Source organism: Gracilinanus agilis, chromosome 6 (genome assembly GCF_016433145.1).
Source record: "Gracilinanus agilis isolate LMUSP501 chromosome 6, AgileGrace, whole genome shotgun sequence".
Lineage (NCBI taxonomy): Eukaryota > Metazoa > Chordata > Mammalia > Didelphimorphia > Didelphidae > Gracilinanus > Gracilinanus agilis.
The window spans coordinates 211,497,141-211,569,229 of NC_058135.1; the positions used below are offsets into that span (position 1 = coordinate 211,497,141).

Here is a 72,089-nt window from a genome sequence, read left to right on the forward strand (position 1 = left end):
GATATGCTTCAACTTACCATCTTCTATGACTTCTACCAAAACACCTCTTCCTAGACTCCACTTCCCTCTATGTATTATCTCCCCTTTTAGAACTTAAGGTCAGTGAGGATAGAGATTATCTTAATTTTTTATCTATGATCTCCATGTTTAATACAGTACTTAGAACATAGCAAGCACACTCAATGGTTCTAAATTAATGCATTCATATCTTATTTTGTTCTAAATAGTTTGGAGATAAATTTAGAAAGTGAAAAGGGAGGTAGATGCTAGGAACAGGTATTCAGATATGGTGGCCATGGCATAATTTGTTGGAGGAAGAGAAGGTAAAATTCAGACACAGAAGAGGTTTGAAGTCAGGGAATTTAGCTAGCTCAGGGGGCAGATAGGTTCAAGAAACTTTGGTTCTGAAGGTGAGGGTAAGAGATCAGGGATGTTTAGTAGGGAGTGCAAAGTGGGAGAGCACATAAGTCAAAGGCAAGTTGGGCCCCTGTTCTGAGAGGAAGAGCTGGTGTCCTGGAAGCTCATTATGGCCAAGGATACTTAAAGCCCACGTCCAAATTATGGGCATTCACTTTTTGACTCTTTCTTGTACTTTCCTTTAACTTTTACAAAATGGATTTATATTGGACCATCTTCCTCTATCTGTTGAGAAGACCCTGGAATTTTGTCTCCTGAAGCTTCTGTAGAACTAAATATTCACTGCATCAGACTTGGCTCAGAGATGCTCTCCAGTGGCTCCTTAGACTATTGGCCTCCCTGGATCATTGAGACTGATGCTTTTTTGAGGGATGGGGAATGGGAAGGGGAGAGTAATAGATCAGGACTGAAATGGATTAAGTGTGAGATCATGATTCCAAAATTTCCTTCTATTCTTTCTTCCTCTTCAACCAAATCTTGTTTCAGAGATAGTTTTGGTTTTGCTTAAGAAGCTAAATCAGTTCGTCTTTTATAGAATTTTGTTTGTCTAGTTGAGAATAATAAAAATATATCACTTTAACTCATTTGAACTCATAACAACCATGTGATAGAAGCATTATCACTCCCATTGTACAGACAAAGAAACTGAGGCTTAGAGACCATAAATTAGCTAAATACCCAAAGTTCCTGGTTGTCTACTATAGTGTCCCACTGGAATAATCAGAAAACCCTGGATTATTATCTCCTCCTTGTCTCTCATTTACTTAGAGACATCTAGGTGGCACAGTGGTTAGAATGTCTTGGAGTCAGGAAGATCTAAGTTGGTATCCTGACTTAGATAATTACTTGTTGTATGACTCATAACAAGTCACTTAACGGCTTCATGACTCAGTTTCCTTATCTGTAAAACAGGAATGATAATAGCATCTATGCTGGGTGTTCAAATAAAGTCACATATGTAAAGCATTTTTCAAATGTTAATTTATTTCATAAATGTGAGGTGTTACTACTATTGGTTATTGTCTTTAGTACTTAAAGAGGACCAAAATGACATTATTATGTCAGAGTCAATGTACAGACTGGCTAATTAGACCAATATGAGCCCAGAAGATTCTACCACAGGTCAGGCACAAATAGAATGAACATCACCATTATATACCACAATTTGTTCAGCCATTCCCCAATGGACAGACATCCCTTTGGTTTCCAATTCTTTGCCACCACAAACCCAATGTTGATTTTTAAAAACCTTGTGGTATATATGTTATATCTTCATTCCTAAACTCCAAGTAAGCTCTCTTAGGATAAAGGATTCTAATATTTTTAGCTTTGCATCTCTGTGATTTATCAAAGGGACCTGAACAAAGCAGGTATTTAATAAATCATTTGAATAAATTGAAGTGAATAAATGTTGGACATATTCTTTTCTTGGGAACTTGTCTGTTTCCTGAAATAATCTTTTACCCAGACAATAAGATCAAGGCACATTCTCTTTGTATTTTATACTTGGCAGTCAAAGTTTCTACCTGAAAAAGCCTGGCTCACATTAAAACTAGAATTCTTCTGAAATACTTTATTTGAGGTCACTGTGTAATTACTCAGAGAATCGTTTGAAAGTAGGAAGCAGCACAGAATTGCTGGGCTACTGACTTCCAAACTATGAAAATGCCTTCAGGGAAGCCTTAAGATGCCAAGAAATGCAATCACACCACATTAGTAGTGATTTATAGACCACTGTACTGAGTGAACAAAAAAGAAAATCAAAGGCTTTTAACAATGAAAATGTAAACTATACTCTTAAAATGACTTTTAAAAGCATTAAGATGAAGTTGCTGCCTCTGTCAAATTATTTCCAGCAACATCCTCAACCCTGCATCCCATTCCTTATCTGAGTATATCACAAAGATCTCTTATCATCTCTTTATGAGATGAAAAAACATGAACTAGGAAGATTGCAATCAGCTTGGATGCAAATAGAATAAATTTTTTTCCAAATGGATCGGACCAAAGTTGAAGAAAACAGATTTAAGACATAATGAAAACAATATTGGATCTAGCAGACCCTGAAATTGCATTGGCTTGGAAGAGACCACACTTTGGAGAGCCATGTTAACTTCCCAGCATGTTTTTTGGTTAAACATAATTCCACATTATATTGATTTGCAACGATAGTTTATACAACTTGGTAGGATGAGAGAAGAAATTTTTAGTATTGCATACACCTGGTCTTATTTTTGGCAAGAGGAATTCCAAATGGTTAGTCATGCAAATATAAGTCAAAAGTGAAAAGAACATGACTTTGTGTTTATGTAACCACATTTTGGATTTTGGGGGAGAGATAATGTAATGAAATGTTTTTGCCTAGAACATATACCATGTGAAGAGAGCCCAGATTTCAATTCTCCCACAGCCAACTTTCAGCAAGCCAAACAGCCCCAGAGCAATGGTTAATTTATGTTCTAAGTGTGGAGAGGCAAAGCCATGAGTACAACCACAGAAAGATGTTATTGAGGAAAGGGGCCAGGATGTGAATTTGGCTCTGTCTCATAATCTGCAGTGTTCGAAAGATCACAGATGCCGAGAGCTACAAGGAACTTTAGAAATCAACTAGCCTAACTCTGAGTGATTTCCCTTGGCAATATTCTGACTACGTGAAGACCTAACCTCTGCCTTATATCAGTACTAATAAAATCATAAAAATAGACCAAAAGAAGTTCCAAATTTCAGAAAAATTTTCCTTAAATAATGAGCTAAAAGCTGTCACTTCATAGCTTTCAATCTTAATTCCTAGTTCTTTCCTTTAGGCTCAGGGATAGTTAATGTTGTTGTTCAGTCGTTTCAGTCATGTATGACTCTCCATTTGGGGATTTCTTGGCAAAGATGTTAGAGGGTTTTGTCATTTCCTTCTCTAGTTCATTTTAATTAAATATTTTTAATTTAAAAATTTTAGGTTTTCTATTTTTCTGGACTACATGTTGATACAATTTGAATAATCTTTTTCTGATATGTTGTAATCCATGTTCTTTCTCTCCCTCTCACCCAATCACTGCCCTGAGACAGCATGTAATTGTAATGTTCTATCATGCAATACATATTTCTATGTTCATCATGTTGTGAAAGAAGACACGTATCACTTATAGTAGAGAAAAATTGGTGAATGAAATAAAGTGAAGAATGGTATACTTCAATCTGCATTCAGACTCCATCAAAGACACTTGCTATACAGTTTTTTCCAGTTCGTTGTTTGCCTTCTACTCATGGTTGAATTGGTTTTGTTTGTGTGCAAACCCTTTTTAATTAAATGTAGTCAAAGTTACAAAAAATTTTACATCTTGCATATATCTCTATGTCTTGTTTGTTCATAAATTCTTTCCTTATCCATAGTCTGGCAGATAAAACTATTTTGTGCTCCCTAATTTGATTATATCACCTGTTATTGCTAAATCTTGACATTATCTTGATATATGGCAAGAGGTGTTTGTCTATGGGTAGTTTCTGTCATACTGTTTTCCAGTTTTCCCAATAGTTTTTGTTGAATAATGAGTTCTTATTTCTTAGATCTTTCCTAATTCTTCTTCTACCTTTCTTTTTATTTGTTTTATGATCTTCTTTTGAAGCCTTTCTAGGATTTCATTTACTTTACCCTGCATTAGTTTATATGAATCTTCTAAGTCTTTTCTGACTCTATCATATTTCTATTACTTATGGAACAATAATATTCCATTATATCCATATGCCATAATTTGCTTAGCCACTCCTCAAATAATGGTTACTCAATTTGCTTCCAGTTCTTTTCCACAACAAAAAGTGCTACTATTTTGTACATATGGATTTTTGCCTTTTTAGGGGGTATAGGCCTGGTAGAGGCATAACTGGACCAAAGAATATACACAATTCAGTGACTTTGGAGTATAGAACCACATTACTTTCCAGAATGTTAGACTACTTCTGCAATAGTGCTCCTGACTTCCAAAGGCCCTTCCAACAAATGCCATTTTTTGGTCATCTTTTCCAATCGGATAGATGATAGAACTTTAGAAGTGCTTTCATTTCCATTTCTTATATTGATGGCAACTAGAAACATTTTAGATTTTCTTCATAACTTAAGTTTTATTCTTTGAAAAATTGCTTATTCATATTCTTTGACTATCTTTTGGGGAAATGGCTTTTATTCAGATATATTTGTGTTGACTCCTTATATACTATGCAATTAGATCTTCATCAGAGATTTATTACAAAGCTTTTTTTTTTGTCTTTGACATCAACATATTTATGGTTTTATTTGTCATGCATGATTGTACTCTTACAACAATTTTTTTATTAGACATTTATTAATATTCGTTTTTAACCTGTTTACATACTTTATGCCCCTACTTTCCCCTTCACCCCCCGCTCTCCCCCCACCCATGGCCAACGCACATTTCCACTGGTTGTAACATGTGTCCTTGTTCAGGGTCTATTTCCCATTCATGTCCGCCTCAGCCCATGCATTCAAGCAATTGTTTATCTTATATGTTTCCTCTCCTGCAGTCCTTCCTCTGAATGTGGGTAGCATCTTTACCATAAATCCCTCAGAGCTGTCCTGTGTCATTGCAGTGCTGCTGGTACAGGAGCCCATTACATTCGATTTTACCATAGTATATCAGTCTCTGTGTACAATGTTCTTCTGGCTCTGCTCCTTTCGCTCTGCATCACTTCCTGGAGGTCTCTCCAATTTGCATGGAATTCCTCCAGTTTATTATTCCTTTTAGCACAATAGTATTCCATCACCAGCATATATCACAATTTGTTCAGCCATTCCCCAATTGAAGGACATCCCCTCATTTTCCAGTTTTTTGCCACCACAAAAAGCGCAGCTATGAATATTTTCGTACAAGTCTGTTTGTCTATGATCTCTTTGGGGTACAAACCCAGCAATGGTATGGCTGGATCAAAGGGCAGTCATTCTTTTATAGCCCTTTGGGCGTAGTTCCAAATTGCCAGCCAGAATGGTTGGATCATTTCACAACTCCACCAGCAATGCATTAATGTCCCAATTTTGCCACACCTCCTCCAGCATTCATTACTCTCCCCTTCTTTCATTTTAGCCAATCTGCTAGGTGTGAGGTGATACCTCAGAGTTGTTTTGATTTGCATTTCTCTAATTATTAGAGATTTGGAACACTTTCTCATGTGCTTATTGATACTTTTGATTTCTTTACCTGAAAATTGCCTATTCATGTCTCTTGCCCATTTATCAATTGGGGAATGGCTTGATTTTTTATACAATTGATTTAACTCCTTGTATATTTGAGTGATTAGACCCCTGTCAGAGTTTTTTGTTATAAAGGTTTTTTTCCCAATTTGTTGTTTCCCTTCTGATTTTGACTACATTGTTTTTGTTTGTACAAAAGCTTTTTAGCTTAATATAATCAAAACCATTAAATTTACATTTTGCTTGGTTTTAAAATCTTTCCTTTCCCAGAGATCTGACAAGTATACTATTCTGTGTTCACTTAACTTATTTATAGTTTCCCTCTTTATATTCAAGTCATTCACCCATTCTGAATTTATCTTGGTGTAGGGTGTGAGATGTTGATCTAAACCTAATCTCTCTCATATTGTTTTCCAAATTTCCCAGCAGTTTTTGTCAAATAGTGGATTCATGTCCCAAAAGTTGGGCTCTTTGGGTTTATCATACTCTGTCTTGCTGACATCATTAACCCCGAGTCTATTCCACTGATCCTCCCTTCTATCTCTTAGCCAGTACCATATTGATTTAATGACTGCTGCTTTATAGTATAGTTTGATATCTGGTACTTCTAGGCCCCCTTCCTTCACATTTTTTTCATTATTTCCTTTGATATTCTTGATCTTTTGTTATTCCAGATGAAATTTGTTATAGTTTTTCCTAATTCAGTAAAGAAGTTTTTTGGTAATTTGATAGGTATGGCGCTAAATAGGTAAATTAATTTGGGTAGGATGTTCATTTTTATTATGTTAGCTCGTCCTACCCATGAACAGTTAATGGCTTTCCAATTGTTGAGGTCCAGTTTTATTTGTTTGGAAAGTGTTTTGTAGTTGTTTTTGTATAATAGCTGTGTTTGTTTTGTTAGATTGATTCCCAAGTATTTTATATTGTCTAGGGTGATTTTAAATGGTGTTTCTCTTTCTACCTCTTGCTGCTCTAATGTGTTGGAAATGTATAGAAATGCTGATGATTTATGTGCATTTATTTTGTATCCTGCCACTTTGCTAAAGTTGTTGATTATTTCTACCAGCCTCTTAGTTGATTCTCTAGGATTTTTTAAGTATACCATTATATCATCTGCAAAGAGTGATAGCTTAGTCTCCTCCTTGCCTATTTTGATACCTTCAAGTTCTTTTTCTTCTCTAATTGCTATTGCTAGTGTTTCTAGTACTATGTTGAATAATAGAGGTGATAGTGGGCATCCTTGTTTTACTCCTGATCTTTTTGGGAAGGCTTCTAATTTATCCCCATTGCATATAATGCTTGTTGATGGTTTTAGGTATATATTGTTTATTATTTTTAGGAAGGGTCTTTCTATTCCTATACTTTTCAATGTTTTCAATAGGAATGGATGCTGTATTTTGTCAAAGGCTTTTTCAGCATCTATTGAGATAATCATGTGATTTTTGTTTGTTAGACTGTTGATATGGTCAATTATGTGGATGGTTTTCCTAATGTTGAACCATCCTTGCATTCCTGGTATAAATCCCACCTGATCATGGTGGATGACCTTCTTAATTACTTGCTGGAGTCTCTTTGCTAATATTCTATTTAAGATTTTTGCATCTATGTTCATTAGGGAGATTGGTCTATAGTTTTCTTTCTCTGTTTTTGATCTCCCTGGCTTTGGAATCAGTACCATATTTGTGTCATAAAAGGAATTTGGTAGGACTCCTTCTTTGCTTATCATATCAAATAATTTGTATAGTATTGGGATTAGTTGCTCTTTGAATGTCTGATAGAATTCACTTGTGAATCCATCAGGTCCTGGTGATTTTTTCTTAGGGAGTTCTTAATGGCTTGTTCAATTTCTATTTCTGATATGGGATTATTTAGGTATTCTATTTCTTCTGCTGTTAATCTAGGCAATTTATATTGTTGTAAATATTCATCCATATCTCCTAAATTGTTATATTTGTTGCCATATAATTGGGCGAAATAGTTCTTAATGATTGCTTTAATTTCCCTTTCATTATAGGTGAGGTCTCCCTTTTTATCTCTAATACTGTCAATTTGGTTTTCTTCTTTCCTTTTTCTTATTAGATTGACTAGTACTTTGTCTATTTTATCTGTTTTTTTCAAAATACCAGCTTCTAGTCTTATTTATTAATTCAATAGTTCTTTTACTTTCAATTTTATTAATTTCTCCCTTAATTTTTAGTATTTCTAATTTAGTTTTCATCTGGGGGTTTTTTATTTGCTTGCTTTCTAATTTTTTGAGTTGCATGCCCAATTCATTAATCTCTGCCCTCCTTAATTTGTTAATATACTCAAGGATATAAATTTCCCCCTGAGTACTGCCTTGGCTGCATCCCACATAGTTTGGTAGGATGTCTCATCATTGTCATTCTCTTCAGTGAAATTGTTGATTGTTTCTATGATTTCTTCTTTGACAATTTGGTTTTGGAGAATCATATTGTTTAATTTCCAATTGTTTTTTGATTTGCCTGTCCAGGTGCCCTTACTGATTATTATTTTTATCGCATTATGATCTGAGGTTACATTTATTATATCTGCTCTTTTGCATTTGTATTACAAAGCTTTTTAAAACCAGTTACCTGCTTCTCTTCTAATCTAATTATATTAATTTTGTTTATGCAAAACTTTTTCAATTTTATATAATAAGTTCCATTTTATCTTCCATGATCATCTTAATCCTTTGTAAACAAGAACTAAGAACTCTGCCTCTCTCTATAGTTGTGAGAGGTAACATTTTCTCTTTAATTTTAAAAAATGAAATGATATTTCATATTTAAAACATATGACAACAGGTATTTTCTACCCATATAATTTTTTGTATGTATATTTTTAACCAATATATTTTGAACCAAATTATTTTTAGGTAATCATAGATATCAGTTAGGAGGCTTAGCTATATTCTGGGGCTTGAAGACATCTTCACGATATCATTCACAAATAGTAGCATCTATAGTGCCTCAGTGTCTTTTGGGTATCTATATTCTATTTGGATTCTGCATTGGAAGTCCTTTAGGACAATGGAAAACCCCTTCAGTAACTACCCATTTTCCTATTTCATACCTTGCTTTATGTTGATAATTTAGATACTTGAAAATTGGAGAAATATTGAACAAATTAATCTCTATGGTTGTATCCATCAAATAACTTTGAATAATTTATATATGCCCAAGTGAGATACTTGGTTATCTTTAAGGTGATCATTTGCTGTAATGAGTCGAATGAGTTCCATGAACCTTTCTAAAGATGTCAGGGTTCTGAAGACAAAAATGAAAGCATTTATAAAGGAGCTTACATTATATAGAGGACAACATGAACTAATGAAGTTAAGGACAAAATACATGTTTACAAAATTAATTAGGTATTTTAATGTACCAACAAACAAATTTAAATAAAAATATTAATACAGATACTTTTAGAGGGGAAGCACTAGCACTAGAAGAGATCTCAGATAGGAGTTGGTGTTTGAGGTGTTTTAAAGAAAACCAAGGATTCCACAAGGCAGAGGAGAAGTAGTAATGATTTGCTAGAAATTGGGGCAGCCCAAGCAAAGACTAAGAGACAGAAGATGGGTTGTAATGTGTGAAAACAGCAAGAAGATTACTTTAGTAGTACCAGAAGGTGAAAGGAGACAGTGTCAGGAGAGAAATAATGTTTAGTAACTAAGGAATATTGTATAGTGATATTGCCAATTTCATTTTTTGGTGATATTGTTTAGTATTCACCATATCCAGTGAATTCTATCTTTGTGTAAAGAAAATAAGGCTTCTCTGTAGTTTACAAGCCTTTACCTTCTTTTATTTCTTAATATCGAACTATGTCTTCTACTATTGTTTTTTGATCTCTTCTATTATGCCTAATGTTGATTTGAAGTCATTAGATATTAATATATATGATGACTTAGGTTCATTGATTTTATGGAGTAATTCATGGAAATCACCTACCTCTTCATCATCTACAACAGATGTTGGAACATAAGCTGCAATTATCTTTTTGGCAGTCTTTTTGCTAAAGTTCAGTGTGATCATTGCAAGTCAAGGTGACCGAATATTCAATGAAATCATGTTTCTTCTTGTCCTTTTGGCACCTCTTAAAATGATTTGTTAATTCCCTTTGCAAGCAAGGACTTAGAATCTCTTTGCACAAGTCTCTCCTCATTGGTGGAGATTGACTTCTCAATGCTCCATGCCTACATAAAGGAAGACATTGGCAAGAGCTTATTTCAGCTCAAGAGAACTTATATCTCACAGAAGGGGAACTCCTCTGAATTTTATGAGTCTTTATGTGACAATTTGAGGATAGAATCATAATCAAGATAACAGTTTCCATACTTCTTCCCAGAGTGTTTTTTATCTCTGTAGTGACTGCTTTCTGAATCTGCAACCATGTGCTTCTTTCTCAAGCCTGGATGCCAAATCTCTTCTCCCAAGCTCTCTCATCTCCATCTTCGTGGAGAATCTTATGCAAATAGGCTTTGAGCCTCTGGTTACTTTCAATTTGACTCTCTAAAAAAACCCTTCTTCCATGCCAAGTGACATTAAAAAAAACACCAGGTTTTATTTATATGAAGAATATCAATATTAATATAATTGAATTCTTCCAGTAGTGTTTACTCATTGGCCATGAGATAAATATTTAATATTTAGAGTAAAAACTGATAAACGATTTTTAGGCAGTCAAAATTTTTGTGGGTATTATCAGTATCAATACTGAAGTGGAACAGAGTCACTTTCTATTTTCTTTGTTTTGTGGACTGCAAATAATCTATTATTGACACCATGATAATCTTTTTTAGCTTCTGAAGATTGTATATCCCTTTACAATTGCTTCTGAAGAAAAAAAATTTAAAAAAAGAGAAAAAGGAATTGCTTCTGAGGTTCTAAGATTACCTTTATACCATGATGAGTTATCAATGTGATATTTATGGATCACATATTTAAGTAATACAGTAGTGAAATTGAAAGGAAGTCTGGCATAGGTCATAGAGAGCTGGCTTCAGAGATAGAAGACTTGAGCTCAATTCCTACATTTTTCATATACTAGCTAAGTGACCTTAGGCAAGTTCTTTAACTGCTTCATGTTTCAAGATAACTCTTTAAAGTATCAGTTGGATAACAGCTGTCAAACTGAATTGGCAGAGGAAATCTCCACATAGGGAGCTCATAAATTGATGAAATCTGATCCAGAACAAATGTATGTGGCTAAAACATCCCACAACTAAGCATACTATAATGGAAAGAGTGCTGGTAAGACTGCAAAGGGAAATTAGGAAGCCTTGGTTCAAATCTTAGTTCTGTCATTAAAAAGATAGAGTTAGCTTTTCTAGATCTCAGTTCCAAGTTCTTCCTTTGTAAAAATGGGTCAAAGGGCCAGAGTAGAAGAATCTCTATGTTATCTTATAGCTCTAAATCAAAGAATTCTAAGAACCTATGAATCACCTTAGTTCCCTCATCTGGAAAATGAAAATTATAATTCTTGCCAAGCCCATCTCACATGGTAGTTGTACAGCTGGAATGAGAAGTAATTGATCTGAAAAAGGTTTTGAAATAAGCATTTAAAATGTAAATTGTATTTGAATTATAGAAGCTTCTGCTTGTGAATATGAAGGATACATAATTAATCTTCTCTGTGGAGCTTAAATGGAGGTGACTTATGCCTGTGTTGATTTTTTAGAGTATTCACCATTCTTTTCATCCTTTAGGGACTAAATAGTAAAGTGAAACCCAAGGGCACAGAGCTATTTAGCAGGGAACATATGGAAGAACACCTGTACAACTGAACTATTAGCAAGGTGGTTAATTACATGTTGAGGACTCAACTTATCATTAAAAAAAATAATGATTTCTAAACCATGAAATGTTGGGCAGTATCTAGACACAGGGTTAACCAATCCCCATAAATGGAGTCTTATTCAATACATTTAATTCATTTAAATTCACCAAACATGTATTTAATTAATTGATTGTAAAAAACTCTGCTAGTTCTGGGGGACATAAAGATGTGATAAGTCAGAGAGACCTAGTCATATACACAAATAATTAAGGTACCGGGGTGGAATGAGATAACTATAAGCAGGTACCCAGACTACCTGCTATGGGAGAAATGTGTGATTCCCTGAAATGGAGGCATAACATGTGCCCATGATGAGGGCAATCAGTGGTCTTAAAGGAAAGCCCTTTCCTGAGGAAAGAAGGGAGGAGTTCTAAACACAGGTGTAAAATATAGCCTGGCCCAGGGCTGGAAGTAGATTAGAAGAGGGACACTATGAGGAGTATTGATGAAAGGAATATTTACCTGCATCCTATAATTTCTACCTTTGAATCATAGCAATGAGTCTTCTCATTCCATTTTGTTTTGAAGTGTAGGTCTAGCAATATAGTAGTTATTGTTTTGGATCACCCATTTGTAACATCCAAATGATAAAGTTGTAAGTCTATAAAGTTTTCAGCTAGGGAAAGGATATCTAGAAGAGGAGGCACCTGTGTTGGATTGCAAAAGAAGTGGGGGATTTAAAATAAGGGAAATTAGAGGTGGAGATTTAATAAACCAAGATATGGAGAATTCTAGATCATAGATGGAAGTGTCTAGAAAGCTACTTTTAAAAAACCCTTAACTTCTGTGTATTGGCTCCTAGGCAGAAGAGTGGTAAGGGTAGGCAATGGGGGTCAAGAGATTTGCCCAGGGTCACACAACTGGGAAGTGTCTGAGGTCGGATTTAACCTAGAACCTCCCATCTCTAGGCCTGACTCTCAATCCACTGAGCTACCCAGCTGCCCCTAGAAAGCTAATTTAATGGTTATGAAAAGAGCAAATAAAGGATTAAGCTAGGGTGGTTTTAGATGAAGTGGAAAGGCAATGTGTGATATGAGAGCTATAGGGTGGATAGAATCAATAGAACTTGGGAGGATTGTATTAAAGGTATTGAGGGAGAGAGAATAATGTCAAAGATAACATCAAGATTATGAATCCAGATGATAGTATAGATGGTGATATTGCTCACAATAAAACAAAAAAATTATGGCTGAGAAAATGGATTCAGTTTTAGACCTACTGAATATGAAGTTCAAGCAGGGTGTAGAGTAGGAAATATCCAAGAGGTGGTTAAATAGCTGGCTAGGGAGGTTCTGAGAATACATTTAGATATCAGGACCATGGTTTAGATAAAGAAATGAGACATTCTTGACCAGAAGTGGAGTATTTGATAAAGGCTGGTAAGACATATTTGCCTGGTGTCTTCAAAACCTAATCGAAAAGACTTTAAAATAAAATAAATGAAAAATGGGGAAAAACCTGTTTATGTATATTTACCAAGAAAATAGTTACTATTTAGTTGAAGGGAAGACTAGTTGAAAAATCACAGAAATTCATAGGACACAAAATTCTGAGAGTGAGAGAGATAGACAGAGACACAGACAGAAAGAGACAGACAGATGACAGAGAGGAAAAGATCTTCCAGTAAGAAAAAAAAAGAGAAAGAGAGAAAGAAAAGAAAATTATCTACAAATGACCAATTTTTAGGTAATAAGCAAGATAAAGTTGAGATAGTAATCCTAAGATGCAAATTCGACTTCATAGTTTTCATTAGGATTCAGTGAAATGGGGGAAGCTGGGTGGCCCAGTGGATTGAGAGCCAGGTCCAGAGCCAGGAGGTCCTGGTTTCAAATTTGACCTTAGATACTTCCTAGCTGTGTGACCCTGGGCAAGTCACTTGACCCCCATTGCCTAGCCCTTACTACTCTTCTGCCTTAAAACCAATACACAGTATTGATTCTAAGATGGAAGGAAAGGGTTTTAATAATAAAAAAAAAGATTTAGTGGGATGAGATCCCTGATTAGACTATGTTTTTGGTTATGTATGCTTTATTCAAAAGAAAGAAGATAAATAAAAGAAGATGAGAATAGGTAGCATTGAATCTATCTATCTATCTATCTATCTATCTATCTATCTATCTATCTATCNCTCTCTCTCTATCTATCTATCTATCTATCTATCTATCTATCTATCTATCTATCTATCTATCTCTATCTCTTTGCCTCCTAAGGCAGAAGAGCAGCAAGGAGTAGGCAATGAGAGTTAAGTGACTTGCCCAGGGTCTCAGAGCTAGGAAGTTTCTGAGGCCAGATTTGAACCTAGGACCTCCCACCTCTAGGCCTGGATCTCAATTCTATGAGCCACCTATTTGTGGCCAGGGGTAAAGGTGAATACAATAATTTTATGAAATTTGTGGTTGCCAATATTTATTACATCTTGAGTCAGAAATTTATTTACAAAATAGAGAGTAAGCAATAAAGTAGAGAAATGTGAAGGGGATAGAAAAGTTATCTATCCTATCTTAATCCAAGCAGAGATTAATTAGCTCTCAACCAGGAAGGCTGGTAGTGAGTAATCACGCAGCTCCTCCAAGAGGAAAGCTAGTCTCTCCAGAAATTAGGAAGAGAATCAGCCCTTTTCACTCACACAGCGAAGTAGTACAGGAATCAGAGTCTAAGTTGAAGCTGAGCTCCAAGCCCACAATCCAAGCTGCAGTCTCCAGCGAGGGTCCTTTGAAGACAATCTCCAGAAGACACTCTCTTCAGACTATCTTCTCAAAGACCATCTGCCTCAAGCCAAAGGATTTTGTGGCTCTTGTGATGTTTCCTTGTCTCTTCCTCTCTTCATAGGGGCCAATCACAGATTCCAAATTATCAGCACAGCCCAGGGGCCAGTGTTTATGGGAACCAGTTCTCACCTTCTGGAGGGGTGAATACTTATCAAAACAGTTCACAGATTTCTTACTTATTGAGTTTCTGAGGGTATAAACTCTGATCATAGGATTTATAAGTTTGGGATTGAGTTAAAAGGGTGGAGCTCTCTAAGTAAGTGACTTGTGAGTTCTCTAAGTAATAAGGATTCCCTTTCACAAATGTAAACTCAGAGAAAACAAAGAATTCCCTTTTACACAGATAACATTTAATATTATGAATATATACTAGTGAGAAAATCAAGGAAGCAGAAAAAGGGAAGCATATGTGAATAGCATTTGGTGAAGATCAATAGAGGGAAAATAGAAATTGTTTTGTCATGGGGGTATATTACAGACTACCTAGCAGAAAAAGAAAAATATATGAAATTGGGAAGCATCTAGAACCTGGCACAGAGCTTTGATAGAATAATGATGGGAGAATTTCAATTATCAGATATTTGTTGGAATAATTTCTGCCAAAAGGAGAACAACTAAGGTTTTTTTTTCCTTTTATTTTCCCCAGGGATAATTTTATCCTTCAAAAATGGCAGGAATCAGTCAGAGTACATTTTTTGATATAATTTGAACAGAGAGGAATTGTTTCTAGAATAGAGATGATAGGAACCTGTTGGGGAAGTGAGCATTTCCTCCTAGAGTTTCTGATAGAGAAGGTTATAGCCAGGAATCATCTTATATGTATCCTAGATTTTAGGAAAGAGGATTTCAAAAGATTTACATAAAGGATCCAAGGAATTAAAATTCTACCATCAGTCCAAGAGGGATAGGATACTCTGAAATAAGCAATTCTGATTATTTTAGAAACAATGGAACAAAAGTGCTTAATAGGAGTAGGTTCCTAAGGTACATAAGGAGATAGCAAGAAAGGAGCTAGTACTTCTTTGATGAATCCCAATCTCCTAGCTGAGTTGGATTACTTGTTTAGGTCCTGAAAGAACTGGTAAACATGATTGATAAGGCAGTGTCAGTGATATCTGACTAATCGTAAGGAATGAAAGAGGCAGAGCAAGGTTGAAAAAGGCAAATGTTATCTTTGTTTCCAAAAAAAGGGGAGGAGAATAGGGTCTGTAAACCATAAATTTAGGAGTTTGTTTTGATACTTGGGGAGATTCTAGAGCAGATTGTGAAAGACATAGTTAGGCAACATCTAAAAAGGGAAGAATAGGAATATGTCATGCCAGACTAAACTGATTTCACCTTTTTGCAGATAATGTTTCTAAACCAGTAGATCAGGAGAGTTCTATAAATACAGTTTGTCTAGGTTTTAGAAAACGTTTGATAAAATATTTTATATTATTCATATGGAAAATATGAACTAGATGATAATACAGTTAGACCAATTTAGAACTGGTTGAATAACTGGTCAGAGAAGTGTTACTAATGGATCAATGTCAGCTTGGCAAGAAGTCTCTAGTGGAGTCTTCCAGGATCTATGTTTAGTTTTATGATTATATAATATGTATTATATAATACATTTCTTATGTATTATATAATACATATATTAACATGATTATATAATACATATGTTAACAAACATGTGAAGACTTCATCTGGCAGAATGAGTGGAGAATGGTTTGTTTCAATGGATATGAAGGCTGCTCAAGCAGATGCTATGGTGTGCTTAGAGCTTGGTTAGACACTGAAGAGGCCAAAGTTATCCGCTGTATCCTGGGTCATCACCAGCTCTCCTGATTTTTGTTTTGCCCCTGGACTTTGATAACCCTGGAAGGAGGGAGTGAGGCTGACTTTGTGTAATTCTGCCTCACATAAGTCCAATTCATGCACAAATCAAGACATCACCCTGTGGTGTCATTGGCTAATTTTAACAAACACAACTATGTATATATCTGGGTAATAATTAACTTGCATAAAGGCACAAATAGTATTGTTATCAAATTTGTAGATTACACAAAACTGGGAGGGAATAAATAAAACACTGAAGGATAAAGCATTAGGCAACATCTAATAAGGTTGAATTTATGGCAGCAAGGGATTCAGTGGATGGCATGGATGGACATGGAGTCAGTAAGACATGAGTTCAAATCCAGATATAGATACTTACCAACTGTGTGATCCTAGACAAGTTACTTAACCTTCGTTAGCCTCATTTTCTTCATCTTTAAGATGCATATAATAATACATACATACCTGCTAGAGTTTTGTGAGAATGAGATCAGAATGGTAAAGTACTTTCCAAACCTTAAAGAACTATATGTTAGTGATAATGATGATGAATATGGATAAATGTAAAGTCTTATATTTGTGTTTAAAAAATAAACAAAAATAAATTTGAAAAAGGGAAAGGCATGGTTATTTAGCAACTTGGAAAAATGTGTTTTATTGAATGAAAGTAAATGAGTGAAGAGAAAACATTTGTTAAGCAGTTACTATGTTCAAAGAATGATGCCAAGTTCTGGGGATACAAATAGACAAGCATGACAGTCTCTTCTCTCAAGGAATTGGCATTCTAATAAGAGAAGACAACACATTTAGAAAGTTTCAGCAGCAAGTCACTTGGAAAGGTAATACATCTTTTTTAGTGTTTATTGATATAAATATGTTAATATTTTAATGTTGAACCAGTTGATAGGGTTATGGCCTTTTTTGGAGTGAGCCTTTTTTTGGGGGGGGTCTTTATTAGCTACTGAGAAGGCAGAAACCTCAGTTCTTGCAGAAGCAGTGGCCAGGGCACACGATCCCATGATTCCATGACAGCCTCTAAGGTTAGTATGGAAACAGGGCTAAAAGTGCAGCATGGCTATCTTCATGGATTCTGGGCTCAGGGTGTTGAACTGTCTCTTTTGGAGTCTTAAGGGAGTGGTGGTTGAGATGTTCATAATATTTCACCCATCTAGCATTCTACTTCTTGTCTCTCTCAGGTTTTCTTGCTATTTCAGCTAGGCTGGCTTGTTCGTCCTGGTGGTAAGAGTCGGCTGGAAATTGGTGGGGATGACGCCCCTTCTCCACAATGTTTAATCCCTAGAATTATGGCTCCAGGAGCTGGTCAGGCAGGAGAGCTGGTATTCTGGAGGACAATTATTTCCTGGAGCTCCTGGAAATGTGAATCAAAAGAGGATCATCAGGCTGATAAAAGGGCCTTCAGTCCATGTCATATGAGGATCAGTGGAAATAAGTATGTTTTGCTTGGAGAAGAGAAGGCTGAGGAAGGAGGATATGAGAGCTGTATTGAAAAATTTGAAGGCCTGTCACTGAGAAGAGGAATCAGGTCTGTTAGGTCTGGTTCAATAGGATTGGGATAGGAACAAAAGATGGAAGTTACAAGGAAGTAAATTTAGATTTGATATTAAAAAAAAAAAACAAGAAAGCAGGGATTCAAGTGTTCATGAGTCATGATAGAAATGTCTGACCATTAGGCCAAAATTGAGTGGAAACAGTAGTGAGGTCAGAAAAGGGGTTGTGGTTTGAAAGAAAGTAGGGAACAAAAATCACAGTGAGGATAAAAAGTTAATTTTGGGAGGAAGGCTGGAATTATGGTATTGGGAAGTCTGAAAGGACTTTATTTAGAGAGGAACATTTCCTAATTGAAGATATTGGAAGAGAAAGTTAGAGTGAAAGTGATTACCTGGAAGGTAGTTAAAATACAGTAGAGACGGGATTCATGGAAGTAAAAATAATTCTGGGAATTGAGATGTTTTTTAATGGGTTATTATTTTGGATATCATCAATGCCTCTGAGAATTATGCAGAAACCCAGTACTGACATCACTGAGTAAGGTCGAGATTCACTTGGAGCTCAGTAGGTGATAAAGCAAGGATGGTGTTAACTTTAAAGGATTCTTTAAGTGATGGAGACAATATAAAGTTCTGGAAGAATCAGAGGGAATAAAGGTCCAGACCCTGTGAGCTGGAGCACTCAGGAAAAAGAGAGATTGAATGTTGCTGGGAATTTGGCATTCTGGTAGAAAGCCAAGTTTCAATTAATGTGAGGAGGTAGAATGAGTGTAAGAGGAGAATGATGGGCAATTTGCTAGTAAAGAGATGGGGTTTCCAAAGGGCACAGTGAAATGAGAAGGCAAAAGAGAATAGAAACTTGTGGGCAGGGTATAGATTTGAGGTGTATAGAGTTGGAAAGAAGACAGAAAATGCTCTGGGTTAAGATTATAGGAATTAAAATACCAGGAAGTAAGTTGGGAGAGTCTCCCATATGAAGAGGGGATCATGGAGTCAGCAGAATGGGGCAAACCTAGACCCAATGTATATTTAGAATCTTAATTTAACTGGGGAAGCAGTATATTTCCTCCACAGGTGAAGGCCTCCTCCTTCCTAAAAGGGACCAGAAGATAGAGAAAGGAGTCCATGTCTTGGAGTCCAAAAACCTGAGTGTGAATCCTGGTTTCTCTTCTTATTAGCCAATATGACCCTGGCATGTCACTTAACTGTACTATACATCAGTTTCTTCATATGGTAATACAGTTAAATTCATCAGTAACTATTGACCTACTATAAGGAACAGAGTTAGGAGCAGGCTTAATGGATCAGTTGACAAGTTTTAATATACCATATGCTCAGTTCTATGTTGAACTGCTGTGGAGTGGGAATGGCAAGTAGAAAAAAGATGCATGACATAGGATTTTTAGAGCCAAAAGTGCAATGAGGCCAAAAACTTCATATCACTACTTCAAAATTCTGTGGATCAGACTCTAAATGCATTTGAACTAAAGAGATGGGGAAACTCATTGGGGGCTGGAGTATTTGGAGAAGACTTCAAGGAGATCCTGGGCTTTGAAGAATATTAGGGAACTATTTTTTTTAATTGAACCACCTTTAGGGGGCAGCTGGGTAGCTCAGTGGATTGAGGGCCAGGCCTAGAGACAGGAGGTCCTAGGTTCAAATCTGGTCGACACTTCCTAGCTGTGTGACCCTGGGCAAGTCCCTTGACCCCCATTGCCTACCCTTACCACTCTTCTGCCTTAGAGCCAATATACAGTATTGACTCCAAGACGGAAAGTAAGGGTTAAAAATGTGAACCAGCTTTGATGACTTCTATGGGTTCATAACAAAACAAAACAAAACACACAGTAACTACATAGAAAGTTAAGCTGAGAATGAACATCGAAATTGTGCAGAACAGCCAGTGGACTACAGTTACCAGTAGATGGCAGAATGACCTTAACTATTCCTTCCTCTGTGTCGTGGGCCCCAGCAGGTATAGATGCACCTAGGTGCTCCCATTAGTCCTGAAGTCTTCCTTGGTGGCAGATAGATATTTACTTCTGGCCTGAACATCCTGGTATTACCTCCATACTCTTTGTCTCCTTAGCTTTCTCTGCCCTCCTCCCCACACTTAGTTCTTTTGCCCACTTATCACAAAGTATTGTCCCCCTGCCCAGCCTCCGGATAAAAGGCTTTAAGAGTTGTAGAGTTTAGAAATGATCTTAATGGTCATCTAGTCCAACCCCTTAGTTGACAGATATGGGAGTTGACAGGAGAAATGATACTCTCGGGGTCAAAAAGATGAATAGTAAAGGTGTATTTGAACCTAGAGCTTCTGATTCTAGAACCTGTCCTCTTTTCATCAGACTGCCCTCCAGCTGGGTTAGCCTCTTCCCTGGGATCAATTGATCTCCCCTTATCCTTTCTCAGGCAAATCCCGAATACAAAATCGCCTGCTTTCCCCATTTCCTAGCTGTCAAGAGGAACGTGGCAAATGTGGGGATGCCAGAGGGTCTGGAGGAGAGGGGCTCTCTTCCACCTCTTTCGCGCCTCTGCTTCACCAGGGAGTGGCAGAGGTGGGAGATTGAGCAGGTGAGGAGATCAGATGAGTATCTCCCAGTGAGGAGTCCATTCCCTGCTCCTTCCTCTGTGAGCTTTTAACTGAGGCGGGACAAAGATTCTCTCTGGAGACAGGGCAGAAATATCCTCTTCGCCTAAAATGCCCTGAGGGAGGAATGGTTCAGTTCCCTGCGGAGCAAAGAAAGGCATCTTCGCACCTCTGGATCCTGACCACCAATCCTTCCTCTTCTTCCTGCCCCCGCCTGGGAGTACTTTGGGGGCTTCGGCCCTGGGTGGAGAGAAGGGAACGCCTTCTTTGCCCCCCTCTCCAACCTGGGCATCTCTCTCCTTCTCCCTCGTCCCCCCATTTCCTCTTCCTCTCCCTCCTAACCTCCGCCTTCCATCCTTGTTCTCTCTCCTTCCCTCTCCCCCGCCCCCCCCCGTCTTCCCCCCGCCTCTTTCCAGCCAACAGTCAGCTATGAAATATGTATCAAGTTAGTAAGTAGCAGCAGCAATTCCTGCCAGCGGCAGATGGATCGCTTTCATTTTGCGGAATGATTGCTGACACCCGGCAGGATTTCCCTGGTTGCAGGAGCAGCAGCGGAGAGCCGAACTCTACCTCCTCTTTCTTGGGCGTGGAGGAGAGGCTGGAGGCTGCGGGAATGGATAGCAGCTGGGCGGGATCTCCCGACTCCTTCTAAGCGTCCCCCTCCACTCCTCCCGTTCCCCCACCCCCCACGCGGCTTCCAGGCACCCAGTCTCAAATCAACAAGGGCAGGTGGCCGGAGAGACCTGGACTCCAGCGCCCCGCCTCTGACCTCCCCACCCCCACTTCTCTTTCTTGTTCCTGCCTCCCGCCCCTCTCTCCTTTTCCTTTTTATCATTTATTTATTTATTAATTTATTTTTGTTGTGCGTGAATTCTCTCCCAGTGAGATGCTAGTGGCTCCCCGAACGAAGATTTTGGCTGGGGATGTAGAAACAACAGTGGCATAATATGGGTGGGAATCACTCCCACAAAACTCCTGTGTTTGATGAAAATGAGGATGGTAAGTGAGGAACTGTCCGTGGTTCCATTGTTTCGCCGCTTTCTTTGCCTCTTGTCCCTCTCTGAGGCGCTCTCTGCTCGGTTCGTTACCAGGTGGGCTCTGATTGAGTATTTAGAGGTTCACTTTCTACTAGATCAGGATTTTGAGGTTGAAAAGGCCACAGTAGACTTTAAGCAGGGAAGAACGGAGTGTGGGACTCCCGGTAGGCTCAGGGTCTAGTGAGTGTTTCTGTGCTGGGTGTGTGTCTTGTGGTCGCAGGTATGCTTTAAGCCTTCATTTGACAACATAGATAGGAGTAGCTCAAAGAGAAAAGAAATGCGACTAATCTGCTATGTTTCTTGAGAAGTGGATTTGCTTAGAAGTTGAAGTCAAAACAAAACTCAATCAGCTGGACCAGTATTTGGGCTAGAAGCCAAATATTCTGCAGCAGGGGCAGGTGCACTAAACTGGGGAGTGGATTCTTGTCCTGGCTCTATTGCCTACTAGCAGGGGTCTTTGGGCTGAGCCACTTCCTCTCTCAGGACTTCAATTTCCTTAAATGAGAGTCTTTGCTTTGAATCTTGAAAGCAATTAGAATGATCAAACAGTCAGATTAATACGACTAGGATGTATGTGTGTGTGTGTGTGTGTGTGTGTGTGTGTGTGTGTGTGTGTGTGTGTTTAATGCAAGGATACTATTTTCCAAATGTCAAAGATGGGGTTCGAACTAGATGGAGCACTTTTTAAACTAACGGGATTCTAACCACTTTCTAGAAAGAACGGATATTTTATTTCAGCAACTTTGAATTTGTATTCCTATTTGTCTGTAAAGTAGCCTTTCCATGGATTGATGGGATTCTTCAAGTTCCTTTCATTTTCCTAAAGCAAACTTTCCTTGCTTGAATATACTATTTTGAATAGGAGAGGACTTGCTGCCTAGAAACAGGACACCTTGTATGCTGGTAAATCACGGGTGTGATAAGAGAGTAATGGAGCATAAAGAAGGGATGGTTCCCTGTTAAGAACTGTTGTTTGCTTTTAAGTCTTACACTTGCACATGCACGTGGGGGTAAAGCATATGGCTCAAGACAGCACATTTTAAAGGCAGGTCCTATTCTACCACAGTTTGTATCATCTGCATATAATATTTTTATTCTTGTTCTGTACACAGTTCCAGATCGAAAGTCAGTATTTTTTATAACTGAGGAAACTGTATTTGGCTAAAAAGCCTTAGTGATTTTTTTTTCTCCTTGGGGTTGGGGTAGAATAATTGGAAATCATTTAATGAAAACCACATTTGCAATTAAGAATTTTTACCAACTGAATTGAAGCAGACTATGATGATGCCATTTCATGGAGGTGGGAGGGGGAGGAGAAGAGACCCCTGTCTTTCAGTCTTTGTGTTTTTTGCATCTATAATAAGGATTCTTAAACTTTTTTGTGTGTGTAATGGACTCCTATGACAGTCTGGTGAATCCTATGGTTCTCTTTTCAGAATGTTTTTAAATGCATAAACCAAGATGCATAGGATTATAAAGGAAACTCAGTTATATTGAATTATAATTACATAAAAATGTTCACAGATACTAGGTTAAGAACCCCTAATCCTTATTTTACCAAGGCTCTTGTCCTTAAATTTTTTGGTATGACCCAAATCTGTGATTCAATTAAAATTAATTTAACCAGTTTTTTAAAAGTATCTGCTTCAAGCAAAACATTGTGCTAAGGGCTGGGATAGAAAGACAAAAACTGAATAGTAGGAATTGCCTCTTTCGTAGAATAGCTGTCATTTCTACTATGATTTTCATCCTCCAAATAGTGTTAATTAGCAACTACTCAGTACTTTATAGCTTTAGGGCATTTCCTAATGACAATGAGAATTTCATTGACTTTTCCTTGGTCACCTGGTTATTTTGTATCAAAAAAAGCCTTGAACCCAAGTCTCTTTGTCTCCAAATCCAGCCCTCAACTCACTTTTCCAGGCTGCACTTTGCGTCATACAAGTTAAATCAGAAGATGCTTAGCTTGGGCTAGGTAGCACAAATGATTGTATCTCTTGGTCTTTCAAAGAAGGCTGGGTAGGATTTAAAACTAGTAAATTTCCTTATAGAAAAAAAAAAAGAGAAAAAGTTCCTCTGTAATGGAACTGTTATCCTTTAGATATAGGCATAGGGATTGTTCCTGTGATTTCATGACTCCATGAGAAACCCCTTTTACCACAACAGATCTACAGTTTAGAATCTTAGAGAATTGCCTAGATTCCAGGCCATTGAGACTGTGAATGATTTGCTCATGGTCACACATAGGCAGAAGTAGGACTTGAACTCAGATCTTCCTGGCTTTAAAACCAGCATTTTATCCATTGCATTATGTCATCTCTAATACTTCAGGAACTCTGTGATGAGTATACAATAGCTATGTTAACAAACTTTCTTTGTCAAATTGTCCTTTAAATTTCTTCTTCTTTTTTGCAACTTACCTGTGGTATTGAGGTTGACTACCTACTTAGTGGCTTATAAAATAGAAAGCTAGAGTATGCTTTCTTCAGAAAGCTCCATGTAATTCCTCACTGCTCCAATATTAGTTTTTACCCATTTCTACCAGAAATGTCAGGTTTCTCATTTTCTTCTCTGCCATGAGGTAAGCACACAGGACACTATAGTCTATCACTGTCTCTTCCCTCATGTGTTGTCACTATAAGTAGTATGAAATGCAATGAAAAAGGAGTAAGGAGAATTGTATAGGGGCCTGGGGATGGCTTCATTTATTTGTTAGGGGAGGGAAAGTAAAATGAGCTTGTCAAGTTGGTTTTTTGCCTTTCTGACCCACCATTCTCTAATAGGTCAGAAATAGGACAAAAGCTGTTCATCATAGTAGAGTGGGCAGTAATTGATCTGTCAAAATCTTGTGTTAGTTTAAAACCTAATATTTAGGGTTATATGACTATTATTTTGGGTCTGATTTCCTGTAAGAAAATATCAAGACTTCTTAGTCATGGATTGCTCTTTGCTTTAAGTCTTGAAGGCTTCAAGAATAAATGAGTTTACTTATTAAAGAGATCATCATTGTGCATGAATATTCAAATGCCAGGATGATTTTCACTCCTGGAGGTATTTTGATATTTGAAAAAGGCTATGATTTACATTAATGTGGGCACTCTCATTATCGACAATGGTTATAACTCTTCACAGCCTTAGAAGACAGTTTTATAAGTTGCTAGGGACAAAAGCATCTATCAGCTAACTAGTGACTCTCCTGGTGATAAACCTCTCTGTGGTGAGTTAGGCTGTTCCTCAGATGGCAGTCTTATTGTCAATCACCAGGACCTTTCTAAAAATCTCTATAGCTATGGAGAGTCTGCCAGAGTTCATGTTTCATTGGCATAGCCCTCAAGACCAGAGAATGATGAGGTATAGGAATAGGATGGTGTTGGACATCTGTGGATATAGACTGTTAATTATCTGATGACATCAAATCAATCAACAATCATTTCTTGATTGCCTATTGTTTTCTAAACTTTGGGAATAGAAAGAGTGAAATGAACCAAGACCTTATTACTTCTATTAAACAATGAACTGTAGATGGATGAATTCTTCATGACATAACTTCAAAATGCCATCATAATAGTATAAAGAAGTATATCTTTCTCCTTAACATATGTACAACAATTTGCTGCATAGGAAGTAGATCAATTCTCCAAGCTACCCATGGAAACAAGTCTCATGATTTCTTTTTTTTTTTTTTAATAAAAACCCTTACCTTCTGTCTTAGAACCATATTGGTTCTAAGGCAGAAGAGTGGTAAGGGCTAGGCGATGGGGGTCAAGTGACTTGCCCAGAGTCACACAGCTGGGAAGTGTCTGAGGCCAGATTTGAATCCAGGACCTCCTGTCTCTGGGTCTGATTCTCAATCCACTGAGCCACCCAACTGCCCCCAAGTCTCATGATTTCTTAAAAATACTTTCTGTCTTAATAAGAACTCTAAGACAGAAGGCTAAGGGATAGGCAAACAGAGTTAAGTGACTTACCAAGAATTATACAGCTAGGAAAGTGTCTGAGGCTGGATTTGAACCCAGATCCTCCTGACCCGATGCCTAGCACTCTACCCACTGTACTTCCTAGCTATTCCAGTGTCATCACTTTCTAGCCACACTTCTTCCATGAATCAGTTTTTAACTGGGGGATTGAATAAGAGAAGTGACATTGATGCACTATCATGGGAACATGGAGACTTGTTTCACATGCCAAGTGGAAAATTGAAATTTTCTCAAATATTCTCATTAATAAATGAACAACATAATTTACCTAAAATATCCAAATACCTGTCACAAATACTTGTATATAGCTGTTGTTATTGCTCAAACTGTGTATTTAAGTGATCAATTCTCTCCATTGCCACTTGATTATTTTTTAAATAAAAATTTCTCCTGGTCATTAAATGTTAAAGACAACGAGAATCTTGGTAGGAAAAGGGTTAAGAGTTTTTAACCTGAGGGATGTGAGCTTTTTTACATAATTGTATTTCTTTTTTTTAAACCCTTAACTTCTGTGTATTGGCTCCTTGGTAGAAGAGTGGTAAGGGTGGGCAATGGGGGTCAAGTGACTTGCCCAGGGTCACACAGCTGGGAAGTGTCTGAGGCCGGATTTGAACCTAGGACCTCCCATCTCTAGGCCTGGCTCTCAATTTACTGAGCTACCCAGCTGCCCCCACATAATTGCATTTCAATATAATTGTTTTTTTCTTTAAAATTCTGTGGATTTTGATTTATTCATTAGATTTAGAAACTCAGAGAAATGGTCTCATTTGTGACAACTGGAAAGGTTAATATCTTCCAGGATTAAGAGAGACTCTTCCTGTTAGATCTTGAATTTACTATAGGACTTTAGGCAAGCCTTTTACCATCTCCATGCCTCAGTTTCAAAACCTATGGGAAAAGGATGACTATTCTGACTTGCTTTTAGAGATTAGAAATCTGAAAAGTTGAAAATTTTACTAAATTGGCCCAAAATAATTTCAATTGGGGCTGATTAAAATATTTGTATAGATAAGTCACTGTAGTAGTGAATTTCTAAAATAGATTTTTAGTTAATAGCATAGACTTAGGTTTGTATATTTGATTATTCATTTTTTAACTTCCAAAATCGTAGATATTTCTGATTGTACCTTCTTTGTCCAGGGAATTAGGCTAGATGCTTGAGAAGATTAAAAGACAGGAAAACATAGTTGCCCTCTTGTAGATTTTTATTATTATTAGTTATCCTAATTACAGCTAGCATTCATTTTGCATTTCTGATTAAGGAAGTATTTGATATATGTTGTCTTTTTTTAATCCTCAAAATAACCCTGTAATAAAAGTAATACAGTCGAGAAAACAGAGACATAGAGAGGATAAGTAACTTGCCAATTGTAACACAGCTGTTCATTGTCAGAGTCAAGATCTGAAACTAAGTCTTATAAATTCAAATGGAATCCATTTTCCACTTTAATACTCTCCCTAATTCTAGCAGGAGTATATGATATACAGACAAATAACGACAATAAAAATAAAATACAAGTATCTGAGAAGTGTGAAATAAGTGCTTTTTTTGATGTCCAGGGATGATTGCCTATTGAAAGGATTATGGAAAACTCAGTGGAGGAGATTGCATACACCTTAATGGGTATATGCAACTTTGACAAGAAGAGGGAGGTAGAAAGATATTGTAGAAAAGAAAACAGCATTCATGAATGCAGAAGTAGGAGATCATAGGACCTCTAGAGGGTCTAAGTCTAAGTCTAAGTCATGAAGATTGCCTGGAGCCCAATGTATGAGTATCAGACTAAACTTTCTCACAAAATCTCATGATAAGAGATAGGGAAGACATGGTAGTAACTTGATGGGGGGTAAATTGAGGCAACAGGTTTTTGGGATTGAGAAGACCTTAGCTTGTCTGCAGAAAGATGGAAAGTTGTTAGTGTAGAGGTAGAAACAGAAGATGCAACACACACACACACACACACACACACACACACACACACACATATATATATATATATACATATATTTAAATTTATACATGCCAAAGGTCATATATGGTGCTGTGTGGACTTGGTCTTATTGGATGCCTGTTGTGTTTTTTTTCATTTTTAAATCTTCAAAGAAGTTATTTATTTGGCAGACACATAATAATAACATTCTTAGAAATGTATCCTGTGACCTGAACTCAAGCTTCCCTCCCCTTGTGTATGGTAGAATTAACGGAGTCATAACTCAATCAGATTTATTGCAAAGACATTCATTATGGGTTAATTGCCAACTTCGAGTTGATCTCCAGCTATACTCTGCCCCCCCCCCCCCCCCCCCCCCAAACAGTGAAGATAAGGATGTGTCTGGAGTCTGTATATTTTTAGCATTGATGGTTTTAGTTTCTTTCCCTTACTAATAAGATGGAAATTTCTGTGATAAGTCAAATGAAATGCCCATGGTTATTTGTTTTTTAAACTCTTACCTTACTCTCTTAGAATTGATGTAAGTCAAAGTCAGGATCTGAATCCAGGTTTTCTAAATTCAAATGAAGTCCCTTTTTTACTTTAATAGACCTAAAACTCAACAACTGATACTAGGTATTGATTCTAAGATAGAAGAGGGGTAAAGGCTAGGCAAGTAGGGTTAAATGACTTGTCCAGGATCATACAATTAGGAAATATCTGAGGCCACATCTGAACCAGATGTTCCCTTCTCCAGGCTTGATGTTCTATCCATTGTGCCACCTCACTACCTCTCCTATGGAAATTTATTAAGGAGAAGGAGTGGACCTATGATTTCATGATTATAGAGAATGTGTAGGGGAGGAAACTCCTTTTATTATGCAGGTCATTATGTTCCCTGAAACTAAAAGCTTTCGAGAGTGGTTAGAGAAACTAAAAGCTTAAGTGGTTTGTTTGTCCAGGGTCACCCATCCAGGTTGTGATGGAGACAGAATTTGATCCCAATATTCTTGGCTTCAAGGTCAGCTCTCTATTCACTATGCTTTATGCTACCCTTTTAATTTATTAAATAAACATGTACCTTCTCTGTGTACTGCATTGTGGGGTCCCTGAGGGAGAGGGGAGTCAAAGATCCTGCCCTTAAAGAGCTTACATAGTCTAGTAGGGGGAAGAGAAGATGTTGTTGTTTAGTCATTTCAGTCTTGTCCAACTCTGTGAATCCATTTGAGATTTTCTTGGAAAAGATAATAGAGGGGTGTGTTATTTATAAGCTCATTTTATAGATGAGGAAACAGAAGCAAACAGGGCTAAATGGCAAGTCCAAGGAGGGCTTGTCAGTTAAACACTTGCCCAGGGTTCTATAACTCAGAAGTATTGAGGCCAAATTTGAACCCAGATCTTCCTGACTCCAGATCTTGTTCTCTATCCACAAAGCCATCTAGTTGCCTGTAGGTTTATCACTGAATGGCAAGTAATCCATGCTTGCAGTAATGGCACTGACCCTGCCCACACTTACAATAATAGGCTTTCAAATGACAAGACAGTGAGTTGGAAAGAGGAAGGGGTTTGGAGCAGGAGGACCATACTGAAGAAACATCATTGCCTCTGGCATCTAAACTATTTTTTATTTTTAAAGCCTAGACCAGGACTAATCACAATTTTGAAATTTGCATCTACAATGATCTTACACTGGAAGTCTTCAGGAGATCAGCAGATGTGTAAAATCTGGTAAGGCACTGGCACGATACCTGTGGAGGATACCTGGACTCATTAGAGAAACCTCCACAACTCATTACAGAGAATGGGAAGAGAGAGCTCACAATGGGCTGTTGGCCCTACACTTGACATTTGAGGGTTTGCTGTCAAACACTGGTTTTACTGCTTATTAGCTGAATGACTTTGGGCAAATTACTTCCCACCTTTTCCCCCAAGCCTTTATTTCCCCCTCTCTAAGATGGGGATAATAATACTAAACACTTGTTACTTCACTAGGTTGTTGTGATGAATGAGCTTAATAAATTGAAAAGCATTATATATAAATGTTAGATTCACAAGCACATTGTCATCATTAGGTCATGGAAGGAAATTTGGTGGTAGGTGATCATTTAATTTTATTAAGCAGATTACATATCAATCAAATAAATATGTATTGAATATTTACTCTTTTCTTCTGTATTGGATCCAGAAATGTACACTATTGTCTTCAAATTGTTCAGTCAAGTTCTCATTGTATCAAGTTCTCATTGATAAGACAGAAGGGCTAATTATAAGTCACATTTATATATTGGTTTATACTTAGAAAAATACTTCACGTGTTGTGTCTCATTTAATCTTCTCACTAGCCTTGTGCCATAGGGGCTTTTTATCATCCCCGTTTTATAGATGAGCAAACTAAGACCGAGAGAAGTTAAATGACTTGCCCAAGGATATGCAGCTGGGAAATGTCTGAAGCAGGATTCAAATTGAGGTCTTTCTAATTCATTTTCTTGACACAACCTAGATGACCAGGCTAACTATCTGAGGCAAGAAAAAAAAACAATCTAATAATTTTTGTTTTGTGCTGATCTGTGATTTCATCAGTGTAAGAAATTCTCAGTAGTAAGCCTATAAACTAGGCTTATAATTTGAGAGAATTCCCAAGGAGAGGTTAAGTAATTTGTCCAAGGTGATTTAGAAAGTTGTTCCTGTCTATAGGACTTGAATGTAGTTCTTTTTGATTACAAGTCCCTTCATCCACTAGGCTGAATAGGTGCTAAATTGTATGTTAGTAACTATGGGCTTAGAGAAAGAAGAAATCATTGGGGACTAGAATAATTGGGGAAGATGAATTAGGACAGATGGGAATTGATCTTTGTCTTTTTCTCCCCTAAACCCTTTCTTTCTGTCTTAGTATCAATTCTAGGACAGAAGAGTGGCAAGGGCTAAGCACTTGGAGTTAAGTGACTTGGTCAGGTTCACATAGCCAGGAGACCAGATTTGAATCCAGATCCTCTTGACTCTATCCACTGTGCTACCTAGCTGCTCCTTTCTTGGCAAAAATACCAGAGTGGTTTGTTATTTCCTTCTCCAGATTATTTTATAGTCGAGGGACTGGGACAAACAGGATTAAGTGGCTTGTGTGGGGTCACTCAGCTAAGAAGTATCTGAGGCCAGATTCCCAGGCCCAACACTCTATCCTCTGCCACCTAACTGCCCCTTGAGCTTTGTCTTAAAGGATGGGCAGAATTTTAATAGGTGGAGTAAGCAGAGAAGTCAATATCAAATAGAGATCCAGTAGGCTAGAGTAACAGGAGCCACCATTAAGAATTTCTTCTGGGGGCGGGGTGAAGTTATAGAATTAGAGAATTAAAAAGCAAAATTTAAGGTCTGTAAATACCCTCAAGTTCATTGCTTTAAAGATGATGAGTTATGAAAGTTGACTGCTTCTCATAATTTGTTAGTAAATTATACCAGCCATTTCTCCATTGAGGGCTTAGAGAACAGCTAGCCCCAGAAGTTGGATTTGAGTTCACGCTGAGCTTCCTGTTCTCATCTGCCAAAATTATCAGAAGCTGGGACTTCCTGCTGTGCCCTTGATCAGGTAGCTGTCTTCAGTCACACATTGGGCTTCCCTTTACTCTATTGTAATTCAGGTTAAAATCCTACCTAGAATTAGAAGCAGTTACGGACTTAGAGAACAGACCACTGAATGACATCAGGGTCACAAGAGGTGGTGCCCCTATTTTGCACATGAGAGAACTTAGGCTCTTAGTGGTTTAAAGCTACACAGTTACCATTTGCTAAATGCCAAAAGCCAAATTTAAACCCAGTTCTCTGGATTCCAAACCAGGGATTGAAGAAGCCACTTGGAACCAATTCAAGAAAGCCAGTTGTTGAATTTTCAGAGTGAGCATTTATACCTTGGAAATGTGGCAAATACTACAAACAGAGACTTGACTATTTTGTTGATTCTTTTAGACTTTAGGGATGGAGAAAATGTAAGCAGATTAAACTTAAAAATGTTCCTTTTTACATTTTTAATTTTTTTTTACAGATTAAATGTTGGCATAATTTTCAGTAATCATTTTCTGACATTTTGTGATCCATGTTCTCTCCCTCCCACTTTCTTCCTTTGCTAACAAGGCAAGTCATACAGCAAAGGTTGTATTTGTGTTATTATATGATACACATATTCATGTTCATCCTGTTGTGAAAGAAGACAGAGGCAATAAAGTGAAGAATGGCATGCTTCAATCTATATTCGGACACCATCAGTTCCTTCTACAGCAGCGATGAGTCCTTTGGAGTTGTTCTGGATCCTTGCATGGCTGCTAATAGTTAAGTCATTCACAGTTGATCATCATACTTTATTGCTGCAATTATGTAATTAAAAGTGTTTTATAAATACATCCTCCCACTTCTTACAGAGCTGGTTGTTAAACATTTACCAGAATATTCTCTTCCTTGAAACTCTCTTCTCTCTAGGTTTTCAGGATTCCATTCTCTCCTGATTCTCCTCCTTTACTAGATGAGCACTCCTCAGTGTCCTTTGCCTGCAGATCACACCCTCTAACCAGAACTTCCCCACAGGGTTCTGCCCTGGATCCTCTTCTCTTCTCCTCTACACTATTTCACTTAGTGACCTCATTAGCTCCCATGACTCCATCTCTCAGCTCGAGGCATTTTCTTTGGCTGTCCACCATTCCTCAAATGCTCCTCCAGTTGTTGTTATGAGATTTAAATGAGATAATCTTTGTAATGCTTTGCAAACATTAAAACACTATGCAAATACTAGCATATTATCATGATTAATTAACCAGTTTGTGGGTTTGCTCTTCACTTACCCAGAGAGGCTTGCTTAGATTTAATTAGGAATGGGGCAGCTGGGTAGCTCAGTGGATTGAGAGCCAAGCCTGGAGACAGGAGGTCCTGGTTTAACTCTGGCCTCAGACACTTTCCAGCTGTGTGACCCTGGGCTAGTCGCTTAACCTCCATTCCCTAGCCCTTCCCACTCTTCTGCCCTGGAAGAAATGCACAGTATTGATTCTAAGCGGGAAGGTAAGGGTTAAAAACAAACAAACAAAAAGATTTAGTCAGGAGTTTAGCAAGATCAAAAGAATGATGAACATTTTCTTATAAATGCTGTCTGCATTAGTCTTTTCTTCCCATTTTACCTGGGAACTCATTATTCATTTGAATCCTCAAAAGAATAATTTTGGTTTTTAATCTCTAGACATTTCTTTTGCAAATACTATTTTGATGTAATAATGCCTCTTAATGAGAACTGAGAGTCCCTAATCTTTGTTAAATAAAGAAACCATTAGTTTGGGTCCACATCATCTGAGTCTATTAATTTAAGGAGGAAATGCTAGAACAAAAAGAATATAGATTTAAATTATTTTTTAGCCTTTACTTTCTGTCTTCAAATCAATACAAGGTATTGGTAAAGTAAGATAGGTAACTGGGGTTGTGACTTGCCCAGGGACACAGCTAGTTAATAGCTGAGGCCAGATTTGAACCCCAGACCTCCCAATTCTAGGCCTGACTCTCTAGCCACTGAGCTATCCAGCTGCTCCAGGAATATAGATTTTTAGACCATTAGTGACTGAGAATCAGAAGAGGTTAGAACCAATGGAGATATTGGAGGTCAAATGATTCTGTCGCCTTCTTTAAAGATGAGGAATCTGAAAACCAGAGGAGGGACATGACGTGTCCCGAATTGTATTTATCATCTGTCATTCATTTATCTATTTGTTCAGCAAGTACTAAAGTGCCTACAGCATGGAGAACACTGTAATAAGCAAGGGAAAGAGATCTAAAATGTAGATATGACTTAGTAGTGCCTGTCCTTGTGGAGTTTATATTATTGGGCAAAAAGATAAAAACAATGTCAAATAATGTGCTCTGTGAGGCCTGAGGGAGATGGTAATTATTGACCAGGAAGATTCAAAACATTCATTCAACACATATTTATTAAACATCTAAATGCAAGGCACTAGTTTGAAGTAACTGGAGATACAAAGACATAAAGGAGAAATAATCTTTCTCCTTAAGTAGCTTATAAACTCAATTGGAGATGTGAAGGGAAGAAAGAGAAAGACAAAGAATTTTCAGGAGGGAGAGCACACTATTGACTAAGAGATTAGAAGAGACTTCAGTAGAAGGTGGTAGCTGAGCTGAACCTTAAAGGAAGCTAAGGATTCTATGAGGCAGGAGGGAGGAGGGACAACCCGTGCTAAGAATATTGAGTTCAGAAAAAGAAAACAGGGCATTTTAGCTGGAACTTCTTTTTATAAAATTTTAATTTAATTAGAAATGTAAAAATATCTCATTTCCCCAATAACACGTAATAACAATTTTCAGCATACGTTATCTAAAATGACAAGATCTTAGTTAGAACTTATAGGAGTCTTGAGGGGGAGTAATGTTAAATAAATATGGATATAGAGAATGGATCCAGATTGTAAAGTCTTTAAGTGCCAAAGTGAGAGCTTTAAATTTTATCCTGGAGGCACTTGGGAGCCATTACCTATTTGAGCAGGGGAGAGAAATAGTCAGAATACCCAGCTTTAGGACCATTTATTTTGCCAGCTTTGTGTAGGGTGGATTGGTGAGGAGAGATTGATAACTGGGACTTTGGAGTTCCATTAGTAAGGTGCTTCTAAAATAACCAAACATCTGATCATGAGTTTCCTTGCACTTAGGCTGGTTGTTGGATGAAAGATATATTGGCTACCATTGGTCATTTGTTCCAAGCTTTCCTAGTTTATTAGGGACTTGCAGGTCTAGGATGTCCACTGTAATAGTCATATTCTTATGGATGAAGAAAAGAGAGATAGATGTAGCTCAGGGAGGGCCTTACAGCATGAGCAATATTCCCAAGAGTCAGGAAGGCATCTCAGACATTTTGGAATGGAGACAGAAAAATTCAGAGCAGGTCAACATCATCAAGAAATATACAATCTAATTTTATAGATGAGGATAATTAAAAAAAACCAGTGAAAGACTAATCACTTACTGACAAAAATGCTGTTAAATTTGTACAGAAAACTAGGAAAGAAAATTACTATAGGCTGAAGCAGGTGAAGGTATTGTAGAAGAAGACTATTAATAAGAGTGCAGCTAGGAGAGGGGATAGCATTCACTGTATGCCTCAGGCCATTCTACCCTGAAGTTTTCTTTATTCTCTAAAAGATTCTATTGATCTACTCTGGTGGTAGACTCTGTTTTTGTTGCAACTGTTCCTTCTTGCCTCTGGGGTACCTGTTATAGCCCAAATTTTCTGGGCTAAGCAATGATAAAAACCTTTCCTTTGTCAATCCAATCTAGAGGGGAAAAGGATTAAAACCAAATCTCTACTAGGTAATTAAAGGGAATCATAAGCACCTAGCGCAATAAGGCGGAAAGCCTATGGCGAACACATTTAACCAAAGTCTCCCCACATCATTCCAGTGAGCTCTTTCTGATTCAGTCTTCCCAGGTTAACTTCTCCTAAGGGAGCATGGATAAAATATTTGTTTGTATATCCTCTGTTGTTCAGTCATGTCTGACAATTCACGATCTCATTTGGGGTTTTCTCAGCAGAAAATACTGGAGTGATTTGCCATTTCCTTCTCCATCTCATTTTACACATGAGGAAATGGAGGCAAACAGCATCAAGTGACTTGCCTAGAGTCACAGAGCCATTATCTGGCTGAGGCTAGGTTTGAACTCAGGAAGATGAGTCTTCCTTATTCCAAGCCCAGTGCTCTATCCATTCTGCCACCTAGCTGCCCTAGTTAGGGTAATGATGGGACATTAAGTCACCTTCTGTGTTCTGAAGTGTGCAAAATCTCTTTTTCTCCATTTTCTTCTCCTTTCTCCATTTTCTTCTCTTCCTAAAGTGATGTTATACATAAAACAGGCTAGCAAAGGCTTTACTATTGACCTTCAGGGGTAAGAGGGAAGGAGAAAAAAACAAAACAACTAAAAAAAGACTTTTTCTGTCCAAGTCAGTAAGAGCTGGGTCTTGAAAGACCAGCACTTACAGACACATCTTATCTCTACCACCAGATGGAGACACATCCAGGATTTAGAGACACATAAACGATCCCCATTTAGGGCTTTTATATCAAAGATCATAGATCCAGAGAAGGACATGACCTCAGAGGTCATGTGGATCAACCCCCTTATTCTAAAGATGAGGAAACTGAGGACTAAAAGGGTTCAGTGACTTGCCCAACATCATACATAGTAAGTCTAAAATTACAGATTTCAATCTGTGTTCATCTGATATTCTCTACCAACTAGGGCAGTGATGGGCAAACATTTTAAAGAGGGGACCAAAGGAAAGGAAATGCTCATGTCAGTCTGGTTCTAAGGCAACTCTTTCCAAATTCCATTGTATCTATCCTACTCATTGTATTCGTCAGATTAGTAATAATGTCACGTGGCTGGATATAATATTTCAGGGGGCTGCATCTGGCCGTAGTTTGCCCATCACTGGGTTAGACTATTGGATTGGGTGTCAGTAAAGTGGGCTTCTGGTCCTGGCTATGATTTTAAGATCCCAGAGGCTTCTACAGTCAAATGAATGTTAACTCCTTTAAAATCTTTTGCCTGGAAAGGCTGTATATCTTTTGTAAGGATACTGACATTGCTCAGAAAGTCTCAGGAGCTTTTCTAAAGATTCTTCTTTATAGACAACATGGCAGCTAGGTGCACAGTGGGTAGAGTGCCTGGCCTGGAGTCAGGAACTTACCTTCCTGAATTCAAATCTGACCTCAGACACTTAGTAGCTGTGCGTTCCTGGGCAAGTCACTTAACCCTGTTTGCCCCAGTTTCCTCATCTGTAAAATGTACTAGAGAAGGGAAGGGCAAACCACTCTAGTATCTTTGCCAGGAAAACCCCAAATGGGTCAAGAAGAGTTGGACACAACTGAAAAATATCTGAATAGCAACTGAACAGTAAAGAAAGCTTCCAATCAGATCTTATTTGAAAAGATCTATAATTTCACTAGTGTGTGTGCTCTCTACACCAATACAGCTATCAAACCCTCTAAGCCTTAGTACGTAGTCTCTACGTATTTCAGTTATTCCTATACCCACTCATGGGCAGCCTTTGGTGATGAACTCCTCGGCATTTACCTAGCCTGGACCTTGGATGACAAACATAATCCATCACTGATCTTGTGCTATAAGATCTTCCATTTTGGTAGGAACTACCAGAGCAGATGCTTAGCCTTTAGGAAGTCCTACCACCTCCAAGATAAAAGAAGATATCAAAGGTAGACTTCAGTGGAGGAAGAATACCCATCTCATTAATTTATGACCTCTTCTTGGTTTTGACCCCAATTTGTACCAGGTTGAACCTTTCTAACCAAAACAAAAACCACTTTCAAAGGCAGAAGTTTCAGCCTTTGATGAATGAAATGAAATTCATTTATTTATCTAGTATTTTTCTAGTATTTCCTAGTAGAGAAATCAATATTTATTTGCTTTCTCTACTAGTACTAGAGATCATTGGGTGGAGAAGGGGGAATGGAAGGGGAAGGTAGACTCTCTGGGTCAGTCACTACGTGGTACTCTAACCTCGAGGTACACCAGCTAATTTAACTAGGCATGTTCCAATGCCTAGACATTTTATCTCCATCTTCTCACTACCATCTTCTGTTTTAAGTCTAGGAAAATAGCTAGAAGTAGAGCAGCCACTCATGGACCAGCACCCAGTCTCATTTTTGGTCATATAGAAGGTCTGATCTTGACTTGTCTTGGGTGCTCACCACCTTAGTACTAGACTTAATATGGACACTAGATCAGCTTTAGTCCTGCTATAGCTCAGAATTCTTGAGTTCAAATGATCCACCAGCTTCAGCCTCCCTGGTAGCAGGGCTTTTAGGCATGTACCACTATGCCTGGTTTCCTGAAACAATTTCAAATCTATGTTTCAGTAAAATGGGAAGCCTGGGATCAGAGATTTAAAGCTGGAAGTGACTTTCATAGTCATCTAACCCATTCCTCCATTCTGGATATGGTGTTAGAGGGCTTGATTTGAATGCCAGGTCTGCTCCTTACTATCAATGTTCCTTTAGTGAGAACATGATTATGTTTATGGCTTTTTTAAGAAGCCATTTTTGGGAAAGAGAGATGGCGATATGCTTCTTGTTTTATTTACCTGTGAAATGGCTCCATTGGCTGCTGAGGGCTTAGAATTATGTTAGCACCTTTGTACGTGGTGTTAGCAGAAATATAGTTAGAGGAGGGAGCATATTGGTGACTTCTTAATAAGTTTCTTCTCCAATGGAGGCAGCCAGTCTGGCCTCAAAAACTCCTTACACTACAAAAACACTGAATCTTTCTGGGAATGCCTGGCAATTTCCTTTCACAAAGCTGTCTTCCATATGAAAGTTTGACTGAGGTAATAGCAGAAGTGGAGAGTGCCTTCATCCATCATAATCAGGGTGCGTCATCTCCAACATGCTCTTGGAAATGCCTGGCACCTGGGCTCCATTTCCCCCAAATCACCCTTCATCTTTCTCACAGTGACCTGTAAATACCCCTGACTTTGATTGCTGTCAATAGGGACTTTGCTTAGCGATTATCTCATTCTCTTTCTGGGGTGATTTTAAAGTGATGTGTATATAGAGCTTAGACTACAGCATTCTACATTGGGGAAGATCTAGTTCTTCCCAAACAGATTAAACATGAAGATGCATGCAAATAAATTTTCCCCTTCCTTCTCACTCAGCCCCTAACCAAAGGCAAAGAATGCCTTTAATTGAGATTTCCTACTAGGACTGCCTCGTTACCCCAGTTACTCCAGCTTACCCAGTGCAGTTCAGTTCAACAAACTTTTTATTGAATACTTATTTTAAGAGAAGTACTATGCTAACCCCTGGGGATAGACACAATTCTTGTTCTTAACTAATTTAAATTCCACCTCAAAGGTCATTATTGTAATTGTTCGGTCATTTTAGTCATGTTTGACTCTTTGTGACCCTGTTTGGGGTTTTCTTGGCAAAGATACTGGTTTGCTATTTCTTTCTCTAGTTCACTTTACAGATGAGGAAACTGAGGCACTTAAGGTTAAATGACTTGCCCAGGGTCATATAGCTTGCCTGAAATTGGACTTGAACTCAAGTCTTTCTGATTACAGCCCTGGAACTTTATCTACAGCGTCATTTAGTTGCCAACTTGGGGGGTGGGAGTAGGGCATGCAACCCATACACAGATAAGTGAAAATCCAATATGTCAAAAGTAATTTCAAGAGGGATATAGAAAAGACTGCTGGTAGGTGATGGAATTTGAGCCATCTTTTGAAGAAACTGGGACTTCTTTCAGGGAAGGGTAGGAGTATCTCAAACATGAGAAAAGCCTGCAAAGAGGCCTGGATATAGAAGCTGAGATGTTCTGTACCTCTCTATCTCCCTTTCTTTCCTCTTCCATGTTTTCACTTCTTTGTCTTCTTCCTTATCTAGCTATGTGACCTTGGGCAAGTCATTTAACTTCTGTTTGCCTCATTTCCTTAATTGTATTGTATTTTAATTTTTAAATCCTTACTTTCCATCTTGGAGTCAATACTGTATATTGGTTCCAAGGCAGAAGAGTGGTAAGGGCTAGGCCAGTGGTTCCCAAACGTTTTTAGCCTACCGCCCCCTTTCCAGAAAAAATATTACTTAGCGCTTCTTGGAAATTAATTTTTAAAAAAATTTTATAGCAATTAATAGGAAAGATATGTGTATTAATGTTTCTACCTTTTTGGTAAAATATAGTAAAGAAAGGTGTAAATTAGAAACATTGAACTTTGAAATTATGAAACTATTTATCGAACTCAGAATAGAATGTAATACAAAAAAGTTAAAACATTCGAAATCATCTTAATGAGAAGGATGAAGCTGGTGTGCTCCTACCAATTTAGTAATCCTTGGCTCTATTTTTGTCAGCAGTAATCTTAAATCACTGCGATTGACTATTTGCAATTAGTTTCTTTTTTTCCTTAATAAATTGGTTACTGCACCTAATCCATGTTCCACTAAATATGATGAAGGAAATGCAATTAAGAACTTTTGAATTACAGTCCATATTTCAGGATAAGCTGTAGGGATCTCCTTTTGCAAATGCACCTGTGGCCATCACCACCTCCCTGGATCACTGCAGCACCCACCAGGGGGCGGTGGAGCCCACTTTGGGAATCACTGGGCTAGACAATGAGGGTTAAGTGACTTGCCCAGGGTCATACAGCTAGGAAGTGTCTGAGACCAGATTTGAACCTAGAACCTTCCATTTCTAAGCTTGGCTCTCAATCCACTGAGCCACACAGCTGTCCTCATCCTTATTTGTAAAATGGAACTAACAGCCTTTACCATGTAGAGTTGTTGTGAGGATCAAATGTGATATTTTTAGTTTAGCATAATGCTTGACACATAGTAGGCACTATCTAAATGAATATAACTATATTATAAATATAACTAGATAAGTATATATACAGTTATATACACTTAGTTACATATATACATATTTATATATAAATATATGAATACATATAGTCACTATATAAATAAATGTCTTTTTCCTTTTCCCCTTCTCATCTCCTTCTCCTTTTCCCTTTTCATATTCCCTCTTTTTCCTCCTCTCCCTTCCTCTTCCTTCTAAATTTGTAAAGAACCTTGCATTTTTCATATTTCTCAATGAGCATGAATATCACTGATATACATTATTCTGGATTAGAGTATTGTATGTTTTTGTTTTGCCTCTAAAACTAGATATGGTCCTGTTAGGGTAGGAACCCTTTAATTAACTTTTATGTAACTCACAGAATCCTGGTCCAGTGTTGGGTACTATTAACTAAATGTGAAACACTTATTGCTTGGTTAGGTTCTAATCCCTTTACAAATATATTCATAGTATATTAGATTTTTTTTAATCTCATTTGTATGGATTCTCCTTTTAGAAATCAGCTTTAATGGGAGAGGGGTTGTGATTTATTAGTGTGAGCATCTCTTGGAGTAGATTTGCCCTAAAACCATTCAGAGTGGCAACTCATCTGTAATTCACAATTTTAGGGAATCATCAATAACACAAAGGAAGGTTAAGTGTCTTGCTAAGATACTAAGGTGTGAGTACACTTCAGAGACAAACTTCTTGACTCTAAGGCTGGTCTTCTCTCTCCTCTGTGATGTTGCCAGTTAGCAGTAAATGTAATGAAAACATAAATGTGTATCTCAGAAGCAGAGAACTTGAGAGCTGAGTGGGATTTCAGCACTCCTTTGGTCCAACCTTTACAAGAAAGAATCCCTACTATAATATACCCAAGAAGTGATTGTTTAGCCTCAGATTAAACACTTTCAGGGAACGAGAACCTACTACCCTTGAAGGATCTCATTGCATTTTTGGACAATTCCAGTTGTTGGGTAGCTTTGCCTGACAGTAAACTGAAATTGAACTCTTTGCAATTTCTAGCTCATTGTTCTCTTGTTGTTACTGCTGTTCTGTCATGTCTGATTTTCTGGTTCCTTTTGGAGTTTTTCCTGGCATAGAGATACAGGTTTGCCATTTCCTTCTTCAACACATTTTCTAGGAGAGAAAATTGAGGCAAATAGGTTAAGTGACTTGCCTAGGGTCACACAGTAAGTGTCTGAAGCCAGATTTGAGCTCATAAAGATAAGTGTTTCTAACTTCAGGCAAGATGGCAGTTCCTGACTTCACTGCACCAGCTATCTTCCCTGAGGGTTGTTATTCAGATGCCATCCTTTTTTCTCCCAACTGAAATCAGATCCTGATCCTGATATCCTGCAGTACATTTCGCTCTGTACTTTCTCTCCTCAGTCACAGACTGCTTATTTGCAACTCATCTGTGTGAGAAGCTAGCTAAGCAGATACCAATGTTGAAGAGTTTAAAGAAAAACACCTTCATTTCTTCTGCCAATTATGTTAGTTCACTTAATTGTTAATGACCTTTTTATGCTCTCATAGTTGTGACACTTTAAAAAATTAGCTATTAATTTTTTTACATGTCAGTAGAATTTTAAATAATTGTTTTCTGACATTTTGCAATCCATGATCTTTCCCTCCCTCCTCCCCAAGGCAGCACAAATATGATATAGGTTGTCATATGATACATATTTCTAAGTTATTCATGATGTGAAAGAAGACACATATCACTTACATGAGAGAAAAATTCATGGAGGAAACAGAGTGGAGAATGTTACTATTTAATCTACATTCAGATTTCATCAGTTCCTTTTATGGTGGTGTACAGCCTTTTTTGTGATGAGTCCATTGGAATTCATTCTTATTGTTAATATTACTAATAATATTAATGAGAACATTGATGTGGCACCTTATTCAGGGTCCTTGTAATAAAGTAGAGTCCAGTGTTAATAGCTCCTATATCAGATCTGATGCCATACATAGCTCTAGTTCATTACCACTTCTTTTTGTGATTTTTCAGAGATTTCTCTAGAAATATTTCCTGTGATGCCAAACACAGTAGGTTTTTTTGGTCCTTTTAAAAACTCACTCAAGGGGAAACTTGTGGCTTAATTTGAGATAGATGGCATATGAGTAGAGGCAAGGGCAAGGATACATGTAGGTCAGTGATGGCGAACCTATGACACGGGTGCCAAAGATGCCACACAAAATGCTCTCTGTGGGCCAACCCCCTGTTCCAAGTTCATTACTAGAAAGGCAGAAGGAGTTAGGTAGAGCTGCTCCCCTCCACCTTTCCACTTTGCCTGATGACATTTTTTCATATCACCCACCCCTCTGCCCAGCAGTCCAATGGGAACACTTCTTCCCTCCCCATCTGGGATAAGGGAGGAGGTTGGGGCTTGGCACGTGGTCTCTGGGGGGGTGGCACTCAGTCTCAGGTGGGGCATGCATGGCACTAGGGGAGGGTCCTAGCACTCCATCTCTAAAAGGTTCACTGATGTAAATTATGGAGTTACATAGGATTACAGAATACAGCTAGAAACTACTTGAAGTTTTTTTTAGTACAATATCTTTATTTTACAAATGAGGAAACTGAGATCCATAAAGCACAGATGATTTACCCAAGGTTACAGAGATAATAGGTGATAGAGGATCTCTGGTTGATTAGGGGTATATTTTAATTTAGCAAGCAAGGGGCATTTGGGTTTCAACTGAGATGCTCTTGGGGCCATGCAAGACTAGGTTTCGGTAATTGAGAGACAACTTTCTTGACCTGTTGCCAGGTTACGTCATGCTCTTGTCAGAGCTCAGTTTGGCATTGGAAGATTTGGGTTGCCCCACACAATAGAATTACTCAGGGATGTGGAAGAGGGCTATACAGTTTATAGGAAGAATAGGCTCTCATAGCCAAGTCAGATTGGTTTTCTACCTTCAATGTTGCAAGAGGGGAGCCACTAATTTTCTAGGCTGCATGGGGATGTGGATATTTCTAATTTAGGATATTCTAAGCAGAAAACATATCTCTCCCCCAAAAAGATGGTGGGGAGGGAAGAAAGGGTACAAGGAGAAGGAGAAAACTCGTCTAAAGCAAACCAACATCTGTTAAGCTCTATGTCCCAGGCACTATACAAAGTCCTGGGGATACAAATGCAAGCAGAAAGATAGTCCTTACCCCAAAGAAGCTTACATTCTAACAAGGGAAGACAACATAAAGGGCATCTGAAAATGGAGAGAGTGGGAGGAGGTACATGTATTGGGGCAGGAGTAGAGCCTAAGAAGGGAGTAATAGTTAGCCTGGGAACTTTGCTTATAATGGAGGTTCTGGGAGGAATAAATCTATCAGAGGAGAGGCTATAGGGGAAGAATGTGCTTCCTTTGTGAGAAGTCCAAGAGAGAAGTGAATTTCCAGGTTGAGGAGCCTTCTGTGAGGTGAATTGTCAGGAGTACAGCATGAAAAGGAGCACGGACAGCTTGTTGCAAGAAAGTGAAAGCTCTGAAAAGCAGAGGTATTTTTTAGGCTTTAGCAGTCCAAGAGGCTATGTAGTCTCTCTGTGCCTCAGTTTCCCCATCCAAAAATATGAATAATACAGGCTCTACCCTAATTTGAGGGTTGTTGAGAAATAAATTAGGAAAATATGAAAGCATTTCATACGTCCAAGATGATACCACAGGCACAGAAAATAAATAGATCAGCCTCGTTACCTTATTTCTCTAAGGGACTGATGATATCACTGCTTTCCATAGGTGCAGAATGTTGGATGCACTACTGTTGAGTGGCCCTTCAATTTGATCAGGAATTGGTGGCAGATTCTATTTCCATTGTCTGACTGTTTCCTGTGGGGCATGCTGGTTGTCTTGATTTGGTTTCCCACTTGATTTCCTTTACTTTGTGGATAATTGCCTTGTTGGTCAGCATGCCACATGGACAGCTGGATTTACTTATAGCTCATGGTCCTGTGTTGCTGATAAATCTTTCCCCATGTTGGGGTTTTCTATTCACTAGCAAATAACTTACACTTTCGAACAAAACTTGTCTATATTGTTTGCTGTTATCGCTGCTTCCCAAAAAGTGTTAGAAAGATGCTGACTTTAAATTTCCTATCAGCAGTGACAGCACTAAGGAAAGCTGTAAAATGTAACAAACAGAATTCGTGTGTTTTTATTTACCCAATAGCTACAATAAAAACAATAGCACGGATAATGCAATTTCATGGGACAATTCTACAATGCCAATATTTAAGTCTAGGCAAGGGAAGAGGGAGCATTGCAATTCTCTCTTCCATTGAAAACACGTTCTTATAGCCATTAACTTCTGTTCTTGTTCTTCTGTGAAGAATAGAGCAATGAGTGAGGTCAAGTGTTTCATGGGCTGTCTCTGAGTTCATTAATTCCTACTTGATATAGTGTGTTTGAGATTCTCTAGAAATTATATTTTCTTTGCCTTTGAAACATTCCCATTCTGATTGCCTCGATTGTGCTGGTAAATATTTTCAACAAATAATTATTAAGCAGCTAGTAAGTGACAGGCTCTGTGCTTGAGAGTTAAGCCCTAATTAATTCAAGTAATGAATACTGTGAAGTGACCATATGTACTATAATTTACACTATCCAAAATTATAATTATATAAAATGTGGCCATTGCTTCTAGCATAGTAGATGTATGAAGTGCAAATCTGGATAATGTGACTTCTTTGGAGGTTACTTATTCGTGCTGATTGGGACCTAGTTGTAAAAGATGAAAAATTATGTAGCCCCTGCTTTTAAGGAGAAGTCTAATGGAAGCAGCAGAGATTTGATATGTATATGAGTAAGTAGGGCAAAAAAGGAGGATGCGATTGGGCAAAGTTGAGATTGAGGGGAAAAAACAATTTAGAAGGATTTGAGGAGGGGGTACCTCGTTTGGATCATACCAAAAAGAAAACAGTTAATGGGTAGAGTGAGAGAGTAGTACATTCCAAACATATAAGAAGATAGTGAAAATGACTTGGAAGTAGGAGGTGCCAGAGAAAGACTGGAGAACAGTAAGCAGACCAGTTTTCACAGGACTGTCATTGCAAAAAAGTTTCCTTGTTTTCCCAAACAATCTCATATCTCCATCTGCCTATTGGATATCTCCAACTGGTTGTGTCCTAGACTTCTTGTCTCAAGACTGAACTCATGTCTCAAACCAAATTAATTATCTTGTCCCCCAAGCCCTTCTCTCTTCCCAAGTTTTCTATTACTTTAGAAGGTACCATCACCTTCCAAGTGACCCAGACTTGCAACCCAGACATCATCCTCTATTCTTTATTCTCACCACTCCCCATCACCAATCTCTTCCCAAGTTCTGATGGTTCTACTTTTGCAATTCTCTTGTTTACAGCCCCTTCTCTCCTTTCACATTGCCACAACCCTAATGCAGGCTCTCGCTATTTTATGTTCAGATTATTTCAGTACCCTATTAGTTGGTCTAATTACCTGAAGTCTTTCTGTCCTCCAGTCCTTTCACCACTCAGCTATCAAAGTGATCTTTCTAAAGTCTGATTTCCCTAAAGTACAGGTCATCCCCTTATTTAGTGAACTTCAATAGCTCCCTATTACCACAAAGGGCAAATATAAAGTACTCTGTTTGGTTTTTAGATTTCTCCCTACTGTAACCTCTTCCTACCCTTTTCATTTTTCTTACAACTTACTCCCTTCCACATGTTACAATCTAATGACGTTGGCTCCTTGCTGTACCTAGTAAAAAAAATAATAATCTTTGTATTCAGTGTATTTTGGCAGTTTGTTTTCCATTTCTGAAATTCTCTCCCTTCTGATTTCCATATCTTGACTTTTTTGGCTTCTTTCAAGTCCTAGCTAAAATCTCATATCCTATATGAAGTCTTCCTGGTCCCTCTTGCTGCTAGAAACTTCCTTCTGTGATTCTCTTTAACTTCTCATATCTATATTTATATAGTTTGTACATAATTAATTCTATTTTACTTCTCTAATTATCCTGCAAATTCCTTGAGAACAGGACTTGCTTCTTCTTTTTCTTTACTATTTCTGTTCTTAGCACAGTACCTGGCACAGTACTTGGAGACATGTCATAAATTCTTGGTAGCTCCACTGAATCTAATCATCAACTTGTTCTTTAATTTGTTTGGTACATTTCTTGCCATTTTGAAATGACAAATTGGGAATTCTTATTTGATATCCTTCATTTTGTCATCCTGCTTGGAAATTCCTATAAAAGTTAACCCCACAATGGTATCTCCATAGAAAAACAAGTCCAAGAAACTGACGATATGAGCAGGAGAAGGTAAGTTCTTAATTCATTGGAGAAATACGAGGAGGTAGCCCTCAATTAAAATTGCTTTCTTTCTTTGATATTGATAGCACTCATTAATTGTATTACTGCTGCCTAAGTATTTATTTTTCTTCACAAAGGCTTGGAAATCTGATTATGTAGTCTTCCTTTTTAAAACCCTTCCCTTCCCTTAGAATCAATAATAAGTATCTGTTCTAAGGCAGAAAAGTGGTAAGGCATAGGCAACTGGGGCCTAAGTGACTTGACTAGGGTCACACAGTAGGAAATGTCTGAGGTTACATTTGAACCCACAACTGCCTCTCTCTCTAGGCCTAGCTCTCTATTTACTGAGCCACCTAGCTGGCCCAATTAAATATTCTTCGGAACAAATAGCTATATCATATGACTGAGGGAGGATGCTTCTCAGATTGATCAGATTGATCAATTTTCTCATCTGTAAATTGAACAGGAAAGAAAATGGTAAACCACTCCAATATCCTTGCCAAGAAATCCCCAAATGGGGTCACAAAGAGCCTAACACAACCGAAACAACTAAATAGCAATATCAACAGTACTAGATCTGTGAATTCATTGCTATGGGGAATTTCCACTGAGGAAATTCCCTTTATTACTGCAAATTGGCACTTGCCCTTCAACTTAGAGTCTTTTAGTGTTGCTGGAGATTTTGAGAGACTTCCTTAGACTCATAAAACTAGAATATATCACAGGGGGACTGGAATCCAGGTCTTCTTAAATCTAAGGCCGACTTGCTATTCACTACTCCATACTGCCTTCTTCAAATTCCCTTTTAACCATTTGGTTTTTTAAAAATTATTTTCCTTTTTAATAAGGTTACAGGATTTAGAGCCTTGCACATTACCTCTTCCAGGCCCCTCATTTGAATGATGGGAAAACGGAGGATTATAATGCTGTGATGTGCTCACAGCTAGTAAATAATAGAGCCAGAACTCTGACACGTCTTAGAAATCATAATTGACTGCTATGCACCTTACTGCATACTCAGGAAAGCTGCCCACTTGGTCTCCTCCTCTCCTGAGGCCCCCAAGTGCCTCTCAATTTATCATGCCGATACTCATCTCCATGAAAGTTGGGTTCCACCTCCTACTCCACTCCATCCTCCAGTACAATGGTAAGTAAGCCCTTGAAAACAGGAATTTAGGGATGTTGTTTCTCCAAGTGACTGGCATAGTGCTTTGCCCAGGGTAGGTATTTAATAAATACTGAATAGAGTTGAGCTTTTGGTAAAACTTTTGTTGAGATCTTTATACAGTTGGGTAAGTAGGTAGTTTCGGTCTTTATTTCCTCTTCAGAATTCTCTCTCAAAACAAACAAACAAAAACCTCTTTTCCTTTCTAGGTGTGATTGGCCATTTGTATCTACTGAGGAGACAGGTTTTTTGGCTCTTTCTGTATTCCCACTGTTGCCAGAAACCCAGTAATCCAAGAAAATTGATATCTAGGTTTCTTTCACTCCAGATGGCATTTTGACAACAAAGATAAAACATTTCTCATTCACACCACATATACTGCTCAATTATGTTCCCTTTTCTCATCCTGGAGTAGAAGCCGGTCTTATTTATAAATCTTAAGTTGGAATTGTCACTGGCTAAGGAACGCTATTCATTATGCGATGAATCTTTCGTGAGGGAAGCGGGAGGTGCTGGTTTTATAGCATGAAGTGTATCTGGTGAGCTGGGAAGGAGAACTTCTTTTCTTTATGGAAATAAGAAGTTAAATTGTACAGAAGAGAGTCTATTTAATGAGAAGGACCTTCCTGTAGACAAGCAGATTTGCCCTACCCTGTATTAAAGGGTATGTGGATGGAAATCTAGGGGAAAAAAAAAAACCTTACAAAAATAGATTGAGTTTTTGTTGTTTTTGCCAGCTGTATTATCATGGTGGTGGGTCAGGGCAGTGACAATGGCAGGCTAGGAGAAGAAATGTCATAGAAATTCAGAATATCATGGCCAGAAGAGACCTCAGAGTTAAACTCACACTTTATAGGGAATCTTCTTAGCCACGTACTTAACAAGTAGTCATTAAATATTTCTCTGAAGACTTTTAGTGATGGAGGACTCAATGTCTAGAGAGGAGCCCATTCTACTTTTGGAGACTTCTGTTAAGAAATATTACCTAATCTTGATCAATAACACATATAAAATCCAGTGGAATTGTGTGTCGGCTATGGGAGGGGTGTAGCGGGAGGGGAGGGAAAGAATGTGAATCCTGTAACCATGGAAAAATGTTCTAAATTAATTAATTAAATAAAAATTTCAAGAAAAAAAGGAAAAGAAAATATTACCTAAAAGTGTGATATGTGGTATTACCTAAAAGTGGTATGGCAGAGGGAACTTTGGACTTGGAGTCAGAACAAACTGAGTTCAAAGCCTACCTCAGACATTTACTAGATTCTTAACCCTGGGCAGATCATTTAACAGCAGTCTTCCTCAGGTTCTGCATCTGTAAAATCGTTATAATAATAGCAGCTACTTCCTAGGGTGACTGTATAGATCAAATAAGAAAATATTTGTAAATCACTTTGTAATTTAAAATTACTTAATGTAAATTAAAATTATTTAAAATGCTACAGAAATGATATTAATTATAATTAAAAATATAATTAATACTATAATCACTATAAATAATACAATATTAATAATGAGTCAAAATTGTCCTTTATGTACCTGTTTGAGACTCACAAGGTCAAGCAAAATAAATATCATCCTCTTTCACACTATAAGCCTACTTAGAAAACTGTTATCATGCACCTTTAAATCAAAGGTTCTTCTCCAGTGGTAGCCCAGGTTCTTTCAACTTGATACAATATTGAGTCCCTTCAATCTCCTGGTTGTCCTCTTCTGAATTTGCTTCAACTTGCCAGTGTCTGTCCTAAAATATGATTCCTAGGATGGAGCACAAATTTTGTGACATCATCTGCTAACAAATTTATTTTGGAAATCTAAGAAGTAAAGTCTTTTGGCTAGACCATGGAACCACTCAAACCAAAAAATGTCTGGTGCATTATGTTCATCTACCAGCATGGCACAACTCTTCAAAGGTCTTGGGTCCTCTTTCCAATAGGAGATCTATGCCTGGTTTATCACATTTCAATCCAAAGAGCACAGGTTGAATACATCTCCTCATACCTTGGAGGAACTATTCCCCCAGGGATCATCCCATTTTGTTGGAGAGGAAATTCCTTTGGACAACTTGTTCTGGAAGACATCTTGCTGGAGTGGAATGGGCCCCAGATGGAGAGTTAGGAAGTTTTTTTTTTCAAGTACCAGCTCTGCCAAATACTAGACTTGGGCAGGTTCTCTCTCTTTTCCGGACATCATTTTGTCCCTCTATTAAATAAAGGGTTGAATTATATATCTCTAAGAACCCTCCTAGCTCTAAAAATCTATATGGTTTGATGGAACCTCAATAGAATTCCTAGACTGTCAGCAGCAAATTGACAGAAACAAGCATCTTTGTCAAACTTTAGATCTTGCTTAGTTTAGCAACTAGCATATGCCTCTATATACAGCAGGTGTTGGGGAGATGTTTGTGGAATGGAATTTTTCCATTGGTTGGTTTGTTCAGTGCAGAAGGGTCTGTGTTGGTCTGTGGTAACTGAGAAATGATATTGAATACATTATTCTGCCATCACTTGTTCTCATACTTTCTTGTTGACCAAAGATTTTTTTAAGCAAGAAAATGAAAACCATCCTTTGTATCAAGACCCCAAAAGAATATCTAGATCACAAAAGATTTCTAATTAAAACCATTATTGATATGAACATGTACCAGAAATTCACTATTGAGTTGACAGCGATACCATTTTCTTAAGCATACAGCTTTGCTAACAATGAGATCTTATCATATCTTTCACTTCAATTACATGCTGCAATGACCAGCCATATGAAATAGCTTTTCTGTACAATAGGTTTCCTAAATAACGCATTCAGTCCTCAGGGCTAGGGACTCCACAAAAGAGAGCCATAACAACGGATGTGTGCTACAGACAATATTAATTAATGTAACTGAGTGGTATGTGTGAAAAAGCTTTAGATACAAATGTGTCACATAAAACTGTGGTCTTAAATTCGAATTACACAAAGGTTTGCAGGTCAGCTCCCAACCTATTTGGGCTACTACTATTTTTTTTTTGTCTAGAGTGATTTTTTAAAATTTTAATTAAGATTTTTTCCCTCACCTTGGCTGCATGATTCTTGTTATCTCCCTCCTTTCTTCCATCTCCCCTCCCAGAGTTGACAAGCAGTTCCACTGGCTTATACATATATTAGCCTTCAAATCCTATTTCCATCTTATTCATTTTTGTAACAGAGTAATCTTTTAAAACCAAAACCCCCAATCATATACCCATACAAACAAGTGATCAATCATATGTTTATTTTCTGCATTTCTGCTCCCACAGTTCTTTCTCTAGATGTGGATAGCGTTCTTTCTCATAAGTCCCTCAGCCTTGTCCTGGATCATTGCATTGCATCTTGTGTTACTACTTTTTAAATCTCCATTATTCTTCAAAGAAGCTCACGATATTTGTCTGAACCAAGGAGCAATGGGTCACCCAGTATGACTTGGCAGACTATTAAAATCAATATGTGGACTGTGAATTTGAGGTCCCAGTTGTACTTTTAAAGCCTCCACAACCTATTCTCTTTCCACTTTCCAGCCTTCTTATTCTTTGTTTCCTTTTCATGTACTCTATGATACATGCACACACACACACATGCATGCAGACACGCACAAGCCACTAAGTTTTTTTCACCATCTGTTTCTGTGTCATTAATACTCCCTCTCCTCTTTTCCCCCTCCTGGCTTCTTTAAAGATGAGTGAAACCTTTACTTTTGAAAGGGGCCTTTCCTGATCCCCCTTCTCCCTCCTGGTGACTTCCCTAAGATTACTTTCCATTTTCTCTGTATTTATCTTGTACATACTTAGTAATTTGCCCATTGTATGTATCGTCCTATAGAATATGAGCTCCTAAAGGGTAGGTTTGGTTTTATCTTTCCTTATGGCCCAGTGCTTTGCCCAATGTTTGCAATATATTAAAGCACTTAATGCTTCTTGCCTGCCTGACTTTATAATCTGATGAATCTCTAATCACCTTGGTATGCGTGTTCCCTCTACCAAAGCAGACCGAAATCTATTCACATTTGCTGTTCCTGTCTAATTCTCAACAAAAATAATCAGCATTTATCTAGCACTTGAAGAATTGCAAAATGCTTAAGAAATATCTCATTTTATCTTTACAACATTACTGGTATGTAAGTGCTATTAGTATCCCTATTTTACAAATGAGGAAATTAAGGCAAATGTTGCTTAAATGACTTTCCCAGGATCACATAGCTAGTAAATATCTGAGGCAACATTTGAACTTAGCTTTTCCTGACTCCAGGCCCAATACTTTGTCCACTCAAAAATATGGCTGCCTCTATATTCCTTCTAGAATTCTCCAAACCATTCTATAAATCCTCCATGGAGCCTCTATCCAAAGCACTGGAGGATTTCTTCTGATTCTTCAGTATTTTCTGGATTCTAAAGCAAGACTAGACTTTTCCTCTCCTATTCTTCATTCTTACCAGAGCTCTCAGTGCCTCACCTTCTTTTGGGGGGGGTGAGGTTGGACATGTCTTTTATGATTTCTTTTAAGATGCTTTGCAGAAACAGTGCTCACACCTGCTAAACATCTATCTATTTTTGGAGCTTAATTTACAATTTCATTTTTTTCTGAGATTATTGTATGTCATGAGTTTTCGGGAAATGACAACTCATTTCTGGAAGAATGTTGGCTGTTGTAGGGAGCAGTTTTGGGAATAATTGGAGCTGTTACACATTTTTAAATGCATGCTTTTCTCTTCCTCTTTAATTATGAGTCCAGATCATTTTTGAGAGCTTGTTCAAAATATGCATTTTTACGGTTTAAAAAATTGGCTTTGGAATAAAGGGATCTGAGGTTCAATCCTGCCTGTGACACTTTACTGCTTGTGAGACATTGGGCTACTCATCTAACCTCCCTATGCCCTCAGTTTGACAATTTGTAAAATTGAGAAGATTGAACTAGATTACTTCTGAAACCTTCCAGTTCTAGAGTTGGGACCCCTATGAACAGAAGGGATTTCTGTACAACCACATTTTGAGGGGTGGGTAATAGGTATTTTTCTTGGAATAGTGTTCTCTTAGGAAAAAGAGGAGAGAAAAGAGAAGGGAATGAACAAAACCTAATAGGATTAAATTGAAAAGAGAAAGAAGAAAAAACAGGAGGAAGAAAATAAATGGAAATGGTAGCAAGAGGAAAAGAGTGAAGATGGGAGTGAAATGGAAATAATTGGAACATAAGGGACCATATTTTGTACCTCTTTATGAACCATTTCCAGGTGAAGTTCACTTCTATTATGATGCTAAACTTAACTTCATAGTTTTTCCAATTGAAGTGATTGCTACCTTTTTTTGGGGGGGGGGAAATGTTGGATCATGAATATACAACAAAGGAAGTTTTTCAAAATGATTTCTTTAGCAATTGGCAAAAGGAAATGGCAATGGATGAGAAAAAGATAATCAAGCCCCTAGACAAATGTGACTTCACAGAGATCCATAAGTATTTTGTTGACAAGAATGAAGCCTGAAAAGCTTTTCCCCAAAAAGCTTTGCCCAAAGAGGAGACACAGAAATTAAAAGAAGATGCAGAAAGACTTCAGGAAGAATTTGGCTACTATATTAGATGGCCACAGAGAAAAATGATAGGCAATTTCAAGACTAAACCACCGTGGTTATTTCATGTTTATAGAGACCATTCCAAAATGGGGATTTTCAAGAAAAGAATAATGCCAGAAAATGTATTCATAAACTACAGCAAGGACACTAAAAGTTGCCCAAAGTCTGAAGAGAGTAGACAAAGGTAGACAAAATCCATTTTCACTACCACTTTGACTAGAAATCAAGGGAAATGAAAAAGCTGCAATCCTTTATTTCATTGATAAGCTGGTCCTGAGAGCTGGTAATGAGAAAGGAGAGACGGAAGACAATGTTTGCTACTGTTCTTTTTGTGTTGAACACACACAACTACATGGTAAGCTGGATGGGCAGGAACAGGTGGTTGAATTTGATTTCCTGGGAAAGAGCTCTATTCAATACAACAACAAAGTGCCTGTCAAAAAGCCAGTATTTAAGAATTTGCAGCTCTTCATGAAGAACAAGAACCCAGGGGATGATCTATTTGATACACTTAATACATCAATCTTGACCAAACATCTTCAGGACCTGATGGATGCATTGACAGACAAGGCGTTCAAGACTTATAAGGCATCCATCATCACAATGCAGGAACAGCTGAAAGTCATCGATGGATACTGATGACAACAAAGCAGCAAACGTTGTCCTACAACTGAGCAAACAGAGTAGTAGCCTTTCTATACAATCATCAGCAGGCAACTCTTAAGGCTTTTAAGAAGTCCATGCAAAATTTCCAGATAATATTGATGTTAAAAGGGAGCAGCCAGCCATAAGGATGTCAAGTCTGAGAGTAATGTAGATAAGAAGAAAAAACTGCTGATCCAGCTAAAAGAAAAGCTTATGAAGCTTGTTTTTTCCTCATTATGTATAGCCAGGTCACTCACTTTTTTATTAACCATGTATTTCATTGAGGGACCCTTGTAATTTTCTGGCATATGACACTATCAGTACATCATGAATACTAGAACATTTGAAGCAGCTGAACACCAATCAGGAATTCCTCTTTCATTTAACCTGTAAATGCAGTAGATAGAGAGATGGGTGCAGAGTCAGGAATTTCTGAGTTCAAATATGGACTCAGACATTTGCTAGCTGCATGATGCTGGGCAAGCCCATTAACTTCTTTTTGACTCAGTTTCCTCAATAACAGCATTTATCTCCCAGGGTTTTAAGAATCAAATGAGAGAATATTTGTAAAGGACTTTGTATAGTGCTTGGTATATAGTAGACACTATATAAATGGTTATTCCTCCCTCCCCCCCCCACATTGGCTTTATTTTATTCTTCTCTTGATCTTGATAGTGGATTATTATATTGGCAGTTTCATGTGTTACAGAACCATTATCATAACACACACATGCAGGACGCCCTGTTTGAAGAGACATAAAGCTGAGTTTTGCTTCACTCTTTGAAAGACTTTTTTTTGAGACAACAAAAGATAGAGCCAGCAGGATCTCACATTCTTTTCACTTCTCAGTTATTTGTGTGACTGTAAAGATAATGTCCTTCTGTAAAAAATTTCTGCTAAAACCTGCCTATTCTTTTTCATGTTTTCTTCAAAAACATATTTAATATATTCACATATTTTTTTTGAGATGAGAAAGCAGGAAAAATGGATAATCATGGGGTTTTTTTGTTTCACTATTTCAATTGAAATTTCTTTTCAGAGAACTTGAAAAATGTCTCTATAAACTTTTTTTGCCTATAGAAGAGTTTTTTTTTCTTTTCTGGATGAGTATCATTAGCCTCTGACATTCTTTATCAACTTTACTTGAGTCATTTTTACCTAGCTTATTTCATACTAAGGAGGTGGAGTTTAAATGTGGTAGCTCCACTACTCTAACTGAAAAGAACAGTTGTCATATAGTTGACAGATCTGTTCTATTTCTGCTTCTAGTTGTTGTCCCCTTTCCAGTTTTTTCAACAGATATTCTTGGGATATTCTAGATGAATTGAATTTCAGTTCAAGTGCCCTCTTTAGAGTCTTATTTTCTTCACAACAATCTGCTCTTTTAGAGAGCGATGCTGATTATAATCTTGCATCCTCTTCCTCTATCATGTAACAAAGTCTCTTCAGTTCTCCACTATCCTTGACCATAACTCAGTTTACAGTTGATATATTCTGGCAGCTTGAATTAAGAAGGAAAATCTACATCCCTTAATTGGTTTTAACCAATCTGGATAGGATCCTGAAACAGATCATCAGATTGAGATAACTTTTAAGATCAAGTGGGCTGTGATGATAGATTAAAATAGACAAAAGACAAAAGTATATAGGAGAGGCTAAGATATTATGCTATGAAACAATTTTTCTTTTAAAGATAAAGGGTAGGGCAGCTAAGTGACTCATTAGATAGAGAGCCAGGCCTGGAGACAGGAGGTCTTGGATTCAAATCTGGCCTTAGACATTTCTAAGTTGTGTGACCCTAGATAAGTCACTTAACCTCAATTCCTTAGATCTTGCCTTGGAAATGATACTAAATAGTGATCTAAGAGTGAAGATAGGATTTTTGTTCTTGTGTTTTTTTAAAGATAAAAGATGATCTGTCAGTGATGATTTCAGTGAAAAGAGTATTCTAGTCAGGCATTGAAGGGAAGGCCTATTTTTAAATTGAGAGATGTGTTTATCGAACAACAAAGCCACTGACTAGTAAATGCTTTATACTTTCCAAGAGTTGAGAAGTCCATAATTGAGTATTTTTTCCTCTTTTCAAAAATTTTATTTATTTTTATTCAGCTGCTCCTCTGCCCACAACATAGAAGGCATCATCTGACAAAATATAAAGCTCATGTCTTTTGTGTTTCCACTTCTCAGTTCATTCTCTAGAGGTGAAAACTCACATTCTTCAAATATTAAATCTGTAGCTATGCACAGTGTTCCCTGGGTTCTACTCATTTTCACTCTTCATTATCCTACATAATTCTAAGTTTAAAAAAAATGAATATGCTCATTGTTTCTTATGGTGCAGTAATATTCCATCACAACTATACATGACAATTTGTTTAGCCAATCCCCAATTGATGGACATTCCCTCAAATTCCAGCTTTTTGCCACCACAAAGAAAAATGCTATAAATATTTTGGAACATATAGATTCTTTTCTTTGCCCCCAATCTCCTTGGGGAAATAGGTCCAGCATTGGTAATGAAAGATTTTAACAGTTGTGAGGAATTGATTCCAGGTATGAGATATTGAACAGTTGTATGGAAGAGCCTTTCCAAATTTGGGAAACCATATGACCAAAGGCAAAGAAATAGGCTAGAACAGGAGGGGGATGAGGAAAAGAAATGCCAGTCTTACAGGAATACAGAGTATAGGAGGGGAAGTGATGTGAGACAAGGCTGGAAAAGTCACTTGGATTCAGACTGTGGAAAATCATAAATGCTAGGCTCAGGATCTATCTATCTATCTATCTATCTATCTATCTATCTATCTATCTATCTATCTATCTATCTATCTATCTCCTATCTATTTCTGTTATTTATTGGTTGACTCTAAATCCTATAAATGTTTTTCCCTCCAAAGTTCTTATGCCACCTTCTTAGATCTTTCGTTTGCATTTACCTCATTCTATCTTTTGTTATAGTCTATCTGTCTACTTTCTTTCCATGTATGTGTATATATACACATTTTTTCTTTCCTTCTTCCCTCTATATCATTAGACTCTAGGTTCTTTAAGACTCAGGACTATGCTTTCCACATAATGGGCCCTAAACATTTATTAAATATATAAATTAATGATTCCTAAGCATAGGGAATGGAGATCCAGGAAAGGTGTAGAGAGAAGGGTATGGCAGATGTTTACAGGAAAAGGAATTCATATAGTTAGTCTGGGTCATAGGAAATATTTTGGGAAACCATGAGAAATAAGGATGGAAAGTGAGGTTGTAGTCAAGTTTTGGAGGAACTTGAATTCCATGAAATGGACTTAAAACTTTACACAGCAGAGGTTAGCTAAAGGATTTTGAGGAGAATGATGAGTTATTGTTATTTTGTGGAGTTATTATCCAAGAAATAAACAGTGAAAAATGAGAGGGGATAAACAAGGGAGGCAAAGCATTGTTAACCAAATTAGTCAAATGTTTTGGTTCAAACCCTAATTTTCCATCACTATCAGATTTGATAACACCACCACATTTTATAAGAATTAATCTTTGCTAAGAACAGAGGCTTGAGAGTAATTAAAATATTTCACATGACTCTTTAGAAATTAATAATTTAGTACATAAGATGTGCTGTCAAGCAAAATGCTTCAACTAGTCTCAAAAGTGCCCCATCCTGGTTCAGACCTTCATTTTCTCTCACCTGTAATATTGCAATAATCTGGTTCCCTTGCTTCTAGTCTTTCTCCCTTTAATGTAGCCTGTATACTCTTGCCAGAACAACAGCACCCTACTGCTTATGAAATTGTAAAAATTGTTTATCCTATTTATATTCTATCTCTGGACTCAGTATCATTTCCAGAAAACCAGACCTTTCTGCTTTGAAAGGTAGAAATGAGATGCCTTTTCTTAATTGTCTTAGAATTATTTTTATGTTTTTCATGTTCATTATCCCTGGCTTTTTCACAGGTTTTATAGCATTTTTTGGAGTTGAAATATACCTTAGAAATATTCCATTTCAGTTTCCTTATTTTACATGTGGGGAAATTGATGTTCAGAGTGGGTAGCTTTGGATATCTATCTTATCCCCTATATAACTATAAGGTACTTGAAAACAGTGAGATTAGTCTCATTTGTTTTTCAACTTTCACCACCCAGCACAACGCTCTTCATATAGCAAACATTCAGTTTTTGCTCCACCAGAATTATTATTTATTATTATTCCTATTGACTCCCAGAGGAGCATAGGGCCGCAACCATCTCATGCCAATGGACTCTGTTCTGGGCAACTTCCCCCAACTGGGCATATCTTCGCCAGGTCTGTTTTGGCCTTCCGACTTTCCTCCTCCCTGGTAGGTTCCATATCTTTTTTTCATAGCGTCCTGACTGATGGGATACTGAATTGTTCTTTCCCAGAGTCTGGTATTGGAGATCTTTTCAGGCCATCTGATGTTCAAGATTTGACATAGGCATCTGTTAACAAAGACCAGAATACTTCCTTCATATTTATATGGAAAGTAATTTTTCTAAAAGAACCAGATATTTCATGCAACTTTTATGGAGTCTCAGCCTGTCTCAAACCTTCCCTAATCTACTTCTACACTCTCATGAGTAGAGATAATTAAGAAAAATACAAGAATGACTAAAACACTAATTGGAAAAGAATAGTTTATGTTCAAGAATGAAGATTCATTAAGCCTGAAGAATGGAAATATTTGAAAGCCATTTATATGCAGAGACTCCAGATGCAAAGACTGAACAAGGCAATGCTCCCTCATTAGGGGTGTAAGAGATCACCTTTGATACTGCTTTTTCATGTTTCCTGTCTTTATTCTTTTTAACTGTTGTTCAACCCCATTCTCCTGATAATATTAGTGTGGAATGATGGCATATTCCTATCTTTAATGTCCTCATATTATAAAAGCAGATACTTGATTATTCAAATGATATTTTCTAAAATGTCTGCTGCAACCTTGCCCTGTTGCTTGCTGACATATAATGCAGTACAATAACAGTTTATTAAAAGTACTTACTGAGGGACAGTTAGTTGGCTGCTTAGTGTATAGAGCACCAGGCCTGGAGATGGGAGGTCCTAGGTTCAATTATGCCTTTAGATATTTCCTAACTGTGTGACCTTGGGCAAGTCACTTAAACCTCATTGTTTAACCCTTACCTCTCTTTTGCCTTAGAGCAAATACTTAGTATTGATTCTAAGCTAGAAGGTAAGGGTTAATAAAAAGGTATGTACTTTGTACAAGTAATTATTTTAGGGACTGGTTACACTTAGAATGGATTAGCTTTGCTGTGTTTGAGAGGGCAAAAATCTAGTCTGTGTATGAGGAGGTGCCTATGAATGTGGGGCTGAATTGATTTTAAATAAAAAAATGAAATTAATTTTTCATTGTATTGACAAAACATATCACCTTTCTTTCTTTTGGAGGTTCCTCCCTCCCTCCCTTCCTTCCTTCTTTCCTTCCCTCCCTCCCTCCCTTCCTCCCTCCCTCCCTCCGTTCCTTCCTTCCTTCCTTCCTTCCTTCCTTCCTTCCTTCCTTCCTTCCTTCCTTCCTTCCTTCCTTCCTTCCCTCCTTTCCTCCCTCCCTTCAATGATACATCAAAGTGAGTGAGTACCTGCCATAGTGCAACTCAAAACTCATCAATACCTGCTCTACCAGGGAGACTTTTGTCCATGTGCTTCCTTAAGTTCTTAATAAGAGTAGTAGCAGCATTGCCACTTATATAGCACTTTAAGATTTACATGACACTTTACATGTAATCTCATTTGATTTTTACATCAGCCTCAAGATGTATTATTAATTCATTCTGTCCTCAGTTTGTTTTTTTATTATTTATAAAATGAGGACAAGTGACTTGTCCACAGTCACAGAGGTAGTAAGTATCTGTTTCAGGTCTTTCTGAACTCCAAGCTCAACACCTCCTCTGCACTATTCTGTACCCATTCCAGTAAAATCACAAGTTCAACCCCTCTCCCTCTTATTATGCCTAGTATGCTCCTTTGTCTATTTGCAGACAATACCAGTTATTTAGAAGGGATCTAATGTAAATATTAATTAGTATTCATTGGTTACAATAGAGTGGTACCCTCTGAGATTACTGGGTTTGAATTTCTTCTTGATTTTTCTTCATCTACTCTAACTGAATTATACCCACATCCAGTATCCCACAATGCTTTAAAATGGACATAATAAGCTTAATTCCCACAGAAACCTTCTACTTTATTTGTTTTTCCTTTCTATTTCTAGTGTGTTGGCAACAAGCAAGGAGGGGCATAGGATAGATGCAGCCACAGATTTTTCTGACACATGGTATTTCCATGATCAGTGCCTAACAGAAGGGAATACATCTGCTGAAGCACGAGCAGGGCTATCAATTCATCCCCGCACAGAGTGTGCCCCAGTAGTATCAGTAGGAACTATGGCGGACTTAGCGGCTGGATGTTGAAATAGTTCCATCCCCTAAATGAAGCTCTGGCTGTGTGTGATGAAGCTGACTCAGTCGTAGTCGGGTCATTGTGCCCAGCATTATAAACTTGGTCCTGGCAGACCCAGGGAGCCAGGTTGTGGCATACACGAACGCCCCTCCATGCCCCGCTGTAGTGGGGCACCACCAGCTCACAGAACACTTCTCGACAGGCTTGCTCTGTTTCCCGTTTCTCTCCTCATTTGGCCACTTAATCAAACAGTGCCTCACAATACTAACCGTTGTGCCTTTCTTTGCCACCTCTCGAGATTTTAGCTTCTCAGAAGGTAGAAATTGCATCTTTTATTTTTTGCTTCTTTATCATAATCCCCTGTCTAGCAGGCACTCATCATGTACTTGTACAATGAATGGATTATATCACCTTCCACCTTATCTCTCAATGTTCTCCAACCAGATTCTTTTTCTTCTGCCAAATGGGTCCATTCAATCTCTCAAACATAATTCCTGCTCTTCTTCCTGGACTTTTGCTCAGGACATTGACTTGCCTGGAATGCCTTCCTAGCCTCTTTTCTCCCTAAAGCCTACCCTTTAAAAAAAAACAACTCTTACTTTCTGTCTTAGAATTAATACTGTGTATTGGTTCTAAGGCAGAAGAATGGTAAGGGCTAGGCAATGGGGGTTAAGTGACTTGCCCAGAGTCACACAGCCAGGAAATGTCTGAGGCTAGATTTGAACCCAGGGCTTCCCATCTCTGGGCCTGGCTCTGAATAAAGACTTGCTGAATTGAATTGAATTTTATGATAAAAAGCATCTTGGAATAATTGAAAGCATGAATGTCATACAGTGCACTCTCTTCATATTCGGTTCTGGGCTTAGCACATTGTCCATCTCAGGTATCTGTCCAAGACATATTATCTGCTGATGGATTAACTTAATGAGCTACCCATCCTATTATATATAATGTTTCTGAAAATTGACATTCCTCATTTGCTTGGTTTTCCTTTTCCTTTGTGGATTATAAGAGATATCACTTGTTTAACCTTGGAGTGCATTAAGAAGTCTCTATAGTATTCACAGGATTGCCAATTTTGAGATTTTGAAGGTATGTCAATAGCCATTTAATCTAAGATTTACATGAAAGAAATTCCCTTCCCAACATATCTGATAAATGGTCATACAATTTCTGCTTGAAAGACTTCAAATGAGAGTGAACCCTTCTCTACATCCCAAGGCAGTCCATTCCACGTTAGAACAACTCTAACTGTTAGGAAGTTTGGATATATATTTTAAAAATTAATTATCTGAGTACATATACTATGACTCCCAATAGAATTATAAGCCTAACTGTTAGGAAGTTTCTACTGACATTAAACCTAAATTTGCTTTTTTGCTATATATCTACCTGTTCCTCCTGGTTCCATTCTCTGAAGCCAAAGAAAGCAAGTAGAATCCTTCTTCCACATGACCCAACCTTTCAGATATTTGAAGTCATCTATCATGTATCCCATGATTCTTCTTTACTCTAGGTCAAATACTTTAGTTTCTTCAACCAAACCTCATAAGACTTGGACTAAAGGCCTTTTACTCTTGTCTTCATATGCTTACTTTACCAATATTCTTAAATTATGGCTCTCACAACTGAAAACAGTGCTCCAGATAAGGTCAAATTAAGGTAAAATAATTACAAAGAGACTAGCAGTCCCTTACTTTGGAGATAATGTCTCTGTTAATATAGCCCAAGGTTACATTAGCCTTTTTAGTGGTCATATTGCCCTGCTTGCTGACTCATATTGAACTTGTAGTTCCTAAAATGCTTAGATCTTCCTCATACACATAACATTTTGTGTAATGATACTGCCTTTGTTCTTAGTGTGATATTGTAAGCTTCTTGAAAATAGATCTTAATTCATAGAATCTTCAGTACCTAGAACAGTAATTTAGTACATAATAAATATTTGCTTGATTATGTTTATTTCTCATACTTGATACAATCAACACAATGCTATCCCAAATCAAGAGCATTTAAAGACATCTTCTATAAAGAATCATTCTTTGGAGACTAAGGAGGACATCCTGTATGATACTAATGAACAACTCTGGCTAGCATATGTCTTTCTATCTTATGTCTTTCTTGATGCTGATATACAAATGAATGTTGAACAGAGCTGTCTTGATGTGCCAGTTGTCCTTCATTTTTTTTTTAAACCCTTAACTTCTGTGTACTGACTTATAGGTGGAAGAGTGGTAAGGGTAGGCAATGGGGGTCAAGTGACTTGCCCAGGGTCACACAGCTGGGAAGTGTCTGAGGCCGGATTTGAACCTAGGACCTCCCGTCTCTAGGCCTGGCTCTCAATCCACTGAGCCACCCAGCTGCCCTGTCCTTCATTTTTGAAGAAGACCAATGCCATCTGAGTGGTGTCTTTTGATTCAGGCATAAATTGGATTTAAGTGAGGTAGAGCTGCACAAAGTTTTCAGCCTCATTCTCTATCCCAGAGATATCCAAGTCTAGTGGCAAGACAAAATTCAGGATGACTGGTGATGGCCCAGGATGCGGTGGATGGCCTTGGCTTCTTTGATTTCTAACCAAACTCAGGGTACTTGGTAGCATCTAATTCTTCCATCTACATGGCTGTTGGAACAAATCTTTTTCATTTGCCCATGAAGGATTCAGTGTCTGTCAATTGCCATCAGCTTGGTTTAGCTTACCTGTGGAGATGGTTTATCAGGTATGCACATGCCACAGCTTCTTGGGTGATAGACGAACCAAAGGAAGAGAGCAGCCCTGAAAAGGGCTTGGCAAGAAGTGCTAGTTTTCCCTAAAGACCCTGTACAACCCAGTGTGTGCTAGTATATACATGCAGACCACTTTATTGGAGGAGAGCTAAAATTTTGATTTATTTCAGACCATCTCCGGATGGTGAGCTTCTCCATGCTTAGCAAGGTTGTGCTTCAAATGACACTCGCATGTCCAAAGTACCAGATCTGGGCTATACATCTTCCTATTTGAGAGCATTTTTGGGAGAATCGGTCAGAGGTTTGGGAGATTCAGTCAGGGTTTGGCACTCTGTTTTTATGCTCTGTTCTCATATTCTCTTTGAGAAGAGGCAGTTTCCTTCATGCCTCAATGAGGCATCAGGGGGACACTCAAATAGATAACTACCACGATTAACGGGACACAATAAATACTTGAACTTAATTATTCACCTCTCATTTTGAGGACCTACAGATATGGTCATGACCAACTGGAAGGAGCAACCTTGAGCTCAGCACCCAGTTAATGGACTTGTACATACACTCTAATGAGGGCATCACTATTAAATGCCTGGCTGGAGCATTTGTGTAAGATAAAGTACAAAATATATTATAGGAGCATTTAACATTACCAAGACAAAAGGTACAGACCAACCAAAGGAGACAGAGATAATTACTTATGTTTGATGTGATAACAAATCATGCATGAAATGATCTGTATCAATATAATGGCTTGTTTCTATTTGTTTGGCCAGACTCCCTTCACGACTCATAAATAAAGCATTTAGAGAGAATTTGGGTACAGAGTAGATTACAGTAGTTTATATTGTTAGGAACATGATTGTCTGTGCAAAACACAATTAATAGACATTTCTTTGAAAATGATCCTCTCCCTCCTCCCTTTTTTCTCTGAAGGAGACAGTACAAGAACAATTGAACATGATGGGGACATTATTTCTTGTCCTGTTTTTATTTTTTTTTCTGAAAAAGAGGAAATTGTTCATTAGTTTCCTACACATATTGTCCAATTTGTGACTTCTTTTTGAAGCTCCCAAGTCCCATCTGCTTACCATGTATATTCTTTTGTTTGATGCAGTATAAATCAATCAACTAACCTTTGTTAAGCACCTACTATGTGCCAGTAATTGTGCTATACACTTTGTGATTACAACTCCTGAAATCCTATGATCTCAGAAGAATCACAACTGAAGTTAACTAAGAGGACAAGGAGAAAGTTCTTATTGGTTGCAACAAGCCTGCAGTGTGTTGTTAACAATGACTTATGTGTAAGAAGTCATGTTAGAGGCATTACTAAGAAAATGTATGTCTAAAAGATGGAGGAGGAAGTCGCATAAAGTGAAGTTTTATAGGTGAACAGTACAAGCCTTGTACATGTATGTAAAATTATCAAAAGGCCAACATTAAGAGCTTTAGGACATTGGACAAATGCACTAGAAAGGAGGTGTTTGGTAGAACATAATGTCCTGGAGAGGGAGCTAAGCTCATGTCCAGTTAAAATGATAAGTAGCACCAATTATTTGGGGTGGAACAATTTATTTTTAATGTGTTGAATTATTTCTATTTCTGGGTTTTGAATTAGAGGCTCAGATTAGTTCCTTGGACCTTTGTTTGTTCTTAAATTTCAAGAAATGTTCCACCTAAAGAATTTCTTCCATTGTAGGAGAAGTAGGAAAGTGAAATTGAGTTCTGTAATCCCCGTAAATAGGAACCAGCCTAGGACAGGCTTGAATCTCTCATTGAGAAACATTGAGTTACATCACTCCTAATTAATCAGAACTTGTTTTCTCCTTCTAAACACTGGGAGCATTGGATTATTCATGCAATAGTCCACCATCACTTTAGGATTTGGGGAGAGAATGAGAATTTGAAGGACAACTTTGTCACTGGCTATTCACCAATCATAGATGTCTTGGGATGTCTAGGGGAGGGATGAATAATGAACTCCAAAAATTGTATTTATGGATCCATGCAAAAGGACTTTGGGCTCTTTGATCACTGAGAGAGATCATTGATCAATTAATTTATTGATTATTGCTAGTTGATCAATAAATTGATTTCTTACCTAGAATCCTCAGAAATTTTAATTGTCACAGGGGAAACAAGAAGAGTAGAACAGAGTTGTCTCTGATATCTGGGTTCTTTATACTAGAGAGTAATGTTTTAGTGATGTCCAGTAGGATGATAATGGTCAGAGGTTCCTCATGTTAATTGGTAGACTGACAAGATATGGGTCTTTGGCATGCTAATATTGGGAAACCTGTGATATAGCATATTGCTATTCCATTCCATGCCTTGCAAGAAAATAACAGTTGCTTTTATCCAGAGAATTTTGAGGCCAAGGGGAGTCACATAGTATTTGTTGGGGCCCTACTACCTGGTACAAATCACATGGAAGGATTATAATCTGGAGTGAATTTCACAGTGATAGAAGTTCTCAAAGTTCACTTTTGAATTATATAATCTTTGAACTTAGTTCTTATAGTTCAGTTATTTTCAGCCATATTCTGTTTTTTGTGACCCCCTTTGGGGTTTTCTGGGGAAGATACTGGAATGTTTTACCCTTTCCCTCTCCAGCTTATTTTACTGATGAGGAAACTGCGGCGAACAATATTAAATGACCTGCCCAGGGTCATACAGCTAATAAGTATCCGAAGTTAGATTTACATTCAAGATGAGTCTTTTTGACTCTAGGCCTGGCACTCTATCCACTGTACCACCTAGTTACCCTGAAAGCTTCTTAGAGACCATCTAGTTAAACTTTCCATTTGACTGATGAGGAAACAGAATAGGGAAGTAACTTGCTTTAGATCAAATATCCAATCTGTGACAACTCTAGAACTTGGAACGGTAACTTGAGACTTTCTAGTGTTTTTTCTACTACACTATAATACATTTCTGAATTCTAGTGTTTCATTGCCATATCTTATTTTAATTTTTCTATAATTAAAATATAAAAATACATATACAGATATGCACAGAACAACCCATTTATATGAAGCAGACATTTTTCAGATGTTCATATTTTAGGTAATACTATTTTTTCTCCTGACCATTGATATTTGAAATTTGCTCTTGTACCACACATGTATTTGAATGAATAATTCAAGTTTGAATATTTTCAGGGGGATGTGTAGACTTTTTTAGGTTTATAAAGTTTCATTTTTCAGTATGAGACAAGACAGTTTTTGTGCCTCTAAAATAATTCAGCATACACCTGAGATATTTTTAGTTATTGATGAGTTATTGATAGAACTGACGATATAACATTATCGAGGTGGTTGAATTTCAATCGATATTTATAAAGATGTTTAAGTCAATAAAAGTTTGAAATATACATTGTCATAGAATTCATGATGATATGTTTTTGAAGTAGGCAAGTTGCTTTCTGCAAGAGAAAGTTTCTATTTTTCTTAATGTACTAGCAGACTCTAAAGTCAAGAACTACTTGAAATTCTGGAAAGCGTCCTTCTGTGGGGCAATGAGTCATGCTTGAAGAATATTCATTTCTTGTGTTCTGCTGATCTCATTAGTAAGGACACTCTACCTTCTTGTTAAGGTAAACATTAATATTAGAAGCTATTTTAATTTCTGTAACATGTACCATTTTTATCTTTGTAATTCCAATACCTAGCAGAATAACTTATATGTGTCAAGTGCTTAATAAATATTTCTTTTTTGAATTTTGAATAGTTTCATTGGCTTTGTCTTTTGCTTTGTAGTTACCAAATTCAATTCATTTAAGAGGTGGACTTGGAAGGCTTTACTGTAAATTTAGTTCAACAAATTTTTTTTCAGTATTTTCCATAGCCAAGGACATGCACCACAATCAAGTTGCTCTTCCAACATGTATTCAAGAAATCCTTGAAATCATGTATTGAAGCAGAGGGGAAGGCGCTAGTTGCTAGGGAGACCACAAAAGTCCTATGGAAGGAGAAATTTGAGCTGAATCTTAAAGAAAGTTGGAGAAAATAAGGTCACATGGGAAAACATTCCAAGGATGTGTACAGCCAGTCAGTTAAAAAAACATGAAAATAAGGCAAAGGGTATCTTGTGCAAAGGACAAGTGTTGCTGGACTGTATGTCTGGAGGAGAGTAAAAATGAAGATGACTAGAAAAGTAGGAAGGGGATAGGTTATGAAGGATTTTAAATGTCAAAGGAGATTATTTTTGATTCTAGGAGTTATAGGGAACCACTGGAGGGTGTAGAGGCTCAGGAAAAGGTAAAACAGTCAGATATACACCTCAAAAATAACATTGACTGTTAAGTGGAGGAGTGTGGAAGGTCTTGAAGCAGGGAGACCAATTAGAAGGCTATTGTAGTAGATTAAGTGAGAAGTGATAAGGATTTGAACTAGTGGGGGTGGAAAGCAGGGAATGTGTTGGAAAAATGTTCTGAAGATAGAAACAACAAGATTTGGTAACATTGCATATGTGAGTGAATTTGAGTGAGGAAATGAAAATGATTTGATCTTGGGTGACTGAGAGGAGTGTGATGAACTTAACATTAATGAAGAAGTTAGGAAAAAGAGAGTATTCTGGGGGATGAGATACTAAGTTCTGTTTTGGATACATTGAGTTGGAGATGACTACAGAATATCCATTTTGAGCTGACTGAAAAGCAGCTGGCGATGCATGTCTATAGCTTAAGGAGAGAGAGCTGGATTTATGGATTGGAGACCATCTGCTCAGAGATGATAATTGAACCTTTGGAAGCTTAGGAGTTCACCAAATTGGTAGAATAGCAAAAAGAGAAGGGGCCAGGGGAGAGCTTGGGGAGAGTGGGTAGACTATTGGTGAGTGTCCAGCAAAAGAGAATGGAAAGGAGGAGTCACGCAGATCAGAGAAGTACATGAAGAGAGTGTTGTCATGAAAACATCAAAAGGAGTAAATGTTCAGAAGAGAGTAAGTAACAGTGTCAAAGGCTGCAGAGAGTTCACGAAGGATGAGGACAGAGAAAATATCATTAGATTTGTCAATAATAAAGCACTAGTAACTTTGGAGAGTACAATTTCAACTGAATCTTGAGAATACAAGCAATTTTTCAGAGATTTTCAGAGCATGAGAGGCAAGCAAGTGGTGTAAAGATTAAAATTAACATACAATAACTATTATATTTTATACAATTAATAATAACTAAAGTAAAAAAAATAGCTAACCAAGCCACAGTCACAAGAGAAGAGGAAGGAGAAAGAGGAGTTACAGAACTATATAAAAAATAATGTGAAGATGCAAATATAGGGCTCAGAGAAAGGGATGCTGGGAGATGAAAAAGAATTCTGGGAGATGGAGTGAGTCCAAGGTACAAAATTTCTAACTATACAGTGGAGGCTTTGAGTTTAGAAGGCTTTATTGTTTTCACCCAACAGGTAGAGGAGCACCAGGCCTGGAGTGAGGAAGACTCATCTTTGTGAGTTCAACTCTGGTTTCAGACACTTATTGCCCCAGAAAAGTTATTTAACCCTGTTTGCCTCAGTTTCTCATCTATGAAATGTTCTGGAGAAGGAAATGTCAAATTATTCTGGTATCTTTGTCAAGAACACCCCCAAATGGGGTCACTAAGAGTTGGACATGACTGAAATGACCACATAACAAGATGATTTTTTGCCACAAAGGGTAGGAAAGATATAGACTGTTATTTAATAAATTATTTAATAAAGATGTCAGGATTAAGTGAGGGCTTTTTAAATATGAGGGAGAGATAAGGATGATTGTAGGCAGCAGGAAATCCAGGTTATAGAATGAGATCAAATATGTAGGATAGTGGGAACAGTCTCTTGGAGAAGATATAATGGTATGGCATCCAAGTTTTTTGCAAGGTCATTGACTTTGGCAGGGAGAAGGGTCACATCTTCCAAGACCAGACTGAAGAAGAAAGTAGTTGGAGTAAATGTCTAAATGATGTGAGATGAAGAGGAAGAGAGAAGCAAGAGTTCTCTTGATTAGACTCAGAGGTCCTAGTGGACCTAGAAATAGTGGAAAGGGATTTAGGGAGTACTTGAGAATATTGAGAATAGATAAGGTGATTTGGAACAGCTACTATAGAGAATGGAATAGGGAATCAATTAGGGAGAAATAGATGGCTTTCCTTATTTCAATGAGTACCCAGTTGAGATTAGATAGCATCAATTTTTAGTAGATGGCATTTTGCGATGTCCTCCATTTCCAATCAGTAGCATTCAAATAGGAGCAAAGAAAGTAGACAGTGGGAGAAATACATGGATGGGACTTGGTGAGAAATGATTGTCAATAGGATGAGGAGGCAAAGGATTCAAAAGTAGAGGATAGTGGAGAGGTGAGTTGGATAGCAAAAGACTTCAGTATAGAAAAGAGAGAAGAGTATATCCAGTTCAAGGGTGACATCTTGGGAAAGAATTTAGGAGTGGTGGGAATTGAAGTCTTAGTGAGGATGAATAAAGTATGGGGGAGTTACAAAGTATAGGGGAAGGTGGAATGACAAAACTTATAAACAGATAAGTGAATTTTAGAGTTTGTAAATGGTGAGACACTATTTGATGATAAAAATATTTATGAACATTTCCATATGAGCTGAGGTGAGTGGAGGAATGGATCATGAGAATTGAGGAGACTGAGGAACTGGAGAATTAGGATAGTTGAGGGAACATCATTATGTTTGTTGAAATCTCTTAACATGAAGGAAAGAAATGGGAAGAAAAAACAAAACAATGATCCAGAAACTGAACTCACTGAAAAATAGAGAATATCCTGAGAATAAATAATAGTCACCAGATTCTGAACTGAGTGATATATTTCAATAGTGTGAACTTCAAAGAAGTTGCTGAGTGATGGTGTAGGAAGCTGAATCTAGAAGTGAAAATGGGGCTGAGAAGCATTTCAACTATTCCATTGACTACTACTGAGACACGGGAGAGGAATATATAGCCAGCACTTGGAGGGGAAATAGAGTCACCAAAAGTGAGCCAGGTCTCAGAAACAGATAACAGAATAGCTTTAGAAAAAAAGAACTTAAAATGAGAGGAAATTTACTAATTATGGAGCAGGCATCCTGGACAGCCCAGTGAAATGAGTTCATAGATTTTGAATGGGGCATTTTGGGTGGTAGGGTAGAGGTAGATAGCGGCCACAGAACAGCCATTGGTGATGTGAGTTGGAGATTGTGTATTGGTTTAGAATCATTGAGGTGGGTCAAGATTAGGAAGGTGGGACCACTGAAGAATGAATTCAGGTAGGATCAGTTTTGGGACAGAAGTCTCTTGAAGGATGCACATGATTAGATATTTGGGGTCTTCTAAGGTTTGCCTCACAGTAGGAAGAAGCAAGTGGACCTATGGGAGCCAAGTTAGGAGATGGTATTATATTGTGCTCTGGGAGAAGAGAAGTAGAAGGGGGGGTCATATCATGGGATTTCAGGCCCTAGAGTTGGGTCCTTGGCTCTGGATCCTGCTAAAGGTAGGGAGGTGAGAGGTAGGGGCCACTCTCTACTCCCTTTACCTAGCAATGGAGAATTCTAGTTTTTCCATGAAAATGTGGGATTGGATGGTACTAGAGATGGCATTAGCACTGACTAAATCGAGGAAAACAACTTGGAATTACACAAGACTTGGGCAAAATGATTTTTGTTTTACACAACTTCTCAAATCAAGACAACATATGGTCATTCTTCAATTGTTCAGTTGTCTCCAACTCTTTGTGACTCTATGGATCATAGCATGCCAGGACTTTTTATACTCCACTATCTCTAAAAGTCTGTCAAAGTTCATGTTTATTGTCTCCATAACATTATTTATCCATCTTAAGCTCCACTATCCCCTTTTCCTTTTGCCTTCAATCTTTCTCAATGTCAGGGTCTTTTCCAGTGAGTCCTGACTTCTCATTATGTGGCCAAAATATTTCAGCGTTAGCTTCAGCTTTGACCTTCTAGTGAATAGTCTGAATTAATTTGTTTACATATTGGCTGATTGATCTCCTTGCTGTCCAGGGGATAGAAATGTTTCATACTTGTCTTTGTATCTTCAGAACCTAACAGTGCCTTGCTCATAGCAATCTCTCTTTTTCTGATTGGTGGCTACCTTTCTAGGACCTCCATTGCAGGAAAGAGTCCAACCATGCTTCATACCCAGACTCTGGATGTCACCTCTTTTTCTCTTTCTGTCTTGCCAACCTGGAGAAACCTTCTCCCTGAAGAACTTCTTTCATGAACTTGGACTGACTTTTAGAGATAGTGGAGTATAGAAAGTCCTGGCATGCTATGATCCCTGGTGTCACATCCAGAGAGAGCCTCAGCCAGGCTTTACTTATTCATGCCTGGACACTACACTCTCTCTGGATTCCTCTTCCTCTGCCTCTTTTCCTTTACTCACTGCCCCTCTTCCCAACTCTAGTTTTTCATTGTGGGTTGTCTCTCCCCATTAAAATGTAACCTCCTTAAGGTTGGGGACTGTCTTGTTTACGCATATTAATATCCCTTGTGCTTAGCACAATTCCTAGAACATAACGAGTGCTTAATAAACATATTACCTATCGAATAAATGCCTTATTTAGCTTTAATCCATGTGTATTATATTGAATGGAAATGAATTTATATTGTGGATGATGGGGCCATTAAAGATTTTGAGTAATAACATTCCAGAGATAAAATCCACACAATTTTGTTGCTAATACTGCTTAAGCATAACCTATGATTAAAAATAACCTATAATTAAGCCCTTGAACAGAAGTGGAAAGAGTAAAGATACTGTCTCAGTTTTCCAGGTGACAGTTTCTCAAAAGCCTATTTTACATCTCACTTTGATGAATGGTTAATAGGAAAAACTACTGAATTCCATTCCATGACAAAGAATTTACCAAGGGAATACGGGAGACAGGTTTTTCTAAGTAAATATTTTGTTGTGCCAGTGTCAAAACTCCCAGTGAGGTGCAGAGGGTGCCCTCCTTGGGAACACACAGGCTCCATCTGGGGTGCTGTTTCTCCTGAACACTAATGTGCTGGTGTTCAAAGTATGTCTGACTTATAGGACAAAATATAGACTACTTAAAGCCTTTCACAATCTCGTTACAGCCTACCTTTCTAGCCTTTATCAATTATTTATCTAGAATGCTATGGTCCACCTCAGGTAGACCACTAGTATTGACCTGCTTTTTCTTGGTCTCTGTTTTCTCACTGGACATCAGATCTATAACGAGACTTTCTGGCATTTGAGTTAAAATCAGTTGAGTGAGAGGGCTCAGTCCAGTTATGGGTACAGAAGGTGGGGAGGCATATCATCTCACCACAGATCTCAGCACTTTATGACCTCACACTCTCAGGACTTCTTTCTCCTCTAAATCTTCATAGATGTGGATAGGTAGAAGAGTAGGAGGTACGGAGATTGTGGGCTAGAGGCAGGGAAAGAGAAATAAGCATTCATCAAGTGCCTAGTATGTGCCAGACTCAGTGATAAGCACAATTATAAATATCGTTTAATCCTCCCATCTCTGTGAGAAAAATAATATTTTGCCTACTTTACATATGAGAAAACTGAGGCAGACAGAGGTTAAGTGACTTGCCTAGTATCATGCTATAAGTAAGTGTCTGAGGCTGAGTTTGAGCTCAGATTTCCCTGACTATAGGCTCAGTGCCCTACCAGCTGCCAGGCTGAAATTCAGTACTTGAAGCAAGAGCTGTTCTCACCATAGTAATGGCTATATAGACCATTTCCCTTGCCTTTAGTATATTCCTTCATCTCCTTTGAGAAAACTTGCCTTTCCTCCAGGCTAATTACCAGATCTACCTTTTCTATAAGGTCTCCTC

General features: G+C 37.8%; 1 pseudogene; it reads left to right on the forward strand.

Moving 5' to 3' along the window:
• The first annotated feature begins 20,650 nt into the window (after positions 1–20,650).
• Positions 20,651–53,280, forward strand: LOC123252463 (annotated as a pseudogene).
• The last annotated feature ends 18,809 nt before the right edge of the window (positions 53,281–72,089 follow it).